Genomic DNA, 72089 nt, shown 5'->3' on the forward strand with positions numbered 1-72089 from the left:
TTGATCGTTGATCCATAGAAATTCAAACCGTAATCCAGCAGCTGATGTTGGATCCATATCACTTGAGAGCAACAGCTGGATGCGGCGATGTACTCGGCTTCGGCTGTGGATGTAGACACAGTGACTTGTTTCTTGCACTGCCATGAGATCAACCGATCTCCCAGGAATTGACATCCACCAGATGTGGATTTTATGTCCAAGTTGCATCCTCCATAGTCACTGTCGGTGTAAGCATGAAGTTCCAAGGGAGAGTCCTTTGGGTACCAAAGACCCAAACGTGGTCTCCCTTTCAAGTATCTGAATATACGCTTGACAGCAGTCATGTGGGATTCTCTTGGGTCAGACTGATATCTGGCACATTGACAAACAGGGAACATGATGTCCGGTCTGCTTGCAGTGAGATACATCAGGGAACCGATCATTGACCTATAAAGGTGCTGATCGACAGGTTTTCCTGATGGATTAGGAGCAAGAACAGGACGCGTAGCGATTGGTTTCATGAAAGCAGTTGAGTCCTTAAAACCAAATTTCTGAACAATGTCATGAACGTACTTCTCTTGGTGAATCAAAGTCCCGTCCTTCTTTTGCTCAACTTGTAAGCCCAGGAAGAAATTCATCTCCCCTAAGGAACTCATTTCAAATCGCTTCTGCATGATCTCAGAAAACTCCTTGCACAGAGTCTCATTCGTGGACCCGAAGATGATGTCGTTAACATATACTTGAACGAGAATCAAATCATCCTTCACTTTCTTGACAAAAAGAGTTTGATCAACAATGCCTCTCTTGTATCCATTCTTCACTAAATGATCAGCCAGTGTGGCATACCAAGCACGAGGAGCTTGGTGAAGACCATAAAGTGCTTTGTCAAGTCGGTAAACGTGGTCAGGATAATTTGGGTCTTCAAAACCTGGTGGTTGGCTCACATAAATTTCTTATTTTACCTTCCCATACAAGAAAGCAGTCTTCACATCCATCTGATATACTTTGAAATTCATGTACGAGGCATAGGCCAAAAAGATACGAATTGCTTCCAATCTGGCCACCGGTGCATAAACTTCATCGTAATCAAGTCCTTCTCGTTGCCAAAAACCTTGTACGACCAACCGGGCTTTATTTCTTATAATCACCCCCTTGTCATCTTTCTTGTTACGGAACAACCATTTTGTTCCGATCGGCTTCTTGTGATCTGGTTTCTTCACTAGCCTCCAAACGTTTAGCGTTTTGAACTGCAACAGTTCTTCTTGCATTGCTTCAACCCAAGAGTTCTCCTTCAAAGCAACTCTGTAGTCCTTGGGCTCTACCTGCGAAATAAAACAAGCAAAAAGACATCTATTAATGTTGCCAGAGGTGTTGCGTGTTTGGATGCCAGCGGACGGATCTCCAATGATGTTCTTAGTTGGATGTTGGCGATGTATCGGTAATTGTGGAATTTGTTCGACACTCTCGACTGGCGTTGCCTCAAGCTCAATGGTCAGGCTCTCTATGGGATGAAGGACCGTGGTCACATCGACAGCGGCATTTGGTTGGGGATCTTTAGCATCTTCTTCTTGATCAACCAAATGTTCCTAAGCGATGGTACCTTCCCATAGGTTGTCGTAGAAAGGTACGATAATTTCAGGTACCGACGATGAGTCAGTGGTGCGAGAAGTTCCAACAGGAACCGTGTCATTCTGCACATTCTCTTGAATAGCTTCCTTAGCAGATCCATGAACGTCTTCTTCAGAGGAAGGTGTAGGAACTGATTCAACTATACTTGGATCATCAGCTGGGGAAGTTTCCATTTGGTGGTTTTGTTGATCCGCCGCTTGAATGGTCTCGTCGTTTCCCACATTGTCAGCTGACATAAATGAGTCGGTGTCTGAATCATCAGTGTCTTCGACAACGGGCATTACTGTAGATTCTGCAGATGTTTGCATATTGACTTCCGGAACAAGTTGATTAGCCCCGTGTGGACCATTGAGTGCGGGTGCGGGTGCAGCAATCTGAATGTCCGTCAGACCTTTCACGACGGCGTGCATCAAGATTGATTGATCAACAATTGTCGGAGATGGTGCAGGAACAACAGGAGACATCACTGGTGCAAACGGCGGTACATACATTCCTCGAAACTGCCTAAACAAGCCTTCATAATCAAACATCCAATCAGGACCATGGTGTGCATCGGTAGGGTTCAGTTCTTGCCAGTCAATGTTGAAGGACTCCAAAATCACTCGGGATTTCTTATTGAACACACGATAAGCACTTTTGTCAGCGGAATAACCAACAAAGTAGCACTCATCGGCCTTTTCAGCAAACTTTGAAATTGTAGCAACATTTGACAGAAGCAATGTGCATGGACAGCCGAATGTCTTGAAGAAATTAACCCTTGGCTTGTTTCCATAAAAGACTTCATAAGGTGTCTTATTCAGTCTTTTGTTCAGCAACACACGATTCTGACTGTAGCAAGCAGTGTTGATAGCTTCCCCCCCAGAAGAATAAGGTTAGCTTGGAGTATGACAGCATGGTTCTTGCAGCTTCAACCAGTGTACGATTTCATCGTTCAGCCACCCCATTTTGTTCAGGAGTGTAGGGTGCACAGAATTGACGAAGAATCCCCTTGTTGTGACAGAATTCGTTGACGGTTTTGTTGCAGAATTCTGTTCCATTGTCACTTCTGATGCACTTGACTCGTTTGTCCGTCTTATTCTCAACCAACACGATGAATCTGATAAGAAACTGAGTTGTCTCATCCTTGTGACCTAGCAGAAAGGTCCAACTGAAACGCGAGTAATCATCAGTAATAACCAGACAATAGGCTTTTCGACCTATTGCCATTGGTTGAACGGGACCAAAAAGATCCATATGCAACAGTTGAAGAGTGGAGTTTATGGAATTGACACTCTTAGGGCGGGGAGGGAGTTTGTGCTGTTTGCACTTAGAGCAAGATAAACATTTTTCAGCACAATGAAAAGATTTTACAGGCAAGCCCCTCACATGGTCACCTTTAACCAACTTATTCAAGTTCTTAAAGTTTACATGCCCTAGACGTCGATGCCATAAGGATGAGTCGTTCTCCAAGGCCTTGGACATCAAACAAGAAGCAGTCCGCATGGAATAATTTCTTCTCATGTCCAGAATGTAAGCGTCATTGTGCCTCGGAGTACGCAACATAATCCACTCTTCCGGGACCTTGAAGCCTGGTTTAAGAATAAGACATTCATTTTCAGTGAAAAGAGTTGAAAATTTCTTATCGCAGATTTGAGAGACACTGAGTAAGTTGTGGTTGAGTTGTTCCACAAGATTGACTTCGTCGAAGGTCAATGTGCCATTAGAGACCTTGCCTTGTTTCGTGATTTCTCCTCCTATGTCACCAGCAAAGGAAACATGTCCACCATCGAATGGTTTTATGTCAAACAACAGGGACTCATCTCCTGTCATATGTCGGGTACAGCCACTGTCCAAGTACCAAATACTGTTGACAGGCCTTCCAGGCTGACCCTACATACATGAGCAGCTAGTTAGTAAAAGGGTCCCGAGACGAACTTGTCTCGGGAAAAGAAAACAGAAAATCACCCAGTTTTATTTTATGATTCTTGAAAATGTAATCTTTTAGAGAATCTGAATCTGAAATGCAATCGCTCGAGGAACTTGTGTTAAGATTTCCTCGGTTCTGAAAAGATTTTCTTGATTGCCTTCGCTTTGGTTTAGGTTTAATTATCAAATCTTCTGTGTTTGCTTTTGAAAACGGTTTAGAGAGGTTTTTAGGGTTTTCAGCTTCTGACCCTTTGGCTAACCGCTTCCTTTCTCTTTGTGTTAGCCAGAAGGGTTTCTTGGGTTTGTCGGTTCTTTTAATTCTAGAATCCGTCTTACTGGCTGAGGTACAAGTTTGATAAGACATTTTCTTAGGTTGAACGTTTAACTCAGTAAATGTCTGACCAAACTTGCTTTTGGCGTCTCTTTGTTGCTTATGCCAGTTCTTGCAGTGTCTCGCAAGATGAGACGGATTTCCACACACAAAACAACATTTTATTTTGTTACAATCATAGACATGTTGATCACTGAAATATGTGGGGTTAGGTGATGTGGAAGAGTTAATGTATTGATAACCTCTATCTATGAACACATTTGAATGATTCGATGCAAAGTAATTTGACTGCCTAGGTTTATGACCAGAGTAGTAGTAGGTACTATCAAATTGATCATAAAATTGAGAACTATTTCTATTAGTAGTATTTTGTGAAAATGAAGTTTTCTTTGAAGGCACATATTTACACGACGTGCTTGGTTTTTCATTTTCAAAGACAATTTCTTGTTTTCGTAAGTCCTCAAAATCACGATCAGTTGACGAGCAACTAGAACTTGTCTGTTCATCAACTTTAGCCACATTTGTTTCATCAAAAACTGTTTCACACTCAGAATCAGACGAAGAACATTCACTTTCATTACATACTTCTTTACAATTTTCTTCACAAGTGGTTTCACAAAATACAGGTTTTGATTCCGACATTAAACATTCCAACATGGATTCACAAACTTTGTTACAGACAGGGTTATTAATGCTTTTGGTTAGACCCACACATGACTCAAAACGTGGTTCTAATCCTCCATGTTGCTTAAAACCCTGATTAACTTTCCCACAATCACCATTGTTTATATTACCTGCTTCACAAGACACATTGACGTTAGATTTATCAAATGATTGAATTGGAGCAACAGTCTGAGATGCTGCGGGAATAAATGTCACAGGTTTTGGTATCCTACCAACACCGTATGCCATCTCTTCATCAGGAGAAGTATTATAGCTAAAGTGGGAAAAACTTGTGTAGTTATCATTGAATGGTGGTGGTACGGCTGTGTAGTCGTACCCCAACCCCGCTTTAACTTTAGTGCTTCTCTGGGCTCCAATAAGATCATCTAATTTCTCAGATGATACCTCAAACCTTTCGACTTGTTTTTCCATTTCTTTCTTATTAGTAACTTCGAGTTTTAATTTCTTAATTTCTTCTTTTAAATAATTGATTATGTCCTTATAGTAAATGACATTATGTTTTTCTCGAAAAATTTCAAGTCTAAGATTCGCGACATCATCGTGATGAGTTTTGATCTTTTCAATGTAGATCTTATCAGCTTTTACATATTCAGTGTTCAATTGACGAAGTTTTGCATTCTCTTTCAAAACTTCGTCTTGTAAGTATCTATAGTATGTAACCTTGTTAACACATGCTTCCGTGCAAAGATTTCGTTTTACCTCATCAAGGTGTGATGCACTAGAACCGTTAGCAGAAGATGAAGAGGCTTCATTGTTTGCAGTGAAAGCCATGCTAGCCATATTCAGCGGATTCTGCAGCTCTTGAAACTGTTCGTCCCAATCCATACCAGTGTGAACTTCTGTTTGAGAAACAAGGGCTCTTGAGTTTGAGCTTGAGCTGCCCTTGTGTGGACGATTCCCGATTCTTGGAGCTGAGTTGTTTGTCTTTTGATCCTCAGGTCTCTTTCCAGCAGCTTTTGCATTCTCTTCATCAGTTACTTCTGTCACCTATATATCGTTTGCTGGTTTGGGAGGATTTGTGCATTCTATGGCAAAGTGACCCATCTCTGCACAATTGTAGCATCGAAGCTTGCTCTTGTCGAAACCAATTCTCTTTCGATCAGAATCATTGAAGCTGTCCTTTCCGTAGGTTTTGATGAAGTTGGTGGCCCTTTGCACAGCCATGGCCATCTGGTACTTGATGTCCATTTTCTCAAGATCCTTTTGATTGATGTCTTTCAAATCACCTATCTCAAACTGAGCAGGTAACAGATTCCCTTGCAATAGCTCTTCATGACAAGACAGAAAAGCTTTAACGAGTGTCACATTTGAATCATTCAGCATGGGAATTGCTTCATAATAGCTGGAGGGCTTGTTTGCTTGAGGTTTTGTTGCAGAAATTCCATGTGCCTTCAGAGCTTGGGCAACTGCACTGTCAACTGCCTTTTGAAACGAACTTGCACTGGATGGAGTTGATGGGTTGCTGGTGGAGATAACTGTTGTTGATTGTGAAGGAACAGTTGGTGAGTACTTGGGATTGGTCACGGGATATACATTTTGTTGGGTTTTGCTGACAAAAGCTGTTGGCACACTTGAAGATGTAGTGCTTACTCTGGCTTGATTCAGAGAATTCATGTGATTGTTCATCCTTATCTGTTCATCCATTTCGAATGATTTGATAGTGGATATTAGTTCACCGTTAGTCATCCCATTCAGATTTGTGGTTCTCTTGATAGTTATTGTGTTTACACTCCAGCTGTAAGGCAAATAGTTCATCAACTTGTGATTCACCTCAGTGTTGGGAATGTTAACACCTGCAGCTCTTACTTTGACCATGAGCTTCTCAAACCTCTTCACTAAGTCTAGCACAGCCTCACCTTGACGATGGTTGAACATGTTGAATTCTTCCTTCAACAGTGCTTTCTTGTTTTCTCTAATTTCAGCATTTCCTTCAACCATCTCAACAAGAGCTTCCCATAATCCCTTGGCACTTCTGTGTTCTCGTAGTGTCTCTGTGATTTCATTTGACAGACAAACTGTCAACAACAGAAATGCTTTCTTATCTTGTGCTAATTTATCCAAGTCATCTTAATCATAATTCTCAGGTGCCTTAGGTTGTTCCCCAGCATCAGTGCAAGTTACTAGAACGTAAGGACCCTCTTCAAAACATCTCATCAAATCAGTTTCAGTTAATGAGATGAAATTCATGAACCTCCATTTGAAATCAATAAAGTTATCATCTAAGGTCATAAACTTAGGAGGTTTTTGAGGTGTTCCCACTTGATTTTCTAACAGCAAATAACCCTTCAACAATTCTGAATAAGTACTAGCCATGGTGTAAATCTTCAAAAGAGCTTAATCTTCAAAACAGTTAACTTTTTCGCTTAAACAGCTTCAAGCGAAGAGAAATGGCTTCAAGCGAAGCGAAAGAATCCCAAGCGAAGCGAAAGGATTCCAAGCGAAGCGAAAGGAATCCAAGCGAAGCGAAAGAATCCTAAGCGAAGCGAAATAATCCAAAAAGCAAATCTTTCTTGGGATCTGTTCCACCCACTTTTGTCAGTTCAAGTACGATGTTTGGTACAATGTTTGAGCGAAGCGAAATTTTTACTTTTCAAACTAACAAACTTGAAACCCGTAAATACCACTTATAACACTTAAAACTTTCACCAAGAACATTTCTAAGACATTTTATGAAGTTTTGCCAATTTTTTTTTTGTATTTTTGATAATTTTCTTTGTCAAGAACACTTGAACACTTATCTTCTTTTTTTTCAAGATCAAAACCTAAGGTTGTGATCCAAAAACCCTCAACTAGTGAGCCAAAGCTCTGATACCAATTGTAGGTCCCGATTCGGGTGGATCTAACAACGTCTTTGGATCAACCTAACTTAATGCTAGCGGAAATCACACTAAGCAACCAAGAGGTCTCGGATCTTGAGTTTATTTTCGGTCAAGGAAAGGAGAGGTTAGAGAGAGAGAGAGAAAGTGATAGAGTTCTTGCAAAAGGTTTTCTTATGTATATGAAACTTCAACCACCAATGAACAACAACCAACAACCCCTTTTGTTTCTCATGGCATGCTTCCTATTTATAGGGAAACATGCATGAGAAGTAAGGTACTTGTAATGCCCAATGGGCTTCTTTACAATGGACTGTGGCCCAACAATGTACAAAATGACCCATCGGCCCAAATACATAACTTAATCAATACAAAAGACTAACTATACAGAACGGGGCCCAACACTCATATAAATAAAAATCTCATTTAAACTCGAGAGTTGACTTGCGCTTGATATGTGAAGCTCGAGCTCAAGCTCGTTAGTTATATGAGCCTCAAAAAATATTTGACCTTATTTAAGCTCAACTTAATTAATTTAAGTTGTTAATGATCATCGATATGTGGTAACTCAATCGGATCGGTTCGTAATTTACACTAATCATAAGTTGTTGAAAACCATTTATTCCAACTAATTTTATTTTTTTACACGTTAAAACAGGTACAAAACACAATGATTCAAATGTTGATCATCTGCACCATGCATGAACAACTTATCCAAAACTCTAACTACGCTTACCATGACGTACAAACCATTGAATTGCTTTCTTCATTTTGTTATTAATCCTATAACTTCTCTTAAACCCACCGCCTATGCACCCCGGTGAACCACCCTCCTGCTCTCCATAGCCCTTCACCACCGACATCATCCGCCGGACCTCCGTCTTACTCATCGGTGTTGCCTGCCACGTATGCAGATAACTCATCGGTGTGGACGTAGGCCTCATCTCTATGTTTCTTCTAAAAATGTTTTTAAGAAAACCGGATCTTTTAGAAGACAAGTGCATTGATGATTTGTGCATTTGGTACGAAGGCGAAGGCGTGAGAGGTGGGAGAGATGATTCGGTGAGTGCTTGTTTAGGGGTGCCTGGCTGGGACTCCCATTTGAACGGTATAGATCCAGCTGCCGCACTACCATAGTACAATACTCTGAAAGACTTATCACCCGCATCATTGCTGGTGTGTTGTACTGCTTTGGCTGTTGTATCCTTTTCTGGATTCATTGTACTCTAGGTTTTGGAATGGTTGGGAATTGGTTGAGAAGATAGAGTAGGTTTAAAGAGAAAGGCAAGGCATGTAGCTTTGTTTGCTTGTTATTGTGTTAATGCATTGTATTCATTAAGTTTTTGTCATGTTGGTATATATGCTACCAGATGTACAAGTTTTGAGGCGAAGAGTACAATTGTATGCATGTGCTTGCTTCAGTGAAACGAGATGATCATACTATGTTAGTTATATCGATATTTTTATATACAAACTCAGAGACACGTATAAGAGAAGATCGAGACTTCTATGTATTTAAAGAGTAACAACTAACGTCTAACAACCTTAAATACATACATACATACATACATATATATACATACATATATATATACACATACATATACATACATACATACATACATATATATATATTATACGCTAAGTTAAATGTTTGCATAGTTATTATACATGTTACATAAATCAGATGGATGCATATACCTCGCTTAGAATACAAATATCGCATCACTGATAATTTGTACCATTTACATAAAGATAACGGTAGTTACAAAATTTTTCTTATGATATACATGTTACGCAACTATTATTCATATGTTGCGTGATAATGGTATATATGTTAGGTAATTAGTCATATGTTAATTATATACATATTTGGGCATATTTATTATGTGTATTCATACAGATGAATATATCTCTCTTTTAAAATGAAGACATCACATCCTTGATGATACAATGATACATATTGTGTGATAATGGTATGTACGTTACGTAATTGATCTTGTTAATTATAACATTTCATAATTTATACATATGCTTACATAACTATTATGTGTAATCATATGGTTATATACCTTGCTTAAAATTCAAACATCGCATCCATGATAATTTGAGCATTTTAAACGAAAAAACAAGTACGTACAAAACTTTTTCTATAAAAGAAATTTAATGTTATGGGGTATGGGAATTGGGAAGTATGAGGTTCACACCGTTGATTGTTCATGGGACCATTATCTGTCATGGTATAATTACATAATTTTTGTATTTATGTAATTATATTCAAATAATAAGTATAGTTGAGAAAACGCATTTAATGGGCACATAATAATAAATATAAATATGACACTATGACATATACATCCACGCGGTGTAACGACCAAAAATTGTAGCATTTGTTACTTTCATATATACCATGGTTACTTCCTTGTCCATCAGTCGATTAGTATATTTTTATGTGCTCGAAGTTTTGAAACGTGGACGAATGATATTATTTATATAACTTATTGGTGTTCCTTTTGGATTCAAAGAAAATGAAATTTGTTCCATCGTTTCATATTTATTGTCATCATTCTTATTAAATTAACTACTTGATATTTAATTTATTGGTTGTAGATGAGCTACGAATAAACTTGACATCAAAAAGGGTGAAGTTGATAAATATGTGTATGTACTCTACCTCTTGTCGCGCTATATGTATTATGCCAGCTTTAATGAATTTTGGCATAGGTCACATGTGATTAGATGTAGCACATGTTCCACCATATTATCTACTCAAAAGGTATCATACTTTACTTCTTTAGAAAACAGATATTACCAACATTAAAACATTGTTTTTTACTCTCAATACGACCCAACACTTGGTAGCAACACTCCAGCACCCGACATTTTCAAAAGTTTGGGTTAAATGATACGTCTTGATACTTGATCTTGATTTACCTCTTATTCATTATAACAACTTATTAGCTGTTGTTAAGTGAGAAAACATGCAATAATACTCGAAATAAGTCTTAGAACCCAAACTTATTGCTCAGATGACGCCCGTTTTATCACGCTTTGGTCCATGTATGATACACCTAGCCTCAAATATGTCACGGGCAGATGCAGGAGACCACGACCTAAACACAACAACATAAGTGATCTTCGTTGCTCCGATATACTCGATTATTTTTTCGGTACGACTTGTTGCTCCGATATACTCGATTATTTTTTCGTATATCGATTATTTTTTCGGTACGACTTGTTGCTCCGATATACTCGATTATTTTTTCGGTACGACTTATCGTGCTTCTTTTTACCATTGGGGGTTAACAAATTGAATTTTGAATACTCAAATTATTTGGATAAAAAATAACTCAAATATTGAAAATTTGAAATTGGGTTCAAATTCGAAATAGATTCAAGAAATTCGATTCGAATTCGCAGCCAATTCACAATTTGATTCAAGTTTAATATTCGATCTCAACTGAATTCGAATTCAACCAAAAATATATTTGAGTTTAATTCTAATTTTGAAAACATGGCATATTTTTTTGTAACAACAAAAAAGACAAGTCTAAACAGATAGACCATTAAAAACTGCAACATCCGGAATATATAAATGCGTGTATATAATACATTATTTGATTTCGAATCGAAAATCAAACCCGAACCTAAAACCATAATTTGTTTTCTATTCGAATTTTGATTACTGAAATCAAATTGTGTGTGATTTTTTGGTAACCGAATTCGAACCTAGAAATTCGATTGTTTTTCAAACCCAATTCGAATACTAAACAGTAAACACCTTACACCCCTTGGTATTTGGCACATCAAACTTCTGCTTGTTTTTAGTGGATAAGGGCATTGGACTTCAAATTCATTGGGCCGTTTCTTCGAAACCAGTCTGGGCCTGTAACTCTATGCCTTGAGTTGAGGGCTTGAAATTTGAAAGTTGAAAATTTAAAAAACATAACTACTGAATTTTGGTCATGGAAAAATTATAGGTATAAGTGCCATTCCCACTTTGATGAGTGCCCTTCCCATTTTGATGTGGACTAATATGGTTGTGAAAGTCGATAAGGTCAAGATCGTGGGTTAAGTCAAAAAAAACAAAAGAGACACGTTCGAAGTTAAAGGTCCGCCTATTCCGGTTCGGAAATTAAGGGGGTGATTGTTTGAGTTAATTCCCGAACCCGAGTTATGGGTCGGGAAGGTGGGGCCGGTTCGAACTAATGGATCGATCTCATTAATTAATTAATTATTGAGATCAATCCGTTAGCTCGAAGCGGCCCCACCTTCCCAACCCATAACTCGGGTTCGGGAATTAACTCCAACGTTGGCTCCATCCTTGAGCATCAAACTAAAAATGGAGGGCTGGAATCTCATCTAATGTATGAAGTGGCATGCATTAAACCCGAGTTGTCATCGTCATTCGAAAAAAATGATCATGTCTTACAAGTTTTAGATATGTTACAGTTAAATATAACAACTTATTTTGTGTTTATAATTTTTAATTATAAATATCTCAAATTTGTTGGAAATGAGGCCCAGTAATACATAAGGAGATTCGACCTCAACAAACGTTGATTCTTTTTGTTTATTATAATTCTTGACACATTTTCGCTGACCCCTAACCCAACTATTTATATTAAAATAAATCATATACCTACTCAAACTAATTAGATGAACTTGTAAAACATTCAAAAACTAAAGGGATTAAATCTAAACTTCCAAACTATTATTTAAATCCTAATTAAGCGACTCTTTCGTGTAACCTTTCAACTTTTACTTTCTTTCAAAACCGTTAACATGATGACTCCTTTCATAATTTACTTCCAATAAAATATATAAGTTTTACCCAAACTAAGCTGTTCATGTTCATTTACATGGAAAGGCGAGTCAAGCAACATATGCAATTAATTTAAACAAATATATTTCATACATATATTTAATTTTTCTTTAACGCAAATTTATCCTACCTAAGACATTTCTAATGACAGAGAATCTTTTTCCTGATTCTTTGTAACTACAATAATGAAAACCTTTTTGGTGGACGTTTGGGTTTAGATCGACTCGAATGTGGTCTGAGCCATTTAGCCCACATCTCCCTAATATAAAAGAAGTGTCGCCTTCCTAACTAAGGGTCTCTCTCTTGCAATCTCTCCCTTTCTCCCTCTCTAACTTGATTATTTCCTTCTAATGAGTTATCTCATCTTACAACTCCATTCCGATCCACACGATTCCAAGGCTCAACTGACGACAATCACTCATAAATAAAAACTTAGTCCGAATTCATTAAAAAAAAGGTAACAAAACATACCTAAGTTCCAATGAAAATAAACCACACAAAACAAATGAAATGTAAATAACCATACCAAATATAAACAAACAAAACAACAAAAGAAGAAAAGGAAAGGCGTGTAAAATCCTGTACTTAAACTCACATCAACTTTCATCAAAACTACACAAAATTTTTATTAAAAGGGCAAGAAAAAGACATATTTTGAGTGCTTGATAACCACCCCCACCATTGAACCCACCCAATGTTCTAAAGTCATCTCCCTTACCTTTTATGTCCAAGTTAAGAGAGACAGTTGTTTGAATAGGATAAGAATGATCCAATTAAATTAACCATAATATATGAGTTTAAACAATTTCATTATTAAAGCAATAGCACTTCATCCATAATTACAAAGTCGACTAAACGCGTACCTTTTCATTTAATCTAACTTTAAAAAATGAATTAACACCAATATCTTACTAATACGCGTTGACGTAGGTGCCAACATATAAAGACCTTTGAATATACAGTTTTAAATAAATTTAGAGGTTGTTTGATAGTCTTTTAATGATTTTATTAAAAAGCTACATTTGAATTGATCAAAAATATAGTGTGTTTGTTTCATTAAAAAGATGCATGTGTTTTAGTGGTTAAGTTTCATAAACATGCTGAGTAATTTAAAACAAGATTGTTAAACAAACCTTAATGTATTTATCGATTTCTTAAGTAATATATGAAAAGAATCATGATAATAAGTTGTAATTTGAACAACTTATTACGTGACTCGTTAGCATAAATTTGGTGTCAGCTATTGGTGTTGTGGATAAATATAACACTAACGATGATTGAAGATGATGAGTTTAATTATGAACATATGTGATAGTTTGAAATAGATGCTTGTATTTATATTTATTATTTTTAAAATTTTATTCTTTTGAAAGTAAAATGATGTATTCAATTATCATTTATGTTAACACATGTGTATGTTTGTATGTCACTCGGTGAAGAAATTGCCTTTTTTAACAATTAGAACATATTATTAGAAAACTCATGCAACTCATCAATGATACGTACTATAAAATAATTATATGTTTTTATAGGATTGGACAAAACATAAACATTCAAACATGATTTGAATTGCAACTTCTAAAACACAAAACAAGTTGTGTGGATTATGCAACTCACATATTTTTTAATAAAGTTGTATGCATCAAAATTAAGTGTTTTGGCTCTTATTAAAGTTCATAAAGTATTAAAGTTGCACCTCAACCAGTCCATAGAAAAAAGAAGAAAAAAAATCATATTTCAAAGACATTTAATTTGTGGGATTTAGTGTTAGTGATCTCGTTTATTGTCTTTAGGAATTTGTCATGATGAAAATAATCTAACGGAAAATGACACCTTAAAAATGAGCTTCAAAAACAAATATACTAGGTAGTGATGATAACGATTTATATTTCCTTATATTTTGTATGTGTGCATGGAAAGAGACGCTTTACTTTTCTATTTTTACATCAAGCTAATGAATTAAAAGTTCATGTACGCCAGATGTAAAATTTAATCTTGTGTGATAAATGACATAAAACAGCTAAATTATGGCACGTCATATTGAGACAATTTGAAGATTTTCTTAATAAAACAAGTTTGTTTATTTTTTAATCATATTAATTTTTTACGGTGTCTTCTGCTTAATTTTACATAAAATCTTGAAATGGTCAAAATTGACTTATCGTCTTCATCGTCACCTACATGCATAACGAGGACTGGATGCACTAACATCAAACACGTACTTCTAGCATGTAAGAAATCTTAAATAAAATGTTTTTTGATATAAAGATGTTGTAATTCTAGTTCATATTGATTTTTGATTGTTTTGGACACCAAGATCAATGGAAACCAGCTCGGGTTGTAAGTTGTAACTTGTAAGGTACATACAAAGCTACATTAATGAGGTAGATCGGTGTTCTCAAATCCTTTGTTTCCTAGTTAGTAGTTACTACACTTTTAACTAATTTTGGAACTAATTTACTTTTTAAATTTCAACTTTATTATCTTTTTTTTTTAACTACACATAATCCTCTTCTACAATCCATCTAATACCTACTTTGTGTGATTCAGACCCCGAACAATTTAGTGGAAATAGAAACCCGACACCAATAGGCCAAGAGGCAGAATTTCATATATCATACTGTGCTCTCTTTGCAACATGTTGATGCCTCACACACCAATATTATCATTACTAGTTTTAGAGCCCGTGTTACACACGGGATAATTCAAATTATAAAATTATAAGTAAAATAAATAATTATATGACGTATATAAAAAAAATGTATTACATCTATGCTTGTATCTATACAATGTGTACATAAATTGATTTTATTTATATCACAAAATGGTTTTTTTTAATGAACTTAATAAAAAAATATCCGTGCAAAATCGTACCCGAGAATGCTTCTTTTTATTGAAAAATTCATTCTCGGTGTCATATATGTACAATTGAAAGAATTTTGGTTATGAACCAATTTCGAAAATAAGACTTCTCATACGATAGTAGTTATAACCACTCAGCCTAAATACAAAAGAGGCGTTACCTTTATTGATATATTTATCAATTTACCACCCATCAAAAGAAAGTAGGATATTAAATTGTAACAATGGATGTTCTTCAAGAACTATGTTTTTCTAAGCTACACCATAAAAAAGATTTTGATAAGTTTCAGAGGGCTTCTCGACTTTGTCATAATGACATAAAAAATAAAATGTTAACCCATTCTATTTTGTGAATATTTTGTTTTATTTGAGCATAGTTTTGCATGACATGCTTCCCATACAACGTTTTGATTACCATTGAAGGAAAAATTAATGTTGACATAAATATTTGAAATTTGATAAAAGTTAGAAGCATTGATAGGCATGGGTTCGCAATCTTTTCTTAAGTTTTAATAGTTGAGGGAAAAATAGTTAATTTACCAAATCCCGAACCTTTTGATTATTTCAAAAAATGCCCTTAAAAATAAACTTGAAACCTGAATCATGTTTAAAATTCTAACTTTCATACTTTTGACATTTTAAAGTCAACACTTTGAACCCATAACAAATTTGACAATAAATTTATTTTGCATTCTCAAACTTTTAAAAATACTCAAAATTTTCATTTTTGACCTGTAACAAAATTTGACCTAAATGTAGTTAACTTGTACCAAACAATCTATTTACTAACTTTTGACCCATAAAATCAAATTTAACTTCCACAAAAACCCAAAACAATTTTCATTTGAGAAACATGATTTGTTGTTGATTTTTGGAATTCACCAAGTATTTTGAAATATATAGTAAAATAATATGTTAATATTTATATTTATAAAAATATATAGATATTATATAAATATAGTGTAAAAGAAAAGTGAATAATTATTGATTTATTACATATATTAGGATATATTAGTTTTAGAGGTAAAAAATTATAAGAATTAACCAAAACATGACAAGTGTCTCCATTTGTTTTAGAATAGGTAGATGTTTATATTGTATCTTAAGGAAGGATGTGGAAGGATGTTAACATTAACATGTAGTGCGCCTTAAATTTCATATATCATATCGACATACTATGATCTATCAGTTTTTAAAAAAAATAAAAACATGCGGTATTAAATGTGGTGAGATCTGATAAAAAAATTAACATACTAAACATATAAATAAGTAGATGTCAAAGCATTCATGTCCTATTCATCGTTTTCTGTGTGAGAGATTCTTATAATTTAGAGAGTGGTTTAAGATGTTGTGAGTGGATAAGAAAGAAAATGTAGTGAGTTTTTTTGTCTATTTGAAAAGTTTTTGTAGCACTCTATAATTTTTTTTTATTTTTTTAAAGTGGTTGTAAGTGAAAGAGTGAAAATATAATGATAAATATATAAAAAATATTATTTAATTGAAAAAGAAAGAGAAAATGCAGTGATTTTAGTGTAATTATAAGTTTGGAGAACGGCGAAGGGATGTAAATGATCTTTATATTGTTACTAATTTACAGTTTTAAACTTCTAATTACATTACAAAAAATAAAATAGAGTAATAATAATTACTTTAGGTTAGAGTGCTGTTTGTATTTGATTATAAGTTCGTAACACATATTTAATATACTACTTATTTTAGTTGATTTTAGGTTTTTATCAATGATTTTTCAGGAGTTTGAGACATCAGTTACGATTAACTCAGGTTGTATGTTGGCTTTCATAACTTTGATACATACGATGAAGGGCCCAGCTAAAGTGGTATCAAAGGTGTTGGCGAATCTGAAAATGGTTATTTGAAAGCTTATCTCCTAGGAGTAGTAAGCTTTCCTTGACAACCAGAATATAAGATAGAGGCCTCTTATGATTAATGAAGTGGAGGCTTAGCTACAAAAAACTTGTAAAGGAGCCAAAGTGGTATGTTTTTTAAAGTTGATATCGATAAGTCGTACTATTCGCCTAATTGGGAATTTCTTTATTCAATTTCGGATCAAATAAAATTTCTTGATAAGCGGAGAAGATGCAGCTATATTGGTGGCAGGCCGATTGGTATTAGCACCGACTCACGAATTTCATTGCTCACGTGGGCTTCTACAAGGAGCTCTGTTATCTCCTTTCTCGTTCATTATTGCGATGGAAACTTTATATTGCATAAAGAAGTGTGCTTGTAGTAGGGGGCTTGTACCACAGTATTAAGGTTGGAATCGCATATCTGATTATAACGCATTTTATTTATGCCGACGACAGTTTTTTTTGGGTAAGTGGGATAAAGAAAATGCAATGAATCTACGTCGTATATTAAGATGTTTTTACTTGGACTTGGGCTTGAAGATAAATCGTAACAAAAGGTAGATTTATGGGACTGAAGAGGTATGTACCCGCCTCAACACCGAGCGAGGCGGGTCAACCCACAAAATATAGACAAGAGGCTTGAAATCAAGATATTATGAAGGCACAAAGCCAAAACATATACGCATGGCGCATATCACATATGCTCACGCATATCACATATGCTCATGCATCACATGCTCAGGCATCACATATGCTCACGCATATCACATCTGCGCGTGGCGCATCCGCGCGTGGCGCATATCACATGCTTGTGCATATCACATCTGCGCATGAAACATCTGCGCGTGAGAATAAAGAGAAGACCTCGCGCATCCTCAGGATAAGCGCATATCACACGTGCACATAATCAACCTCGTCCTTATCCAAATCAGGATTAGGGCAATCTTGATTGTGCACGTCAGACAACCTTCCAGAAGGTATCTTTTTAAGGAATAAGAATATGCTGATGTTGACAGCTGCCAATGAAAGGTGGACAACTCAGCAAAACCCATGTGCTACCACGCGATTATAACCAATGAAAAAGCACCAGGTGTCCCAAGGACACGTGGCGCAAAGCAATTGGAGGAGGCCAACAAGGCCCTAATTGGGTCTGAGCCCAATCATTGGAAACCCTAGCACTATAAATACCACATCAACTCCACAAGGAAAGACATCCAATTACAGAGTATTCAGCTATATTAAGCAATACACTCCATTCTCCTTACTCTCATATTATTATCTTCTCCTACAAACTCTTATTCTCACACCGGAGGGTTACCCCAAAGAGGACCCCTCTGTCCCTTTCTGAGGGGTAAGTTTACGGTGCTGTTCATTTTGTAGGTGGAAGAACCCAGATCCCAGAGAACCATCGGTGAAATAGCATAATCACACCCGAGGAAAGTAGATCGTCTACCAGTGAGTCGATCCACGTTTCGACATTGGCGCCATCCGTGGGACGGCAACGAACTGCCCTTCGATCTTCATCTCGGCTGTCAGATCTCTCCCAAGAAAAACACAGATTTGGAAGTTTACAGAAAAAGGCTTCAAAGCTTGTTCTATTAAAGCTCAAAAAGATCCATAGATCTAAAAAGAGGCTTCTAGATCTGGGCAAGAAGGAAAATCCGTGATTCGAATGATCAGATCTCCGAATCTGTGAATCTGTGATTCAGGATCTCCGAATCTGTGATGGTTTTAAATCTGCTCCGGGCTTCAGATCTGTCCAGATCTGATTTACAGATCTAGGTCTAGATTACAGACCTGGATTTTAGGTCTAAAGTTGCAGATCTGACTCTTAAATTGCAGATCCAGAAGTTACTAGACTTTCGCCGCCATGTACGCACGCCCGGGGGTTCTCACTCCGCAGCCGTGCATGTGCCGCCGCGGAAACCACCGTCTGGGTTCTCACTCCGCCATGCACACGCACTTGCGAGTCACCACTCTATCGCCGTGCATGCGCGCATCAGGCTACGCGCCAAACTCCAAGGTTGGGAATCCTCCTAATATCCCATATGGCTACGCGCCAAACTTCAAGGTTGGGAATCCTCCTAATATCCCATATGGCTACGCGCCAAACTTCAAGGTTGGGAATCCTCCTAATATCCCATATGGCTACGCGCCAAGGTTGGGAATTCTCCTAATATCCCATATGGCTACGCGCCAAACTTCAAGGTTGGGAATCCTCCTAATATCCCATATGGCTACGCGCCAAACTTCAAGGTTGGGAATCCTCCTAATATCCCATATGGCTACGCGCCAAGGTTGGGAATTCTCCTAATATCCCATATGGCTACGCGCCAAACGCCAAGGTTGGGAATTCTCCTAATATCCCATATGGCTACACGCCAAACTGCAAGGTTGGGAATCCTCCTAAGATCCCATATGGCTACACGCCAAACTTAGGGGTTGGGAATCCTCATACCATATGTTCGCGCATCACATATGCTCACGCATATTACACATGCTTACGCATCACATGCTTACGCATCACATGCTCGCACATGTCACAGTCCACACGCACGCGCACGCAACATCTGCGCGTGGCGCATAACACAAAACCAAAGTCTACGCGCACGTGCATGCAACATCTGCACGTGGCGCGTGACATAAAGTAGCTCGTAAGCCGCCTCACGCGCAAGCTCCACTATTATTACAGCTCATAAGACGCCTCGCGCGCAAGCTGTTATCATTCTTACAGCCCGTAAGTCGCCTCACGCGCAGGCTTTATTATTCACAGCTCATAAGACGCCTCGCGCGCAAGCTGTTATTATTCTTACAGCCTGTAAGTCGCCTCACGCGCAGGCTTTATTATTCACAGCTCATAAGACGCCTCTCGCGCAAGCTGTTATTATTCTTACAGCCCGTAAGTCGCCTCACGCGCAGGCTTTATTATTCACACAGCTCATAAGACGCCTCTCGCGCGCAAGCTTTATTACTTTCACAGCTCGTAAGTCGCCTCACGCGCCAGCTCAATTATTATTTTCAAAGCTCATAAGACGCCTCTCGCGCGCAAGCTTTATTACTTTCACAGCTCGTAAGTCGCCTCACGCGCCAGCTCAATTATTATTTTCAAAGCTCATAAGACGCCTCTCGCGCGCAAGCTTTATTACTTTCACAGCTCGTAAGTCGCCTCACGCGCCAGCTCAATTATTATTTTCAAAGCTCATAAGACGCCTCTCGAGCGCAAGCTTTATTACTTTCACAGCTCGTAAGTCGCCTCACGCGCCAGCTCAATTATTATTCTCAAAGCTCATAAGACGCCTCTCGCGCACAGGCTTTTATTATTCTTAGCTCGTAAGACGCCTCACGCGCAGGCTTTATTATTCTTAGCTCGTAAGACGCCTCACGCGCAGGCTTTATTATGCTACAGCTCGTAAGACGCCTCTCGCGCGCAGGCATTATTATTATTTTAGCTCGTAAGTCGCTTCTCGCGCCAGCTTCATTATTATTTTAGCTCGTAAGTCGCTTCTCGCGCCAGCTCCATTATTATTATAGCTCGTAAGTCGCCTCACGCGCGAGCTTCATTATCATTATAGCTTGTAAGTCGCCTCGCGCGCAGGCTTTGTTACAACATGTCACCATCATGAAGAAAGCCTCTCAAAACTCAGACAATAAAGACAAGGCCAATGAAAAGGGAAAAAACCGCCTCACACCTTATAAAGTCCAGCGCTCCACCTAGACGCTTGCGCGCCCAGGAGCAACAATGGACTTGGGGGGGCTTGTAGGGGTATGGTACTAAAACCCGGTTCTACGACCATAAATCTATTATGTTTGGCTTATTTCATTACATGGACTAATACGATGTTATTGGGCCGAGGGGGTTTTGTGGAGGTAACCCTAACTGGGCTAGGCCCATTAGGGTACCATGATGGTGGCCATGAGACTCTATATAAGGAGGTCTCCACCTCCTTATCATGGGTCATGCTCAATAAGAGCCACCACCACTTTTTGTGTCTGTGAACAAGAAATCCTCAGGATATCTTAGCAGTCGCCTCCACACCCCCAAAACCATTGCAGGTCTCGACATTGCAGGTCGCCGGCGCAGCCGCAGAAGAAGAAGAAGATCAAGACGTGGTTCGTTCATCTCGAAAATCCGTGGAAATATCGTCATGGATCAGGTAAGATTCATTTCGTGCTTCGATGTCTCCATCACTGACGCATGTCAGCAACAACCAACCACGTACAGGGACGATTCGTTTTCAACCAAAAGGATAGAATTTCGCGCAATGATGAATAATAAGAAGAAAAAGACAAACCCCTACTAAAAGAGCAAATTATTAAGTCTAATATCTATCTTACCTCGCTCGCGCGAGACAAGACACACATTAGACTGGGGGGGCTTGAAGAGGTATGTACCCGCGTCAACACCGAGCGAGGCGGGTCAACCCACAAAATATAGACAAGAGGCTTGAAATCAAGATATTATGAAGGCACAAAGCCAAAACATATACGCATGGCGCATATCACATATGCTCACGCATATCACATATGCTCATGCATCACATGCTCAGGCATCACATATGCTCATGCATCACATATGCTCACGCATCACATATGCTCACGCATATCACATGCTCACGCATATCACATCTGCGCGTGGCGCATCCGCGCGTGGCGCATATCACATGCTTGTGCATATCACATCTGCGCATGAAACATCTGCGCGTGAGAATAAAGAGAAGACCTCGCGCATCCTCAGGATAAGCGCATATCACACGTGCACATAATCAACCTCGTCCTTATCCAAATCAGGATTAGGGCAACCTTGATTGTGCACGTCAGACAACCTTCCAGAAGGTATCTTTTTAAGGAATAAGAATATGCTGATGTTGACAGCTGCCAATGAAAGGTGGACAACTCAGCAAAACCCATGTGCTACCACGTGATTATAACCAATGAAAAAGCACCAGGTGTCCCAAGGACACGTGGCGCAAAGCAATTGGAGGAGGCCAACAAGGCCCTAATTGGGTCTGAGCCCAATCATTGGAAACCCTAGCACTATAAATACCACATCAACTCCACAAGGAAAGACATCCAATTACAGAGTATTCAGCTATATTAAGCAATACACTCCATTCTCCTTACTCTCATATTATTATCTTCTCCTACAAACTCTTATTCTCACACCGGAGGGTTACCCCAAAGAGGACCCCTCTGTCCCTTTCTGAGGGGTAAGTTTACGGTGCTGTTCATTTTGTAGGTGGAAGAACCCAGATCCCAGAGAACCATCGGTGAAATAGCATAATCACACCCGAGGAAAGTAGATCGTCTACCAGTGAGTCGATCCACGTTTCTTCAGGGACGAAGGTGGCACTACAAGAATTTTCTCCTATCCATACAACAATTTTTGAACTTTTCCCGACAACATGTAGTTGGGACAAATCTAAAATACTTATCCGACTACACGCTGTCGGGAATAGTGTTGTTGGTGTAGCTTCGTCCCGAAAAGTAACATAAATACTTATCCCGACTACATGTCGTCGGGATATATATTACAAAAATTTTTTTAAGAAAATGTTTTATTTTTAATAAAAAAACATAAAAAATATTTTATAATTATAATAATATAATATTCATTTATCTATGCCGACGACATGTTGTCGGGATAGAATTTAAATATTATTTTATTTATTTATCTATACCGACGACATGTTGTCGGGATAGAACATAAATATTATTTTATTTCTTTATCTATGCCGACGACATGTTGTCGGGATAGATTTTAAATACTATTTTATTTCTTTATCTATACCGACGACATCTAGTTGGTATAGATTAATGAAGAAAATAATATTTAAACTCTATCCGACAATATGTCGTCGAGAAAAAAATTACATAAAATATTTTAAAAAATCATTTATTTGTTTATAAAACAAAAGGATTAATAATAAAAAAAAATAAAAAACCTATACCGACGACATGTCGTCGGTATAGGTAAATAGCATCATTAAAGTTTGCTGCTAATGCCTCGCCGGAGATTTTCCGGAGATTTTGCCGGAAAACTTTCCGGGGACAAGTTCCGAGACTTAAAACGTAACAAACACGAGATACAACGCAATGTCAAACATAATATCCAAACAACAAAGTTATTAACAACAACAAAACAATTTATTTCTCATTAAATCGGTAGTACAAATCACATACAAACATGAGATACGAACAACTTCAAAAATGAAATATAAAAACTAAGGAGATCTTGATGGTGGTAGTTTAAAGGAGTTCTTAATGGTGGCAAGACGGAGGCGGAGATGTTGACGGTGGCGTTTGACGGAGGTGGTGGCGTTTGATGGTGGTCGTTGAAGGTGACGGTGGTGGTTGAAGGCGGTCTAGATTTAATTGTTGCAAGTCGAAGGTGGTGGTTGATGGAGGGTTTGGTGTTAATGAAGTAAATGGATGAATGATAGAGATTTATTAATGAAATGGAGAAGATGGTGAAAAAAGGAATGTTGCTAGCCATTGGATTAAAATTAATCAAGGGCCATAAAGCATTTTCAATTGATCACACGGATCGTGACTTTTCCCGACGACATGTCGTCGGGATAGCACTCCACAAAAATAATAGCGGGTAAATTTCATTTAGGCGCATAAGTTAAATTATTTTCAAAATATTTCAGGAAACTTATCCCGATGACATGTCGTCAGGATAAGTTAGCATATTTTTAATTTTTATTTGCTTTTTATTTATATGTATAATGCTTTTAAAAAAATTAAAAAATAAATTTTAATTTTCTATCCCGACAACATGTTGTTGGGATTAGTTTGTATTTATTTAATTTTCATATGTTTTATTATTTATTGTGTATTATGTTTTAAAAAAAAGTAAAAATAAAATTTTGTTTTTCTATCCCGATGACATGTCATCGGGATAGGAAGACATTTATAATTTTTTTTCTTTTTTAATTTATATCTCAACTAATTTTTTTTATGTTTCTCAACTAATTACTTTTGTATTTGTAATACATACAATGATGGCTATATGCATACATACATATATTGATGATTACATGTCATCGGTATATAGACTTTGTCACGAAACGTTTAATACATACATACATACATACATGCATAAATACACAAACATACATACATGCATACACACATACATATATACATACACACACATACATACATACATACATTCATACATAACTACTTACATGCATACATTCACATACATATACACATACATACACACATACATACACACAAATACATACATACATACATACATGCATGCATATACTTTACGTGCATTATACATACGTGCATTGATGGCTGAATATATGGTTACATGTATGTATGTATGTAGCCATGCATGTATGTATGTGCGTAACCATGTATGTATGTATGTACGTATCTAACCATCTATGTATGTATGTATGTATGTATGTATGAATGCATGTATGTATGTAACAATCTATGTATGTTTATATGTACGTATCTAACCATCTATATATGTATGTAACCATCTATGTATGTATGTAACCATGTATGTATGTATGTACGTATCTAACCATCTATATATGTATGTATGTAACCATCTATGTATGTTTGTATGTACGTATCTAACCATGTATGTATGTAACCATCTATGTATGTTTGTATGTACGTATCTAACCATCTATGTATGTATGTATGAATGCATGTGTGTATGTAACCATCTATGTATGTTTGTATGTACGTATCTAACCATCTATGTATGTATGTATGTATGTATGCATGTATGTATGTAACCATTTATGTATGTTTGTATGTATGTATCTAACCATCTATGTATATATGTATGTATGTATGAATGTATGTATGTATGCAACCATCTATGTATGTTTGTATGTACGTATCTAACCATTTATTATTTATTTCTAATTTAAGATGATTTAAAAAAAGAAAACGTACAATTTAAAAAACTCTATCACGACAACAAATCGCTAGGATTGGAGAGTTAATTTTTTATTAATTTATTTGTAATTTAAGATGATTTAAAGAAAAAAAATAAAATATAAAAAACTCTATCCCGACAACAAGTCGTTGGGATTGGATAGTTATTTTTTTATTAATTTATTTATAATTTAAGAATACTTAAAGAAGAGAAAAAATAAAATATAAAAAACTCTATCCCGACAACAAGTCATCGGGATTGGATAGTTAATTTTTTATTATTTATTTATAATTTAAGAATACTTAAAGAAAAGAAAAAATAAAATATAAAAAACTCTATCCCGACAACAAGTCGTCGGGATTGGATAATTAATTTTTATTAATTTATTTCTAATGTAAGATGATTTAAAGAAATGAAAAAATAAAATATAAAAATTCTATCCCGACAACAAGTCGTCAGGATTGGTTAGTTAATTTTTTATTTTTTATTTCTAATTTAACATGATTTTAAAGAAAATAAAATTTTTAATATAAAAACTCCCTATCCCGACGATATGTTGTCGGGATAGGATAGTTAATTTTTTTAATATATCTTTCTAATTTACGATGATTTAATGAAAAAGAAAAATAAAATTTAAAAAAATTTATCCCGATATGTTGTCGGGATTGGATAGTTAATTTTTTATTATTTATTTATAATTTAAGAATACTTAAAGAAAAGAAAAAAATAAAATATAAAAAACTCTATCCCGACAACAAGTCGTCGGGATTGGATAGTTAATTTTTATTAATTTATTTCTAATTTACGATGATTTAATGAAAAAGAAAAAAAATTAAAAACTTTATCCTGACAACATGTTGTCGGGATTGGATAGTTTATTTTTTATTATTTGTTTTTAACCTACAATGATTTGAAAGAAAAGAAAAAATAAAATATAAAAACTCTATCCCGACAACATGTCGTCGGGATAAGTGTCGAGTCAAAGGTTTGGTGTAGTCAAACATTCTCTAGCGTATTAAAAAGTGACACGTGTGTTGATTAGTTAAAAAATTTTTGATTTTCTATCCCGACGACATGTTGTCGGGATAGTGTTTGATATAGTGACAGCATCTTGTTGTCGGGATAGGCGTCGTTGGGATAGACTAAAATTCTTGTAGTGTGGATGCGCTGGAGAAGCAGAAGTTGGCGGATGCATTACAATGTAGAGCCGAGACTTTCCCTTTTAAACATCTTGGTTTAAAAGCGGTTCTAAATATGTTACTAACATATTAGGTTTCTCTTTATAACGCACCGACTGATGTGCTAGAGAAACTGGAAAGTATGAAGAGGATGCACACGCGCACGCGCGTGCGCGCGCACACACACACATATATATGGCCGATTTATTTTTAAAACCACTTTAAGTTTTAAGAACTAATGTAACAATTTCTTTTTGGATTTTTTTACATATATATAATATACGTAGGTTACATGTACGTATAAAAATTACAACATTTTTTACGCACTGAATCAACTTTTAGGTGTAACAAACGTTTAAATTATTGTAATCACTGTGCATCTTTACTCTCTCTTTTACTTGGTTTTTTAATCAGATTTAATCTCAATCACATAATTTAACCTATTTAATTAAATAGTGGTTAAAAATGAGGTTATTAAATTTATTAAAACTCAACAAGGTTTTCAAATTATCTCTCCCTTATATATATATATATATATGGGGGGCATGGATGATAATAAAAAAATAAATTGGGTGCAGGCATGGGAGAAAGTTGTTGCGTCCATCGAACACGAAGGGTTCGGGTTGGGCTTCTTGAAAGACACAAACTTAATGACGCTAACAAAATGATGGTGGAGATTTAAAAGAGAAAAGGAAGGGTTATAGAGGAAAACTATATGTGCAATACATCATGGTCTAGCATTCCGGCTAAGGTTTTGTTAACGATTACATGGAAATAGATTGTAGCTATACAAGACGGATTACAAAATGTGGGGATTAAGTTATGCAAAGCATTCGAAAGTGAAGTCCGGAACGACAGAAAGACGTTTTTCTTTTTCTTTTTTTTTTTTTGCTTGACTGTTGGATCAGGGATAGTATGCTTTATGTTAGATTTTCGCTTTTGTTTTGACTTGAAACCAAAAAAAGTGAAGAGTACCTGGTCGGTTAGTGATGTATAATGATGAGATATACAGATTGTGGGATTGGTCCCGAAATCCTAATAATGAGCATGAAGTTAAAGAGCTTAGAGAGATTCTAACTTCATGTCAGGGGTTTCGCCTTGAGGTGGGCTATGAGTTTTAAACAAAGTTCGAGTTTAATCATGCGTTCGAATGGAACAACCGGTCCCAAAGAAAGTTGGAATCTTAGCATGGAGTGCAGAAACTGAACGTGTTCCGTCCTTGGTGGCTCTCGCTAAATTGAACATAAATGTACAGTTGGTAATTTGTTCGGTTTATGAGGAAGTTGAAGAGACTACGAAACATATCTTCGTGTCATGCGGGTTCGCACAATCAGGCTGGCAATTGATTTCATAATGGTGTAAGTGTCCGACTTTCTATGCTTTTTTAACTTGAGACATTCTGAAAATTTACGAATTAATATAAATGTTTTGCAATTAAGAAGGGAAAATTCCTCCATGTTGTCTGTCTAATCTTATTGTGATGTTTTTGGAGAGCAAGGAATGGCATCGTGTTTGGGAATCTGGATTATCTTGGTGCTTTAGTGGAAAACATAAAGGCGCTCGGGTATCTTTGGGTCCGGCACAAATAGTGAAAGGAAGAAACAACGCAGGAGAAGTGACAGGTAGGGCTGGCAATTTATAACCGATACACAAATACACGAAACGTACCTATACGACTTTAACAGGTACCAAGTAAGGCCTTAACAGGTTTCGTGTACTAAACAGGTAGACACGAATCTGCATGTTAATTTTCGTGTCTAAACAGGTAAAATACCTGTTTACCTGTTAAGTACATGTTAAGTACCAGATTATATTTTTATAATTAAATATATATAACTATAAGTTATCCTAAACCCTAAATTCCTAAAACATTCTCATTTTCTCTCAGCCGTCACATTCTCACGACATTCCCAATTAGGTTATTACGAATAATTTGACTGTTCGTATGATCGATTTCAGATTTTATTGTGTATTATCGTGTCTTATCGTGTATACCAGGTATTAGCAAGTTCATGTTCGGGTTTGGGATACAGGTGCACGATAAGTTTTCGTGTCGTGTACGTACAGATATACACATCTCGTATTCGTGTCTTATCATGTACGGGTATACGCAATATGCCAGCAGTGGCAAGGTTTTAACGCGTAAGGGTCTCGGTTTTTTTTTTTTTTTTTTGGTGGGGGGGGGGGGGGGTTAGTTATAGTCGGTGCTGTTGTTTTGTCTTGTAAATACCTGATTGATTAGCATATTGCTATGCAATTTTGTAGTTAATAAAAATTGTATTTGTTCGTTAAAAAAATATATCTTTTATATGAATTAAACAACTTTATCGGACAAATAGATTGCTGATGACGAATGCATTTTTTTTAACCTAATTAGGCAATTTTATATTCCTTATTCACATGGCACATATCTGAATCAGAGAGCTTTTATGGTACTTGAAATTTATTTTGTTTGTAAATTAAATAATTAATTAATTATTTTTACTTTAAAACACAAAACGACCATTTCTTTATTTGGTTTTTGTGCGATTATGTTATTGTCGTCGAGCTCCATGCAATATGGTCGACATGTGTCTTTCAGGCTAAGAACGTTAGACTTCATGCGAATATTTAATCGAATACTTTAATTATTTTATATTATATTAATTACATTCTCTTAATCATGTAGAATTTATCGAATAAATTCGTTTGTGATTTAATTTATAGAATAGCGATTTTTCAATGTATTTGACCATTAAATAATTAGTCTGTTAATCTCAATCATTTATTTATTCAGATAATGGTTGGAACTTTAAAGTGCCATCGGATTTGAATTAATAATGTTTGTATCTTTAATTATGAAATACTAATTGTGAAAGTAATGATAGGAGAAAAAAATTATAATTAAGTTAATAATCTAACAACTTGAGAGGTGTTTAAAACCTTAATTTAAACATGTTTATTCTAAGAATCTAGTAAGAATAATTAGTCATGCATAACAAATAGTTATATGAATGAAATTTAAGCCAAATAAATTAATTATGTTTAAAACATTAATAACGAGTAAAACTAAATAATTACTACTTTAAAAGCTTTCTGAAAGCAAAGATGGTGGAATGACAACTTGGAAGCATTTAGGGGGTGTTTGGTACAGATAATGGAAAAAGAGAGAAAATAGAAATGGAAATGGAATTGTAGAGAAAGAGAATTGGTATGGAGAATGAGAATCATTTCTCTTGTTTGGTACACGAGAAAATAAACAGAGAACTCTACCATACCCAACCCCACCTCCACCCAACCTGACACCACTCACCACAGCAGCCCCACTACCACAGCCCCACCACCACCAGCACCACCACCACCAGCCCCACACCACCAGCACCACCACCACAGCCCTTTCTTCAACCACAGCCCACCACCACCGGCTGCCGCCACCAAATCCCCTTCTTCAACCACAGTACACAAGAAATTAAAAAGATTCAAATTTTTGGAACATAAGATATAGAAAAAGGAGGCTCAGATCTGTCATCACTGCCTCTTTGGAGATTTTGTGGTGGTGGTTGTGGTGGCGATGATGATGATGATAATCAGAAGCCACCTGCGACCACCGCCGATTTCCACCACCACTGTCACCCACCTGCGACCACAATCACCCGACCATCTGAAAACCCTAACCTACCACGAACCACCACTTGAAACCCTAATCTCCGTTCACCCGTACCACCTGCAACCTACAACCGGTTACCATCTCTGTGTTCACCACTGCGAACGGCGGAGACGGGGTGGTGGTTGCAGACTTGGAGACGAGGTGGCGGCCGGAGACGAGGTGGTGACATGCTATGAGGAGGCTGCTGAGAAATGGATTTCTCTTTGTTTTAAAGAGAAATGGAATTCTCTAGTTTTAGAGAAATAGAAAGAGAAATAGAAATGAAAAGTGGAAAACAAACAAAAGAAATATTTCTAATTCTATTTTTCCCCAATCAAATCCCTCTACCAAACACCCCCTTAAAGTTTTTGATAAAATATGGCCTCAAAGTGAAATTGAAAGTTTAAATATTATATTATATATACTTAAATAACTTTTATTTGACAGCCATTATTCTTTTATTAATGCAACATATAAGCAAGTATGATATTATTAAAGTTGAAACTATATATTCATTTTCTAATGAATGTAATCATACCAGTCTACCTCCATAAATCTCCTTCTAAAACATACCAACACAATAAGAGAATAGTCTCACAACATTCAAATGGAAACCGCGGTCAGGCCATCGCCATTAACCCGGCTAAACACCATCGTAGGCAAATCCCACATCGGAAAACACTTCAAACTAAACGAAAGAAAAACCACCTTCACCACCGAACTTCGAGCCGGCACCGCCACCTTCTTAACCATGGCTTACATCCTAGCCGTTAACGCGAGCATCCTCTCGGACTCGGGCGCCACTTGCTCCATCTCCGATTGCATCCCCCTTTGCTCGGACCCGACCGTCACCTTGTCGAATTGCATCGGCCCTAATCTCCACCTCATTATCCCCAATTCCTCATGCAAGTTCCCACCAATCAACCCGGGTTATGCTGCATGCCTTGATAAAGTACGTAAAGACTTAATCGTTGCCACCGTTGCGTCTTCGCTCATCGGCTGCGTTATTATGGGAACTTTTGCAAACTTACCTTTAGCTTTAGCTCCCGGAATGGGGATGAACGCGTACTTTGCGTACACGGTCGTCGGCTTTCACGGCTCGGGCAGCATCCCATACGAAAGCGCGCTAGCCGCAGTTTTCGTCGAAGGGATGTTGTTTCTTTTAATCTCAGCCGTCGGATTACGAGCTAAGCTCGCGAAACTAGTCCCTAAGCCGGTCCAGATCTCGTCCTCGGCTGGGATCGGCTTATTTTTAGCTTTCATCGGCTTACAGAATAATGAAGGCATCGGCTTGATCGGCTACAGCTCCTCCACGCTTGTTACGTTAGCTGCTTGTCCGGAATCCTCTCGCGTGTCACTCGCTCCGGTTATTGTTTTCCCTAATGGCACCGTTTCGTTACTCCCCGGCGGCTCGGCTTCCGGGGAGATCATGTGTGTTGGTAACAGAATGGCGAGCCCCACGTTTTGGCTCGGCGTGGTCGGCTTTGTAATTATAGCTTATTGTTTGGTAAAGAATGTAAAAGGAGCAATGATTTACGGTATTTTTCATTATTATTATTATTTCCAAAAGTAAAGTAAAAGTTACTCTTACGCCACTTTACACTAATTAATAACTCTAAACTATTTTTTTGTTATTGTTAGGTATTGTATTTGTAACGGCGGTTTCATGGTTTCGTAACACGCAAGTCACAGCCTTTCCAAAAACTCCGGCTGGTGACTCCGGTTACGCCTACTTTAAAAAAATAGTCGATGTTCATAAAATTCGATCAACTGCAGGCGCGTTAAGCTTTTCTGGTATCAATAAACCCGCTTTTTGGGAAGCATTGGTTACTTTTCTCTATGTTGACATTCTAGACACCACCGGAACCCTATACTCCATGGCGAGATTCGCAGGATTCACCGATGAAAATGGCGATTTTGAAGGACAGTATTACGCAATGATGTCCGATGCAGCGAGTATCGTGGTAGGATCGTTACTCGGTACGTCTCCCGTGACGACGTACATCGAGTCGTCAACTGGGATAAGAGAAGGTGAGTTAAACTCTTAAATGTTATGGAACTTGTATGATTCATATTTATAAGTTTAAGGAGGGTTTTTCAAGACAATATATTTACATAATTCTACCTCTAACATATACTTATATTTTTTCTCTTTATTTATTTTTTGTTTTTATTTTTTTATGTTCATATCGCTACCTCTAACATTCACTTATTGCATTGTCTAATAAGGTGGGAGGACGGGCATGACATCATTGACAGTTGCAGGGTATTTTATGGTGGCGTTTTTCTTTACACCGTTGCTCGCATCGATTCCAGCATGGGCGGTTGGGCCACCGTTGATATTGGTAGGGGTGTTGATGATGAGATCTGTGGTGGAGATTGATTGGGAGGATATGCGACAGGCGATACCGGCGTTCGTGACGTTGATGTTAATGCCGTTAACGTACTCGATAGCATATGGTTTGATTGGGGGTATTGGGACCTACGTGGTACTTAACTTGTGGGACTGGGTTGAGGGTGTTTTGGGTAAATATAAGATTCTAAAGGGGGCTGATAGTAGTGGATGTGTAATTAATGGTAGTGCCAGGGGGAATGGTGTGATTGGTGAAAGTAATGTGGTGGAAAGTAGGAAAGTGCTTGAGGTTTAACTTTGTTAAAAAAGATTAGTTAGCATATATATATTGATATTGATGTCTTTGTAAACATGCACAATTTGAATATTTTCTTAATTTTATAATGGGTTAATCCTTTGGATAACTAAAATAATCTATCTATCTATAATATATATAAAAGAATACCCTAAAATCCTACATGTCGCGATGTGGTCGCTCCCTTCTTTTATGGAAACCACCAGATTGCTTGATTTTTAAATAAAGACCTCTCGTTGATTTAACCCGTTTCTTTAAAATTCGTGGGCATGGGCATCGTTTTTGACCCGGATATCTCAAATCAAATACCAAGTAACCCGTTTTATGTGAAAACCCTAACCTCCATAGCCATCTCTGTCGAGATCTTTTCTCAAGCTATCACTATCGATCTCACCTTTCTTTACTCAGCATCCCCTGCTTCTCTTTAAGCTTTAGATCTTCTTCGATTACAGTAGTTGGATTCGATTGGCAGAGATTACGCGCTCGCTCTCCAATTGAATGATCATACCTCATCACTGTCAGATCGAAGGTGTTCCAACCTTTCCATACTGTAATGCTCATAAAGGTGATTAGTTCTTCATTCTTACAATTTTGCCTCTTAATTTATGATTTTGTTGTTATAACTTCATTAAATAGATATGTAGAATATGTTCACACGAATCATAATTAGTTTATAGACTAATCTGTTCGGTTATGGATTTATTCGATTTGATTGATTTACCCTTAATCGAAAATCGAACCTAACCGAATTTGAAAAGTGGCTTATCGAACTGTAATCGATCCGAATTCAATTCAGTTTTGTTACAAGTTAAACCAACGGGAGAACCGAATCAACCTATTCATAAAGCCATTTACTAAATTAAATTTCATCACCTACTACTGAAAAAAAAAATTCTTTAAACGACCGTCATAATAAACTTAGCTAAGCCTCAAAACGAAAACAAACCTTAAAAATCTTGAAATCGATTTATATTGCAAATATGAAGACACACGTGACACATGACATTCAAAAACAAGAAAATCTTATTATTTTGACCTTAATCAATCAAAAAATCACAAAGGTAATAGTTTTACCGAAATACTAATACTTTTTAAAAATAGGACCATTTTGTAGCTTGATAGATTGGGAAAACATAAATACCCAAACTTTTTATGCAACCCATAATACACCTATATGATTTTTATGTGCATCCATCATAACCCCCAACAAATGTTCTGATGATGGCAATATAAAGGTGGGGTTCTGACATTTTTTGGGTTTCTATTCATTGTAGTTCGGCTTGTCCTAATTCCCAACCTTCTATGTTTTTTGGTTGCCTCGCATAAGATATCAAGTTACAAAAGAAAAAATGGGTTGAAATGTATCATTTATATGGGTGTTCAGAATGAAACTTCTTGGTGCAGAGTTTTTATTATTATTGTAATTATGGTTTTTATGTTTAGTAGGTTTAATGCTATCAAATTTACATTATCTTGCCAGTAGTTATGTCAAAATGATTAATCATAAAGCTGGCTGATGGTGTGATGGGTCGGTTTTGGACTCAAAACTGAATCAAAAACTGCAGTTTTGGTCTTGAGTTTTTGAAAACTATAGATTTTTGGTTTTTTTTGGTTTGGATTCAGTTTTGTCAATTTGGCTTGAAGTTTTTACGCCAAAAAATAGCTCGCCGAAAATAATGAATTTGCGTCTAAATCGTTATGTTATTGTTTGAGTTAAGTTAGTTCATTTTTTTCGCTTTCATGCACACCTCTACATGATTATATGATTCTTATTTTAGTGTGTCAATCAATATAGGCTGAAACACACACTTTTTTCACCCCTTCTTTTGTTTCTTTTCTTTTTTTTAACTTTTTATAAATAATCAACGTAGTCGTATCAAAACAAGTTATTTTCTCTTATGCCACCTAAGGTCATACTTCAACCCAAGCCCATAAGGGTGTTTGATTAAACCGATTGTTTTCTTCATATTTCATTTAGGGTTTAACGAGGAAAAATGAACTTTGAGATTAATTTTAGATATTTTAATTGCGAATTTATGCATCCAATGCAATTAGATTTTAGTTGTTATAACAATTTAAGTAGATTAAAACAACCGACTATCGTATAATATTGGTATTCGATCTGTTAAATGAGTGGTGATGTTTTAAGTTGCAGAACATGTTATAACCAAACTAGAGGTATGAAAGCATTTTGAACCATAATTGGGAATCATATAAACCGTATCCTGATTCTTTACCGTCACCGATTAGGATTGAGAGAGATTCTTAATATCATCTTCAGGCATGCTTTATCAGTATTTTACTAGCAAGGAAGCCGTTTATGAAGTCGACCTCTTTATTCAGTGATCCCCAGAAGGCGATCCAGCTCAGCATTTAATCAAAGAAGTTTTGTTTTGTGCAGCTTGAAAAGCTGGTAATCATTAATCCAATCCATTTTTTACTTTACGAGTTTATTTGATTTATCTTTTATCTCTTAACAAATAATACTAAAAAACTCAAAAACAGCCTAAGATGTTTATTCAACTTATTCTAGAACAAATATTGTCAAATCAACTTATGTTGTTAATTAAAAGGGTTATGATGTTGATATGAAATTTATATATTCTTATAGGTATGGATTTTCATGAGTTTTTACGAATACCGCAAAGGGATAGAAGGCGTTATCATGATGATGTTTCGATTATTGTGATTTCACTTGAAGGAAGGATATGAAGATCGTGTGTGAGCAAGTATTCAAGGTACAAATGACCCAGTGGTATGTGACGAGAATACGCGAATGGGTATTTGGCAGATCTATCATTGATTCTTGCCCCTGTTCGGAGCAAACTAATTAAAAGACATGGTGCAAGTTCATTAGAGCAGGTATCATGTGTTGATATTTGTTATACATATTTATTACTTTATGGTTCCTTATTAACTTTTGACATTAGACAGTTTAAGGAAACTGCCTCAAGCGATTGGAAATTACCTAGAATTGATGGAGTGATGGGAGGGTTAGTACATATAGTATTATAATATGATTTTATGCACATGATATCTAATTTGGCTGATGATTGCAGTTGCCTTTCATGAATTTAATAACTTTTTTTTGTTTGATAGTTAAAATGCCCCTGACTGCCTCAATTAAAATGTAGCATATTTGATTTACTTAAATTGAGGTGAAATTAAATCATCTATATGATTTTTCTTTTCTTTCAAAAGTTGTCTATTTTCAGAATATGGGCCATCGGTACTAAAAGGGCATGCTTCCGTTTCATTCAAACTGGGTTTTAAATAAGTTAAATGCAAATAATATTCTTCTGTTACCTCCACAAGCTTAAAAGGTATGTGTTTATTAAGTAGCAGACCAAAGCGGTTAGTATTATTCTTTTTTAAAATGTTTCGATTAAAGATTATATTAGCTGACCCTAGGCCTTCATTTTCGGTTTCTCTTAGGCAAACATAATTTTTTATTTATAACTTATTAGTTTAGTGTAGTGTTTGTATTTTTTAATTCCTGTAATGTTAATGTAAAACGTCTGTCTATTAATAGTATGAGGTTATAGTTTAGCAGAATTATTAAATTTTATAATAGGTATGATGACCATTTTTTTGGGGTCAAATCTGACCTCTTGAGTGTCAGAACTGAATTTTGCATAACTTTGACTTATAAAATTGAATGAAATTTGTTATCTGCATAAGAATTAGAGTATATCTGGAAGACTAGAACTAATTATTGTATTTTTGACTTAGTAATGATTTGAAAGGGTGCATGTTAGTTACATGTATAACAGGCTTTTATGTTGCAATTTGCATTTTGCTTCTACTTAAAACTTCTTATTCTTGTTGTGTTATTTGATTCTCATAAAGGCTGCAAAGTTGTTATTCTGAGCTGAAGTTTCTGGTTCCACCTCTTTTTGTTAGTGGATTGGTTTGTGAAAGTAATTTATAACATTTTGATACTTAAAAGAGGTTTTGCATTTATTTTGTAGTTGTTGAAAAATTCCTATTATATAAGGTAACTCATTTGTGCTGATGTATTAGTTTTCTTTTGTGGTTTCTTTAGTATGCGTTTGATCCTTTATTTTGGTGCACAATCCATTATTTTGTGTATGCGCCAGTTTACTTGCATGCTTTGGTTTTGTGGTAAAGCTAAAATTTAGACATTATTATCTTTCTACCGTCTGAAGTACATATTATTAAGATAAGTAATTCAAAAGGCTCATTAAAATATTTATTATTACACACAGTGGGTCTACTATTATTCAAAACAAACAAATTTTGTTTTGGGCAGTGAGTCTACTATTATTCAAAACAAACAAATGTTAAACATAATATGTGCGCTACCAAAGACGATTGTAAGAACGTTGGTCCTGCGAATATGCGGGTTGTAAAAGGAAGGAAAAGCGATTTAATTATCCAATGCCTCCAAAAATTTTACTTGCTTTTGTTATTGCATCGTTTAGACGAGGACGATGGTTTGATTTGATAACAAGGTAAATTACACAAATTCTTGACATGTTTGACATGTTTAGTGAAAAGACAATACATCAAAATTTAGGCATTCTTATATGTTGTTCAAAATTTAGGTATTCTTATATGTTGTAAAAGAATAGAGCCAAAATTTTTATGTTCTTGATTCAAATGCAGTGAAGAACACTTACGACATGTGTGTTTACACTTTATCGGCATTAAATATTTACATGTGGTAATTATGTTCTTGATTAAAATGCAGTGAAGAACACTTACGACATGTGTGTTTACACTTTATCGGCATTAAATATTTACATGTGGGTATGTGAGAAGTCAACTTTTCAAGTGTTGGCATTTGTTTAATGAAGTTCCTAGCTTTTCCAACTACCCTGTTATTAAATAAATTGGGTACTCAAGAAAACTTCTTAGTGGTGTAGTGCATATTCTTCGTCGCCAGTCAATCCTTTTCATCACCGGTTAACTTCCGATTACCACCCACCATCATCAACCTCCTCTTTCATGTATCAACCATCATCGTCACCTACATCTACCGCTACTTCTTTGTTACTATGAACAAACGAACGTAAACAAAGATAATAGAACAAAGTTACATGAACATAATTCTTTAGGTTAGCTAACAATGGTTAGGTTTGGTTTGTAATATTAGTTTGGTGGGTCAACATCTTAACAAAATTAACACGCAAACTAAACTTTATGGAAGTAAAAAATATTAATATTCTACACAAAATGAAATTAAACCACAGATAAGAACAAAACCAAACAAATTAAGTAAAAGATGTGAATGTAAACTTAGTCTCTAGCAATTCAAATTCTTCAATTCATTCATGGTCCAATACACTATCCAAAACAAAACAAAACAAAACAAAATTACAATTTTATCCACCAAAAAGTAGTTGATCCATTAAACTCAATTTCCCTACACCACATGACCAAACAAACCTAATAAAACCATACAAACGTACAAAAAACAAACTAAAATTAAAATTCAACTACAAACATAACATATACTTTTATATTCACATAACCCTTGATTTTAATACAAAACTTATGTTTGCGTACACATCTAAACACATTATACAAGAAAATTATATAAAAAACCTAAAATAACCCGCGTAACACGCGGGCTAAAAGCTAGTAATATATATAAACGAAACCCCTAAAATCCTACATGTCGTGATGTGGTCGCTCCCCCCTTTTATGGAAGCCACTAGATTGCTTGATTTTTAAATAGAGACATCTCATTGATTTAACCAAAATTCATGGGTATGGGTCTTACCAAAACCAGATAGCTCTTAAATGGGTTATAACATCTCATTAAATTAAAAATTAATCTTACCAATTATTTGATATGAAAATCCTATAAAATAGGGATATACTAAAATTTGATATCCAATTTAAAAAGAAAAAGATATATTTATAATTAATAAACAATTTTTTTTACATGTAATATATGTTACATTTAATACAAAACATCGAAAGCATAAAAAAAATGTTTTGTTTTTTTTTTTACATTTTTTTAGTAATTTTTATATATGTTTTCAGAAGAGAGAAAATGTAAATAAACTTTTACATTTTTTATTAACTTTAATTGTGGACTACAAGATTTAATCTTTAATTAAAAACATGTGGTTGAGAATAGGTTTCTAGAGTTTTCACAACTAAAGTGGGTTTTTATTCTAACCTCTCCCTATATATATATATATATAGGGAGAGGATCAAGAGAAAACTCATCTTTAAAGAAAAAACTTAAAAACTACTAAATAATTATTTTTAATTAAAAATAAAAAATATTTTCAAATTTTCGTTTTTGCCATTATTCTTATATTTTCTTACCCTTTGCTCGAAAAAAATAAAAAAATAAAAAAAAACAAAAAAAAAACCGCTGCAATGCACATACGTATTACTGTGCGATACCATTGTATTACACATGTGTATTACTATGTATTTATGAGTTTAATAGTGTTTAATTGCATATATTCAATATTTATGTGTTGTATATGTGTAGTAGTGTTGTATTATATGGAAAAAAATAATAATAAAATAAAAGTCGATGTGGTGCATATGTGCGTTGATGTTGTATTACACATACGTACTAATGTGTATTTGATGTGTGTATTAGTCTTATATTGCATATATACAATAGTGTGTATCAAATATATGCAATAGTGTTGTATTCTATGCAATACAAACACTTTTGCAAACATACAATGCACATTATTACACATGCACACTATACCGACAAGGTTTTTTTTTTTGGAACCAATAACAACATATAAGAATAATAGAAAAAAAGAAACTTAAAAAAAAATTTAAAAAGTTAAAAATAGTTTTTTAGGAGTTTTTAAGTTTTCTTTTTAATAGGAGTTTTCACTAGATCCCACCCCTATATATATATATATATATGGATTCTAATGTTATTTATTGTAAGAAAGTTAACAATATACTTAGGGTTTGATGATGAAATAGTTTCACAAATATATGAGATGCTATAACCCGTTTAAAAGTTATCCGAGTTTGGTGAGACCCATGACCCACTTAATTTTTTTATTATAAAATTGTTTCTTACTTATAAGTAATATCTTTTAAAAAAAATCGGATATTAGTTTTTAGCATATCCCTATTTTATAGCATTTTCGTATCAAATATTTGGTAAGGTTAATTTTTAATTTAATAAGATGTTATAACCCGTTTAAAGGCTATCTGGGTTTGGTGAGACCCATACCCATGAATTCGGGTCAAATGCATGAGAAACCACCACTTACTAATAAAGCAATCTGTTGGCTTGGGAGAAGTTAGGAAACAACCAGAGAGCTTTTAAAGGTTTCGTTTATATCTATTTAAGATAAGATTTAAAATTTGTGGGTTTAACGAAAGTCAAACCAGAAACACAAAAAAAGTAACAATTTTTTTATCGGCCAATTTCATTGAAAAACCAAACTTTCTAGCAAGTTAGAAAATGTAGAGTGGTTGCACCAAGATACAACACACCCAAATTACATAGAAAATGAAAAAGCACACCAACTATCCCAATCCATCTCTACTAATTTCCCTCTATTTTTCAGTCATAGGAAGCTAAATCTCTTGATATCTTTCTTAATTCTAGTGTTATTTATTTACTTTTTTTAATCGAAAATAGCATCATATATTTAACCATTTTTACCTTTATTTTAACATAAGTTTATGTTGAAAGTATGAAGTATTCTCGTTATTATACAATTTGTGTCTAATATTATAATTGTGTATTTGTGTATTTTGCATGACTAATTTGCTAGTTAATGGGACATAATGGGCGTGGTCCGCGTGGATGCAAGAGGATAATATGGGCTTGTAGCAGTGCTTATGGGCTTAAGCCTAATGGGTTAAAGTAGTTTGTGTGTTTGCATTGATAAAAGGAAAGATTAGATTGGCTTAATTAGCATGGAATCTATTGAAATATGTGTTTACTTTCAATTCAATGTCAAACATTTGTTTGCATAAATACTTAATAATAATTTTTCTGGTATTGTATGTTTAATATGCTGTTGAGACACTATAGACTTTTGGAGTGTTATTGGGCTGATTGGTTGGATGGTTACTTATGGGCTTGGATGCTAGCTTGGACCTAAAGCTGGAGATGAGAAGGTCCAGCCCATATGGGTTTATTAAAACGAAGAATATTTCCTATTTCCTGTTGGTTGTATTTTTCATCTTCTTGATTCCAATTAGGGTTTCTATTGTTGAGTGTAGTTTATGTAATCGGTTCGGTGTTTAGAACATGACAATGATGGTCTAAGTTCTTTTATTTTTCTTATCTATCTTCCGTTCATTGTTTGGTTGATTTATTCCAGAGTTTCTCATCAATTGATAAAGAAGTATGATTTGCGACATGGTATCGGAGATAGGAAATATTCTTCGCTTTAATAAACCCATATGGGCTGGGCGTTCTCATCTCCAGCTTTAGGTCCAAGCTAGCATCCAAGCCCATAAGTAGCCATCCAACCAATCAGCCCAATAACACTCCAAAAGTTCATAGTGTCTCAACAGCATATTAAACATACAATACCAGAAAAATAAGTATTTATGCAAACAAATATTTGACATTGAATTGTAAGTAAACACATATTTCAACATCCCCCCTCAATTCAATAGACAAATACATTAAAGAAATAAAAAAAAACAATTCTCATGTCTTGTAAAACATGCGTAACTCATTCCTCAAAATTCAAACTTTACAAAACAAGCTGTCATTAAAAAACTCTACTTTTCAAACAAACTCACTTTTCTTTTTCTAAAACATATGCCAAGTGATTTGAAAATACGAATTTTTTGAGCAAAGAACATTATAAAGGTGAGCTATGCTACACATAAAAAACAAGAACCAAAGGCATTTCCTAATAAATAGATAAAAAACAAGAACCAAAGGCATTTCCTAATCAATAGATGCAACAACTTAATTGTTACACATTAAGTTTATTGGACTCTTTCAAGAAGATGAAAAATACAACCAATAGGAAATATTCTTCGCTTTAATAAACCCATATGGGCTGGGCCTTCTCATCTCCAGCTTTAGAGTTATAATACGACAAGACTGAAGGGGAGGGGGGGCTTATCTTCATCAGTCTTCGTGAGATTGCTCTTTGTTTTCTATATTTGAAACATTGTTCTTCAAAACAAAAGTGTTTTCTTTTAAATAAGTTATTTAAAGAATAAAACAAGGAAATCTTTTCATAATAAGTTTTTTAGTGTTCTTTTGAGAACATGTGTTGGTTTTCTTACATTCTCGTGATTGACCTTATGTTAAAAAAAGGAATAAAAGTGTTGTTCGATCTTGATTATTGTATGAATTGTTTTTTGTTACAAGGTGGATCTGTATGAAATAAGATTTCAAATACTTAAAAGTAAAGGACTTATTTAAATCTCTTGCACATTTGTTTGTTATTGTTGTTTCTTGGTCTTCATATTCTATGAGTCTTAAGCTTTGTGCTAGGAGTAGTAACCTTTGATCTTATAATTGTCTGAAATCTTTGTCGTGTGTTATTCCATGGTTGGGAACTTGCGCGATTGGTTTTGTTGTGAAATTGTTTGACTCGTATGATTTACAATCTATGACTTGTTTTGTAGTTAGTTGAATCGTGTGGTTGATGTGTTTAACCGATCTTATTGTTGAGAGTGTTCTTGATTCTTGACGGCCTTGTTGTTTTCTCGCGTGAGATGTTTTCTGTTGTAAAATCATGTGATTTTTTATACAATCACAAGTTAATTTTTGGTTGTAAAATTGTTGTCTGATAAATGGTCATGTGATTCTTATTTTTTATCAGACTTGTTTCTATATCTTGTGATTCGGTATTTTTGTGAGGTTGTAAAAATTTTTGCTTGATTCAAATTAGTATTTATGTTCTTTACAAGTTTTAAAATGCTTCTTGTAAAGTTGTAAAAGTTTTTTGATCAAGTCAAATTAGTATTTAAGTTCCTCACAAGTTTTTCAGACATGTTTCTGAATTCTAAAAGTCATGTGACTTTTCTCTTATAAAATCTTCTAAAAGTCGTGTGACTTTTGTCTTCTCATATGAATCTAGTGGTTGTTTTAATCTTGTGATTCAATGGTTGTTGTGAAGTTGTAAAAGTTTTTTTCTTGAGTAAAAATTAGTCTTTATGTTCTTTACGAGGTATATGTTTCTTGTGAAGTTGTAAAAGTTTTTTTATCAAGTCGAATTAGTCTTTAAGTTCTTCACATGTCTTGTTTTCAGATGTGGTTCTGATTTCTTTTAAAGTTGTGTGGCTTTTATTTTCTTATCAAATATGTTTTTGATAGTTATGTGGAATCCTATGATTCTTTCCTCTTGTGTTCTTTTTCTGTTGTGTTAAAGAAAGTTTCCATGTCTTGTGACATATTTGTCTTATAGACATTTATCTGACCAGATTTGTGTCTGATATCTGTTATACATTCATACGAATCTATGATTCTGTGTTAATTGGAACATACTATATGTTTGTTCTCTTGCGTGTGTTTACTGCAATTTATGATGTACCATGTGGTATTCTTTGAAGTTTATTCATTTATCAATGATGAATCTAAACTGCATTGTTGATTTAAATGTTTTTGTTGGGTAACTGTGTTGCGAGAAAGTTCTTATTGTTAAAGTTCTAATATGTTGTTTAATATCTTGGTTTGTTTTGTATGAGGTATATTGGTGCATGGATCGCTAGGCTTGAAGCTATTTGGACCTGAAGTGCTTGGGATCATGTATGGGCTTAGGTCACACACTCACACGCATCTACCCTTGTACTCGGACGTTCTTACTAGAATTGCAAGTTGTGTAAGTTTTCTTTCTAAAACCAAGCTTTAGTTATGTGGTGATTAAAGTTTTCTCTCAAACATCATTATTCATGTCTTTTGTTCTTGAAAGTTGGTCTAGAAATTAAAAGAAAACAATTTTGAAGTTTTATATCTTGAAAGATTTATTGTCGCTTAATCTGTTCTTGTAATAGACTTGAGTGATCCTTTATGAATCATTTGTTAATATGTAGTTATATTGTTTTTAATGTTGTGAAATCATTAAAAGGAAATGTTACTAAGGTGGTGTATCTTTGATCAGTTGACTTCTAGTTACCAACAAATTAAATGAGGATACTTGTTTCCAATTTTCTGTTTATGTTTTACATGAAGCAGTTGTCTTTGCTCTATTGGCGCATATTTTTGTATCTTCAAATTCTCAGTTTTTGATATTTTAGTGATTTGTCAATGAAGTATTGTAAAAATTAGTTGTTCAAATATGCTGAAAATTTACAAGAAATGGGTTTAAGGTTCAAGGAAATATGTGTTCCAATTCGTTTAAAATATTTGAAAAGTGTAACGATTGGTTTAACAAAGAGCAGTCGACTGCATTAATGTGCAACAATTAAGTTGTTGCATCTATTGATTAGGAAATGCCTTTGGTTCTTGTTTTTTATGTGCAGCATAGCTCACCTTTATAATTTTCTTTGCTCATAAAATTCATATTTTCAAATCACTTGGCATATGTTTTAGAAAAAGAAAAGTGAGTTTGTTTGAAAAGTAGTTTTTTTAATGACAGCTTGTTTTGTAAAGTTTGAATTTTGAGGAATGAGTTGCGCATGTTTTACAAGACATGAGAATTGTTTTTTTTATTTCTTTAATGTGTTTGCCTATTAAATTGAGGAGAGATGTTGAAATATGTGTTTACTTTCAATTCAATATCAAACATTTGTTTGCATAAATACTTAATAACAATTTTTCTGGTATTGTATGTTTAATATGCTGTTGAGACACTTTGGACTTTTGGAGTGTTATTGGGCTGATTGGTTGGATGGTTACTTATGGGCTTGGATGCTAGCTTGGACCTAAAGCTGGAGATGAGAAGGCCCAGCCCATATAAGTTTATTAAAACGAAGAATATTTCCTATTTCCTGTTGGTTGTATTTTTCATCTTCTTGATTCCAATTAGGGTTTCTATTGTTGAGTGTAGTTTATGTAATCGGTTCGGTGTTTAGAACATGACAATGATGGTCTAAGTTCTTTTATTTTCTTATCTATCTTCCATTTATTTTTTGGTTGATTTATTCCAGAGTTTCTTATCAATTGATAAAGAAATATGATTTGTGACACAATCTCCTAATATTTAGAGAATGATTTGTCCCTCTTCCTCCAATTGATTTTAAAGTTTGATTCGGTCTCTTGAATCAAGTAGTTCATATATATCACTTGTTTATGAAATTGATATACTCATATACAACGGTTAGTTTTGAGAGTGTTATAATTTTGGGTCTGTAATTCTTCATACACATATTGCAATACTTGTCTTTGATTTGGAATTATAGGGTCTTGATTTACCATTCTTGACAATATAAAAGGGCTAAGACCATGTTCTATACTAAATATCTTATATTTGTAGCATATACAACAAATTGATTACTCATCGACGGAAGTAAAAAATATAAACAAAGAATACTATTTAGAAAATAAATTGATAAATTTATAAATAGCAACTATTCCAACAATATTTTTACAAGGAAATTTAATTTTGACCCTTTATTGCTAACAAACGTGTGAATTGTACACGCGTTTATGCAACCAAAACGGCAGAACAAAATGATTTTAAATGAAAAAAAGTTTGCTAAAATGGGGTCTCTAAATGAGAAAATTAGGGGCCGAAGAACCCGACAAACTGTCAATAGTTTTCACAAATTCAAACAGATCAATAGTTATGCTGATATTAAGTTTGATAATTTTCTAGGTTGATTTAGAAATCGCTTATGCGTCCCATTTGTTTTTTGGAGGATCCGTATCATCGGGCATATATGAAAATTATACTGTTTTTAGCTTATACAAAGCTTGTGAAATGGCAATGCTTTTAGCTTATACAAAGCTTGCGAATGGCAACGTTTTTCACTTACACAAAACTTGTGAAATGCAATGTTTTTAGCTTATACACAAAGCTTGTGAATGGCAATCAATCGAGTTTATGCAACAAACATATATTGTATCTCTATGTATGAGAATTGCATATATCTTCTCAAAACCTTAAAAATTGCATAGCGTAACATACAAGGCATTTTAAACTTGATTGAAAGAAATTAATAAATTTTCATTCGAGTATAAAAACAAAGTTACATACTAGTCTCTAAAATTATGAGGATGGGCCAGGGATACCCATTATGTATCATGTCAAAACAAAGTTCAAAACACACTAGCTTGGATTAACATGCTATTCTACTACTTTTTAATCAATAAGACTAATATACTACAAACTATAAATAAATTTGAACCTACCTTTTTTACATGAAAAAAAAATCTTCTTACAAACCTGTTTTACCTAGTGAAACTAAAGAATTATGTATATCTACCTTTGAATAATTTGTGACATAAAACAGAACAAAAAAGCATTAATTTGGCAAACTCCAAAATCTTTCATATTTCAATATTATGAACAGAAACTACCTACAAAACCTAAGTTTATACAACATAAACCATGCCAACTTCCAACAGAGATGCTGGAGGGACCTTCAAAACAACATCCGGGCCCCGACAATTCCTCCGCAAGAAATTATACCCGAAGTTAATCGCTAACCGTTTAAAAACCGATGACCCTTGTTTCGCTTTCACATGTGAATGCCCGAGTATGAAAGTGGTCCCACTTTGTTGAGCCGCCATCAAATCTTCAAGTTCTTGTCTCATTTGAACCTCGGTTGGGTCTTTCGGGTCTTCAATGACAAATTGAACCCGTCTCTCTTTAGGTGCACTCATTTCGATGATGTCACCTATGCTTTCAACGCTTTGGAACCCGCACGAAACGCTTTCTTGTTGCATGTTTTCGTCCACCTCAAAAACCAGACTTCTAGAGAATTCCATGTTTCCTACAACCGCTAGTCGGTGTTCACCCGATGACCTCTCGGAAGCAGATGGATGATCCTCGTTGCCTGCACGGGTGAAAAAGTTAACTTACACGGTTATGTAATGCAAAGGTTCGGGTTGAAATGGGTCATTTATAGTATGAGCCGAAAAAAAGCCCAGGCTAGGCTTGGCACAGAAACAGGTCAACCCATTTGACCTATATGATTTGTTTGACCCATTTGACTTAAAAAGAATGAATTTTTGAGCTGTTTTGAGATATATACATCAATTACAGATCAAGGGTTAACCCGTTTGACAAACAACTAGTTTGACCCGTTTAGCTAAAAAGATATATATATATATATATATATATATATATATATATAGCAATTACCGATCGTGGCCTCGTGGGTTAGCCTGTTTGACCCGTTTAGCTAAAAAATGATTTTTTTTTCTTTATTACCGATCATGGGTCAATCCATTTGACCCGTTTACCTAAAAAAATGAATTTGAGTAATATACATAACAATAACCTCGATCGATACTCGTTTGTGGGCGACACCAATCATAGTGAATAAAATCCGCAAGCCTCTTAACAAGATCCGACTCGAACAAATCAACATCCTGGTGAACATCTCGATACCCGTAGCGCACAATGCATCTATAAGCACGAAGAGACGCGGGGCCCACACGACCAAGCAAGTACCTTTCATCCGGGGGGACAAACGGGACAGGCACGGATTTCACACACACAAACACTAAAATGCGGTGAAACGCCGGGAGGTTTGTAACAAACCGCGAAAAGTTTGCAGGAATTCCTGATGTTAAGTCAGTAAACACGAGCCTGATCCCGGGGACCCTACAAATGCCCAAAGTGGGACCCAAGGCTAGAAGCCATTCTAAAGAGACCTTATTGTGAAGGTCATATTCATATTTCTTAATGGTTGCATAATGCCAAACGAACATAACGGTTACTAGAAAGAGTGATAGTAATATCGGAAGCCACGCGCCTTCGCGGAACTTGACTAACGAAGCCGAGAAGTAGAGAAGTTCGATTGACCCGAAGAAAAGTAAGAAAACGAGAGCGATAATTGGCGGTTTATGCCAACAAAGAATTATTACTAAAGATGTGAGGCAGGTTGTCACCAACATTACCGCCATTACCGCCAATCCTGCAATGAAAATGACCAAATATTAGTATAATTCAAATTATGATTTGTTAAAACAATATTAGAAAATGACAGATTAGTTTTACGTTTTCGTAAAAATCGAATGTTCGGATGTTTTGCATGTAACTAAAACTGAAAAAAACAAACAGAATGAATGGTTTTTTATATTTATTTTGAATGTAAAGTAATTTATAAGAAATTCACAAAATAGTGTACCAGAAGTATTTTAGCCCATTTGTAAATAATCAATTAATCATTAATTAACAAAAAATTTAGACCTTAATTACCAAAAGAGTCGAAATTGAACGGTTTTCAAAAACCGAATTATTGGTTTTTGGTTTGGTTTAAACTCAAAACCGACCCATGAAGACTCCTAATTTGTAGGACCTACCAGATGCATTTCCCATGTGTTTAATGTCACGGAAACCGATAGTTACAGCAATGCATAGGATCATGAGTATCCAATTGATCTCAGGTATGTAGATTTGACCATGAATCTTGTCAGAGGTGTGCACAACTTTGACTCTCGGAAAACAACCGAGTGAAAAACTTTGGTTGATAATCGAGAATGTTCCGCTTATAATTGCTTGGCTTCCTACAACTGAAGCAAGGATGGCTATTGCAAGCATGGGCCATCTCAAACTTTCTGAAACAACACGGGCTCGGGTCAAACCGCTGTTTGTTAACACTTTGACCATGTAAAAAGTCAAACATGTACCTGGTACCGAGACATAATAGCTGATTTGATCGGCTTGGTGGTTTTTTGATAAGTAAGCTGCTTGACCCATATAAGCAAGTATGAGTGCCGGATAAACCAGAAATGTGAATGCAATCTGTAAGGGCAAAATGGGAATTTCAGGATATTGGTAAATATCATACAGCAAGTGACAAAAATACCGTTTACCTGGATTGCAGCGTAAGAGAAGTGACCAAGATCTGCGAACATTGCTTCCGAGCCTGCAAGTGCAGTTGACCAATCAAACTACAATGACTTTTCGGGTTAAACTTAATCCTAAACTAATGTCTATCTTGACTCTAAAAAAGTCAATCCATAAACATTAACTTTTTCCACGTTTAGTACTTGGAATAAACTTGTATTTGGTAAAAGAATTTCTTGAATTTCAAGAACTTTTTCAATATTGAAGCTGTAGGTGACCGCGCTTGATTAAAAAATTCACTAAAGACAGTAAATTTGACAACAAAGACTTAAAAAGATTAAAACTTTTTACCTGTTATGCACAGTAAAATTCCTCCCAATGACATCCAACCTTGTTTTTTGGTCTTCTTGAATAACTTTAACATGTAATATGGTGAAAGAGCTTGATAAACATGTGGATTCCAATGGATTAGATTGTATAATCAAAGAGCACTTATGCATATCAGCCATACTAACACGATAGGAGCAAAAAAGAAACCGACCCGATGTGTGCTATAGTGTTGTAGAGCAAATAGGCACACTAATATAAAGTAAGTGATCGGGATCACCGCATCTGCAAGTTGAAATTATGTTAAAAAAGATATCCATAACAATAATCTAGTCGTGCAAAATAATTTGCTTTTTTTCGAAAAGCGAAAATCTATATCCTTTTCGGACAGTTCCTAAAAGAATTCATTCAAATGATGAATTGCAAAAAGGGTGTTGGACGTGCGCTTTAGAACTAGTTATCATGGCCTAAAAAGTCACACAAATTGGCGCGGAGTGGAAACAGAAAGTTAAACAGAGAAATATTCTCAAAAGACATTTGATTAAAACTGAATGCTTTTCGTAGAAAATTCTACATTTGACTGGTTTGCCAATTTTCCGAAATTTTAAATTGACTCATAATTATTAAAATTAAGACTATAAATAAAGGCGTAAATTAAGTTAATTAGTGATTCAAGTGTTTGGGCTAACTAAGAAACAATTGAAAATTTGCAAAATTTGGGAAAACTCTTGCTTGACGAACTTGGAACCCTTATCGGTGAAATTTGGGTCTAGTTACTCCTGGCCCAAGTTATACCCGCTTGATGTTTTGGGCCAACTGGTCCAAGTAAGAGTCTGCCAACTCTTGTATCAGCACCTCATCACAAATTCTATTTTACCCTTTAATAACCACACAAACGCGTACACCTCATCATTTCAATAACCAAACATCCCTAAATTATAATCCAAATGTAAAAGAGGGAGCATTAAAACTCACATTGATGATGATTATTAGGCATTGATAACTCAAGGCCAGATACCGCAGAGAAAACTACAAACAGAAAACAAAAGGAAACACATGATGCGAATTACCATAAACTTAAACGCACATTCAGAATCAAATTTAATAATAACCAAATTATTACCAGATATGACGGGAGTTAGGAGCCCGTCGCCAATAACCATACAAGTGCCAAGAAGAACCAAGATTAATAAAGCCGTATGCAAAAACTTATACTTTTCAAGCAACATTTTCACTTTAGAATTATACTTCCGATCGGGAGATTGCTCCAACTTATAAGTAGATAATGATTCATCAGCAATCTGTCTGTTTGGTAACAGGCTTACTTTAGCATGCCGGCATATTGAGGAATAAAGTGCAAATGTACCACCTAAACATCAACTAAACAGTTAACATAACTCTTAAATTTTAGTTAATTGGGAATTTTATAAAATTATAAATAAAGTGAACACTAGTGGTTTGTGGTTACCTTCACCATTATCATCAGCTCTGAGAACGATAAACACGTATTTGAAAAGCGGGACGAGCGTTAAAGTCCAGAAAACGAACGAAAGTACACCGAAAATCTCTTCATTTGTTTCCGAGTGATGAATATCTTCTGCAAATGTGCTTCGGTAAACATAAAGTGGAGATGTGCTGAGGTCACCATAGACTACACCAAGACTTTGATAAGCTAATAACAATGTTGTCCTCCAAGAATTCTTCTAAATGCATTTAACAAACAAATCTTAATAAACATTTAACAAAAGTAACCAGAAAATGAAGAAAAACAAGAACTTTATCGCTTAAACCTTCGAATTCTGCCAACATTTTCCATTTTCCATATCCATGTTTCAAGATTTTTCCTTTGAGTTCACTGTGACTGAATCAAATGAAATAAAGATTGAAACTTTATATTGACACCAACAAATTCCTGATTTCAAACAAGAAAAATCAAGTGCAATTATGAAAACAGCTCATATTTCTAATCAAGATTTGCTTTTTAAGGATCAAGAAAGTGAGACCCATTTGCAAATAGACCCCCTAGTGGTGTCCCATACCTTTGTTTCAAGAATTTGATGTAAACATTACAATTCCCACTCATTGAAAAGTGAAATAGGCACCATGATGATGCTGAACAAGTGATAAGTTTGAAGGCAAAAAGATAAAGACTTCAACTTTTTTTCATTTTACCCAAAAAAGAAAAATCTTTATCTTATGAAATAGAATAGAACCCATACCTCACTCATAAGTCAGCTGAATGTGCTCAACTTTTACAAACATGAAACACCCTTTATGCAAAAAAATAAATAAATAATAATAATAATAATGGATGGGTAATGATTAGATGTAACTAATTTCACTTTTTAACTAGTTATTCAATAGTAATTAATTTGTACACGTAGCATGTAAAGACAGATATGTATAAAGAGTGATCACAATCACATGACTCAACGACAATCATATTATGATAATATCAGACCGATCACAGAAAAAATGAGCCCACAAGATTCAAGGCTGTTTTCAGGACCACTCCACTCATTCTTAAAAAAAAAATCATAATTCTTGATGGTTACCAAACTTACACCAACCTAACTATTCACACAATAAAGATTTGCCAAAAACATGCTAAATGAGCTCTACATTATTGCATATAGTTAACTAAGTATTACCTTAAATTGATAGCTTTTGTTAGGAGTACCGAATCAAGATTGAATAAAGCAACCATTTTTGCATAAAAAGAAAGATAAATAAGTTGTGATTTATGATGGAGTTATGGGGTTGGGAAGCATGGCCACGTGACAAGAACATGGACCCTCTCTTTTAAATCGTGACTTAATTTTCACCAAAATATCTCCTTTATTTTCTCTCCTATAACTTTTGGTGTTCACGGCTTCAACGTTTTCAAGGTTTGATATTTTTTTATTTTCAAGAAACCCAAAATGTGTGAAAATTATACTTTTAATTTTTAAAGCAACAAATGAATCAAATTGTGTAGAATTCGATTAGCTCCGATTTATCGAAAATCGGAGAACCACTGATTCGATTTCATCTAACCGGACTCGATACCAACAAAAATTTCAAGTTTTGGTGAAAAGAAAGTTTCAAAATCTTTAATCTTTGAAGTATTTGAAAAATAATACTTATTTTGAAAAATATATATAATTTTGTATATATTAATTATTTTGAAAAAACACATATAAAATTCTACTCCAATTAATCACCTACATAGTTGTCCCACCTTGCGACTAGAGTGTACCGAGTTCTACAATTATAATCAAACCAAACCAATAAAAAACACCAATCTTTATCGACAATTGTGACTAAACCAACATACCTAAATAGAAATTTTACAACGGTCAGAAGGTCGGTGCCAAAATTTTATAGAGATTCTTCAGCTTCTAGTAAATCAAAAGGTAATCATTCACACTTGGCTAGGGAAGAAATTAGAAAAACTAGAAACCTATACGTTGACGTCACAAATTCCATCCCCAAAAACCATATTTTGACTACGCTTCAACTATATCAATTGTACTTAAACTGATAATCATAGTAGTAGATAACATCACTATTATATACCTTAAAAAAATTTTCTTTTTTTTCCACAAAGGTCAGTCAACCCTTACACCTTTGGTGTAGGTACAGCAATGTAACCAACTTCAAGATAACTGAAAAAACTGAAAATGATTAAAACTTGAACAGCTTACAGTGTATATCAGAACCTGAACTTCAAAACCCAGAAAAGATTAAGCATTTTCCGCCATTGAAGTCCCTCAAAGCTCATCTTTTAGATCTTTAAATAAATAAACAAAATGGTGGTGTATGACTGTATCAGCATAAAGATATAGATTGGGTTAACACTGGAGGTGGGAATTTAGGTAAATTTATTTAATTATATAATGAAATGGGTAGGGAAGTTTATGAATGGTTGAATGTAACATAAAGTTTCAAGATTTCAATGGGTTTGGTTTTGAATTAATAAAAATAGTAATAATCAGATGGGAATGAGAATATAATAGTGTCGGAAACAGGTGATCGAATTTCTAGTTAGTGTCTGTCGTCTTTATGCAGATGGGTTGATGTAGACGATGGTATATTATATTATTATATTATATATAAATAATAATATAATTATTAATCTCATGAATAATTAATATTTAATTAAAGGTCCAAAAGTGTGTATAGGGTGGTGAGGCTTAATAAGTTTCAAATCAGGATTCTGTCACTTTTATAATGGATTATGTTGGTTAATTAAAGCTTAAAGTTTGATTAATTAATAAATAATGGGAAAAGGTCGTGTGTTTTTATATGGAAAGAAATTATTAATTGTTTAAAGAAAAAGGCTAGGGAAGCTAATTTATTTGAAGTTTTATATGAAATCAAAATAGATTTAATTCAAATATATTTTAACAAATTGACCACTTAGTGTCGTTTCTTGTTTTTTAGTTATTCATGTTGTATTTAATTTAGATAATTTGATTATTTATATATGTCTAATCATATTGTAGCTATGATAAATTCATTATTACAAGAATGTTAGAAGTATTGATTTTTCAATCAATTCAATTATTTCAGTTCGATTTATGGTTATGTCAAGTTATTAAATTTTTAAGTAACCTTAACTTTTAAGTATTGTTTTTTAGTTATTCATGTTGTATTTAATTTAGATAATTTGATTAATTATATATGTATAATCATATTGTAGCTATAATAAATTTGATTATTACAAGAATTTTAGACTTATTGATTTTCAATCAGTTCAATTATTTCAGTTTGATTTATGGTTATGTCTGTTGGCTCAATAGTTGTTTGGCTCAAGTGTAAAGCCCAGCCCAATAATTATTAGGGTTTATTATATTTGATAATGTATTGACTAGTAAGTTTGGTTAGTCTATATAAGCCAAATTATGGTTAGACATTAGTGATTGTGAAATTGATGCAACCGAGTTATGGTTCATCAAGAGTCAAACCGAGTTAGGGTTTGAGAGTTGTAATCATTTTTTTGAGTTAGATTTTCTGATTAATATAAACCAGAGTTAGTCGTTTAATTCGTGTTTGATTATCGATCTGGAACTTGAATTGGTATCAGAGCCAAGTTCAAGAAATCGATAATCGAGTTAACTTTGATCGGCGATGAGGCGGATCAACGGTACAGTGATCGGAGGCGAGTTGGGTTTCCGAATCGGCGTATATCGGAACCAAGTTGCCGCGGTTCAAACGTTGCAAAGGGTGTTGCAAAGGATTGTTCGGCAGGCTAGTAACGTTGCACCAATCGGATTTGAAAGAGCTTCGATTTTGTTGCACAAGCGGCGGCGATTAGTACGAGTTTTCCGAGCAACAAGGTTTACGTTCTTTGTGGTTATTTGTTTGTTTTTTTTTTGGACTTTGTGATTAAAGAATAATAAAAGTGACACAAAAGGCAAAAACAACTTTAGTTCTTTTGTAACCTGCTATATCGAAGTAAAAGGAAGTTGGTTTGTTTTACTTTTTGGTTGAACAAGTTTGGTTTAACCACGGTTGTCGGGTTTTTATTTGGGTTGAACAAGACGGTTCAATTCAGGGTTCGTAATTTATTGGGTTAAACGAGTTATGTTTTAACCAAGGTTTGATTTATTTTGTGAGCAAGTAGGTTTGGTTCTGAAAAGTTGTTCAGATTGATTGGTTTTTATTTGTTCCAACGAAGCGGAGCAAAGGGGTTCGACGTTAATGGCAGGTGACGAAAAAAGACCGGTAATCCAACCAAAAGCGAGTGGGGGGGATTTCGTTATAGGTTCCAATGCTGAATGGAACTAACTACATCACATGGGCGATTGTGGTGGAAGCGATATTGGATGATCAAGACCTATGGGAAGTTGTTCAACCAAAAGAGGGTACGGCTATTGATGCGAATAAGAATAAAACGGCAAGATCGTTTTTGTTTCAAGTGGTGGATGGTGATATTCTTCTTCAGATTTCTCAATATAAGAATGCCCGAGATATATGGACGGCTTTGAAGGCACGGTATGTTAGGGCCGAGCAAGTTCAAAAGGCTAGACTGCTAACGCTGAAAAGTGAATTTGAGAAACTCAAGATGGCGGAAAACGAGATTGTTGACGAGTTTGCGGGAAAAATAACAAGTATGGTTTCAAAGGAAACGAATCTAGGTCACATGTTCGAGCAAGATGTCTTAGTGAAGAAGTTGTTGGATGTGGTTCCAGATAAGTACTTTTAACTCGTAGCCTCAATCGAGCAAAGTGTTGATCTCGATAGTTTGATGTTTGAAGATGCTATTGGAAGACTTAAGGCGTTTGAGGAACGTCTACGAGGGAGAGAGCATGCTTCAAATTCACAAGGTCAGTTACTTTTCAATCGATCGGAAAGTAGTTACAAAGGCAAGTCGTATGATCAGTCCGGTAGCCGAGGTAAGGGTTGGCCGAGTTCACAGGGCGTGGAAGAGGCCGTGAAACCGGAGGTCAATACCAAGACGATAAGGACCAAGATGGTTGTGTAAACCGAGATGGTCAAGATTGTGGGTTAAGTCATAAGGGACAAAGAAGAACCAATGATCGTCAAATGGGAAAAAGGGATATATCACAGGTTCAGTGTTACCGTTGTGATGAGTTTGGTCACTTTGCATCTATGTGCCCGGAACGTTTGAAGAAAAAGGAAGAATCTAATTTGAACAAAGTTGATGATTTTGATCCATCTTTATTCATGATAAAAGGTGATCAAAAGACAGTTTTACTGAATGAAGACGGTGTGATTCCAAAGCGTTTCGAAACCGAGCCGATGGAGAAAGATGTTTGGTATCTCGACAACGAAGCATCGAATCACATGACGGGTAATAAAGCGTACTTTTCTGAATTGAATGAATAAGAAACGGGAACGGTGAAGTTCGGAGATGAATCTTGCATTGATATTCGGGGAAAAGGGTCAGTCTTAATTGAAGGGAAAACGGGGGAGCAACGCCTGTTGACCGATGTCTACTGCATCCTAAGCCTACAGTGCAATATCCTAAGTCTTGGTCAAGCAACGGAAGGTGGATGCGAGATTCACATGAAACACGATTTGCTAACCATTAAAGATGATAAAGGTAGGCTTTTGATGAAGGTGACAAGGACCAAGGACCGATTGTACAAGATTAGCCTCAAGATAGCAAGTCCCGATAAACGAGCTATTGTTGGAATGAAAAATTTTGCAGGTCGGGATCTTCAAAGTGTTGGACTGAAAGAAGACAAGCCGGTTACGAGTCAGATTCCAATCATAGATCCAAGTTCCAAAATTCAAAGTCTAAAGAAAAGTGTTCAAGAAACTAAACGTGTGGTCAAGGAAGTGATTCAAGCCCAAGGGAAGGCGTCTAATGATCAAACAAAGCAAGTGTTACTTCAAGCTAGGTGGAGCCCAAAGAACATTGTAAGAGATTAAGAAAAGCCTCGGGAGAATCAAGAGAATGATGACAAGCGTGAAGTTGAAGATCAGCCAATTTCGAGTAGGAAATTAGGGGGTGAGTCGGGTGAGTCGGATACAGCAATTGAGGGGGTGATTGTTGGCTTAATTGTTGTTTGGCCCAAGTGTAAAGTCCAGCCCAATAATTATTAGGGTTTATTATATTTGGTAATGTCTTGACTAGCAAGTTTGGTTAGTCTATATAAGCCAAGTTATGGTTAGACATTAGTGATTGTGAAGTTGATGCAACCGAGTTAGGGTTCATCAGGAGTCAAACCGAGTTAAGGTTTGAGAGTTGTAATCAGTTTTTTGAGTTAGATTTTCTGATTAATATAAATAAGAGTTAGTCGTTTAATTCGTGTTTGATTATCGATCTGGGACTTGAATGTCAAGTTATTAAATTTTAAGTAACCTTAACTTTAAGTATTGTTTTTTAGTTATCATGTTGTATTTAATTTAGATAATTTGATTAGTTATATATGTATAATCATATTGTAGCTATAATAAATTGATTATTACAAGAATTTTAGACATTGATTTTTCAATCAATTCAATTATTTCAGTTCGATTTATGGTCATGTCAAGTTATTAAATTTTAACTAACCTTAACTTCAAGTATTGTTTTTTAGTTATTCATGCCTGTAATTTTTGTTAGTATTTGAGTTTCATTAGGAAGTATAAAGATTAAAAGGTATACATCTTTTTTGTCCAACTTAACATCAAAGTTACAATACTTTGTTTATGTTACAGCATTTTCATCTCAAAACCATAAAAGAATATTTCTTCATCGAACTCGTCCCAAAACTATTTTTCATTTATTTAATAATAATTTGTTAACATTAAACAATAATAATATATGATACCCATAGTTTTCAATAGTACCCCGTAGCAGGCGCTATAGTGAATAGCGTCGCGAGGCGGCAATACGCCGCTACAAGGTACTTAGCGGCCACATATCGACCGAATAGCGATCTCAGATGGCGAATTCCGGCGCCGGCGTCGTGATTGTTGCCGGAAACCTTCCGGAAACCAGGAAGATGAAAGAATGGCTGCGGGGAAAAAGGAGTGGCTGCTTAATGTTTACCCATTTTAGGTTTAAATATGTAGGGATGTTAATATTTACTTCTTATATCTTTCACATGTTTACATTTACCTCCTAAAACTTATAAATTTTTATATAAAAGAAGTAAAATTAGTTTGTTTACTTTAACATTTAACACCCTCTATCTTCACTAGTTTACATTTATTCCTTGAACTTATAAATTTATGCATAAAAGTTATAAAATGAACAATATATATATATATATATATATATATATATATATATATATATAATGTTCATTTTATAACTTTTATAAATTATAAAATTAACGTTATCGCTAAACACGAAATAGCGGGCACTATTTACCGCTATTCGCTACATATCATACAGGTGGTTCGTCGCTATTTACCGCTATTCGCTATTGACAACTATGAATAATACCAATAATAACCGTATAAAAATTAATAATAATAACAATAACAGTATTATGTAATACTAACATCAATCAATAATAATAATAATAATATAATATAACACATATAATATAAGTTCGGAACCAAAGGCAGACTTTTACCGATCGAGATAGGTATTTCTCGGTATCAATGGCTGGTTGCATTCTCTTTGGTACCAAATTGATGTATCCCCTTATCTCACTCATCTCAATTACCACACCATGCACACATAAAGTTTACGTGCTAATGAGACATAAAAACATATCATTAAAATAACATTATAATTATTATAATTTTAAAATATTATGATCATAAGACTCAGTTTATATACAGGCCTCCAGACAACTTCGACTCATTTAGCTCTTTTTTTATATAACTAATTTTGTAATTTTCGTGTTAATTGACATTGTCATGAATCAATGTAGTATGAATAAGCTGAAATTTTCACCCAAATGTTTAAAAAAAAAATAATAATCCGTATTCTGATTAGAAAATTAAACAACATTTGATGATAATTACAAGTTTGTCGACCATAGTAACCTTAAAACTTGAGTCTATTTTTAAGGAATAAGCAGCATATTCCACTAATGCCAGAATTATTATATGGTCAAAAGCATAGATCTTAAAATGGGGTTTGGCTTTTAACATCCATCTGGATTCCCTCGGCAGCAAAAAGCTTACAAACATATAACTCCATAATCTACATAGGCTTCTATTCCTTCTAATGCCAAAAGAAACCATAGTTTGTCTTATTATTATGGTTTTATTTTAGTTTATAGTTATGTGTGCTATGTAAAAGGTTTGGAGACATTAACCTAGTAGGAAATCGCAAATGGTCACACAAGTCACACTAGAAGGAAACGTAAAACAAAATATGTTCTTTCAAACTCTTGATATACATTTGATTTTAGATAAGACCCATGCATGAAAATGTGTATTCATACGTTTTGAAAAGATACGGTACATTAAGTAATGAAGTTTCAATATTACGTTAGAATGTTTTAACTCGTGATTTGCTTATTAAATGAAACTGAAAAAAAAAAGGATTAAATTTTAAGTTAAATTTATTCATGCTTCTACCCGCATGAATCAAGTAATTATGTTAAGTGTCTAACCGGCTGGGCTACCCAGTTGGCCAGGCAAAGGATGGGAAGACACGGGGAGACCCGGATTCGATCCCTGATGTCAACCGGATTTTCCCTAATGCATAAAACCTGTCGTGTCTTCGAGCGGGGTGAGAGGGGGTCTTACCGGGAATGTCAAATGATCCTTAGGTTCCAGCGTGGGTCCCGATAATGTCAACATAGTCTGGACCGAGGGTGATGGGGCCGTAAATGCGGTCGCGTTATCACTTAACTGAAAAAGTCGCCGTTCAAAAAAAAAAATTATGTTAAGTGTCTGTGGTCTGTGGGGGTACATTTCTAAATTTGGCTCGGGCCAGTCGCTTTTGGACCTAACATAGAGAGGTCCATGAAAACCCTTGCCGTAGACTCTCTATATGATGGTAAGCAACTTTTTGCACAAAACGTCCAATACACATATTCTATGTTTTTCACTACATACATTTTTCTCGGTAAAAAGCTCAAGTCAAGAATCTGAACCATATGTTCGTCATGCATGTTAATAGTACTTGTTAAAATGATCAGGTGTTAATCTAGATTACGCGATCGCGCCTAAATTGCTTTATATATAGCATCATTAGTTGACACATGAATTCCTAGTTTATCATGATGAGATTTACTAAAGTTGTTAATTTGTAAAGTTATATCTCAAAATGCATATTGATTGTCACCTTTGAGAAGGTTTGTGCTTTGGTATGATCCAATGTTAGCAGTTAGCAACATGGCATTGGCCACATAAGACCATTTAATGTACAATATGAGACGTGTACAAGACGGATGCAGTCAAACCTTTCTGTGCCTCTCGTTTGATGAGATGTGGATAATTCATACCGATCAAAATACACGGCCTGACTCAAAATTAATTGATTTGATTTGTTCATTGGTTTTTAATTTCTTTTGAAAGGCAAGCTTGAAATAAAATTACACCCGGAAAGAAAAGCCTAACCGTAAAATATACAAAAGTTCATCGGTTTTTAATTTAGCTATCAATTTCTATCTTAACCTAAGATTTGAGCACGTATAAGATTGATTCCGATCAATAGATCGTATTGTTTGGTGTGAAATGATGATTTTTAACTAAGGGATTACTCTTATATAATACAGAATAGTAACCAAGTTTTGAAATTGTTTCAATCATGTCACTTATAAAATATTTTGCCTCAATCAGATAGTTAAAGTTTCTTTTGTGTTCCAATTCTAAATATTTTATCTGGATAACTGGTTATGTATGTTTTATTTTTAAGTTTGGCATTGCAATTTTTTTGTGACATCCCAAATCGGTTAGGAAGGAGAACTAAGCCTTCTTTATAAGGAGATGGATATCTTCCCTATTATAACGCGTTTTGGGCGCTTAATGGTAGTGGATGAGAGAAGAACTCCACAGTTAAGCGTGCTTAGGTGGAATTAGTATCAGGATGGGTGACCTTCTGGGAAGTCTCCACCTGTGCAACCAAAAGCAAATCCGTGAGACGATTGTGGTACGTCCCGGCCAAAGCGGACAATATTGTGGTGCGGCGGTAGCTGGGTTGTTACATTTTTTTAATTGAAAAAATTAGTAAAAATTAAGAAAAATAATTTTTAAATTGCAAAATATTACAAAAAAAAAGCAGTAAGAAATCACCATTTTATAAGTTACAGCTTTTTTATAAGAAACCACCATGTTTTTAAAAAAATGTCATAAAGATAGTTAGGTGATATTAAAATATTTAATAATAGAATTATTAATTGCTTCAATACAAAAAAATATATGAACATATTAATTATATTATACTTTTTTGCAATTTTTCAATTATTTTTTTTTTTGCAATTTTTTATTTTGTTACGCAATGTAAAAACTATTTTTTCTCAGTTTTTACTAATTTTTTCTATTTTTAAAATAATATTATGCAATGTCAAACTATGTAAAAATAAATAAAAAAATATAGATAACCTGCTATTCAAGTAAAATATTTACGATTGGAATACAAGAAAAACTTTAATGACCTAATTAAAACAAAATATTTTATGATTGACCTGATTAGAACAATTTTAAAACTTAGTTACTTTTCTATAGAATAATCCCTTTAGTTAAAACTACACAAATAGATATATGCTTATAATATTTAATTATTGGCTTTGCGATCTTTCTTATGAGAATTCAGTGAGTTAAGAAATGTCCAAAATGAAAATTAGGTAAACATGGTATAATACAGTTTCTAAAATTAGTGTGTGAAGTGAAAATTTGTAGCTTAGTTCCACATAAAGAGGGGTGGTTTACTTGGGCAGTACGAGTACAACAACTACACGGGGACGAGTAAAGAAACTCGGTGACTAGTCGTTGAGATGATTTGATTAGTTTGATATGACACTATCCTATTAGTTAATTTTTTTTGAGTGATCACATATAGGTTTAGTTTTAATGGATGGATAAACCACCCCTTCACCCTTATAAGTTTAAACTCAGACATGTTTGCTAGTAACTTAAGTATATCAAGCTGTGTTTTACTTCAGCTCTCCACTCTAGTTCTCCCAAAATTTAATAATTCATATCATAAATAAAAAATATGGAATAAATAAGGCAGAAAGTATGAGAGTGCAGGGACCTATGTTGTGCTGGCTAGTGAGTTTGAGTGACACCATTCCCTTCAACGTGGTACCACCGATTGCACATTTGTTTTTTCATTAGCTATATATCATGATATCCGTTAGTTGTTTATTCATAACTTTACACCTCAAATTCAAAAATCAAAATAGTATTTTATTAACTTACGGATCACTATAGGATAATATGACATTTATCAAACTCAATATGCATTTGATTAATAAACGATATATAAGTCGATGATTATTTCATGGTGTTGCTCCGGCTGCTAAGTGTTCAACAACTTCCTTTATACTGATTTATAACATAACAAAAATCATAGCTTACATATTACCCGTAAAGAAACCCTTTGAGAAAACCACCTTGATACATTACTACATTAGTAATTTAGTATTGGACTATATTATTGTTAGGCATTATTAGTGTGAGTCCAGTTGCCCACCTTAGAGCATTCCCAATGGATTCTCTAAATTGTGTGAGTGGGTTCTCCATTTTTTAGAGATGGTTAAAAATGGTTGTGAGAGGATGAGAGAGAAAATGTTATTGTTCATGGTTAAATTTGGAGAAACGCACTGTTCATCTCTATAATTTTTTAATATTTTTGAAAGTGGTTGTGAGTGAATGAGAGAGAAAAGGTGATGATAAAAGTATAAAAAAGTATTATTTAATTGAAAATGAGAGAGAAAATATAGTGTTTTTAGTATAATTATAGAGATGGATATTAAGAATTTAATGAGAATGCTTTTAGGCTTCTAGGGGTTACATTTCATCTCTATAGTCTATATATTGTAATCATTATTGAATGAAATGCTCAATCGAATATTTACCATTATCTTCGGTTAGAATTATATATTTAAGTCCACATTTAACATTATAAATATTATATGTTAAGTTCACAAAATAGTTATTAGAATAACACAAACTGAAAACTAGAATTATATATTTAAGTTCCACATTTAACATTATAAATATTATATGTTTAGTTCACAAAATAGTTATTAGAATAACACAAACTGAAAACTATTGATTTTAAAGATTTATTTAGAAGTTTGAAAATCGTAAGTGATATTTGCTCAAATAATTTAGATTTATGACACTTTACTTCACGAATTTAGAAAATTTAAAGTTATCAGGTTAAAAAGGTTAAAGTTTATATAAAACTAATCAAGGTAATCGAAACTATAAATTGATTTAAAAGTAAGTGAAATGAAATTAGAAGAATAAATATTTAAATTAAATTAAATACAATGAAAAATTTTCCCTCTTGCATCTGGGCTGGTTACCTACCATGACCGACTCGAACCAAGTAGGCTGGTGATCTCATTTGGGCCCGATAACAAAAATTCGTTTTATTTTCTTTTGATCACTCATGAAATGAAATATACTGTAAACGATAATAGGGAGGGTGTTTTAACATAAATAAATGGATTATCACAACACTCGTTACACATATGATCAACAACATATGATAGAACCCCACGTTATTTGGTGTGGTGGCAAATATGGTTTACTTTCAAAATGATAGTTAGAAGTTTGATCCTCACTAAAACCAGTTAATTAAGATTAAAGGTAATTTTTAAATAATATATCTGGTTGTTCAAGAAGAAAAATAATAAGACGACATATTGTCGTTTTTAGTGATAAATGATAATTTGGTTTTTGAAAAACTAAATAATAGAAAATACCAAAAAAGATTGTTTGTCTACTTATACAGGCTAATTGCAACTGAATGATACGATTCAAAGTTGACACGATTCTCATAATTAACTGGGGCCCCACCATAAGAGACGGGAAAAAAGCTCGTTCGAGTTGTGACCAACAAACCCTCTAACACGTAAATTACTTGAGTACAAATAGGTAAGTCAAGTACGAAAACCATGTATGACAAAATCTCAATCTAAAAGCTTTTTCTACTAAAACCTTAAATATATACCCATACTGATTCTTACAACGCAACAGCCCTCTCTTTATGATGATGCTAACCGATGTTGGTTTTTCAGGCTACCATCCATCACTATTAATCTCATCTTCAAGTAGCATTGGGGAACAATCCAATTTCTCTAGATGCGACATTCGTTGAAGGTTCAAATATAGAATTTCTATATTGCGGATTATGTGGAATGCTGATAAGTTTTTAAAGACGTCGTAATTAATTAGCAAGCAAAACAAAACACTATAAACAAAACATAAACATTGTGACTTATTTTATACAACCATGTAGTGCCATTCACGTATCAAGTAAAACATGAATTTAAACTTTGTAATTGTTAGTGATATTCACGGTTTTGTTTGATTGATTTTGATAAATCCATATCCAAACTTTTAACAATTGTTTGGAAATCATGTGAATTGGACAACTTTATAACCAAACGCTTAACTACCGATTCAGAAAGCTGCAAACCCACCTGATTGTGATAGTTTGGTCAAACTGGTTACGTTTTGACTGTTTGAACCGTATTCTAAATCGTGAGTTTGTAATCTTTTTTTAAAACAATAATGGAGATGGTACATATACAACTACATATTCAAAAACCGTTAACTAAAATGATAAATGTCAAATTATAAAAACAGGAATCTATAAATCTCAAGCCAGTTAAACCGGCTGATTTGCTTTGGACGTATGGTTCGTTTGTTTTCAACCCTTTATAACTAGTACTTTACCCGTCCGGTGGACGGGAACATTAACGCGGAAATGTGACGACTACTTAAATTCAGTATCATGAATGAGGGCAAGTCTAAACCATATAGTATATGTAATATGTTTAAAAAAAGCTCAGCTCGTCTAACTTAAAAAAACAAATGACTGACTTCAACTCTACACTCAATGTTGTTGCAGTTAAAATCTTAATACATTTCATTCCCAAGACCAGCTTCAGATGCATAAAACTAACATAATGATCAAGTCAAAATTGTTACGGCGTGGAATAACACAAATTATAAATAATCATGTCTTCTTTGATGCTTCTTGCTGTTGCTGCTGCTGCTTCTTGTCTTTTTCTTTCCCATGTTGTTCCCCTTTCGCTTTACTTGACTTGACGCTAACTCGCTAAGTACATCACCCGACAGTACCATTCCACCCTCGTTTTTCAAAGCGCTCTCAAACTCCACATCCTTGTCAGCAATCGCACACCTTTAAAATCATCCTAAAATACAATCACGAAACAAATTTAAGTTCAAGCATCTATTATCGAGACAATTGACATCAACGGTCAACCTAGCAAACCTTGACTATTTTTGCAGCTTCACCAAGATCATCTTCCACTGTAATCTCGTATGGCTTCTATTCCACCTGAAATTAAATAGTAGACGTTGTTAAGCAATAAAGAAAATTAATTTGATTAAAACTTGTGACTTACTTCTTTGACTAGCGGCAGGGTTGAGTTAAATTCTTTTGAAGATGCTGAATCTGCTTTTTCATCACTTTAAACAGCAATGACATAATTTGTTGTCTTTCCAACTTCATCACATCCTATAAAAAAAGATAATAAATATATAAACAAATAAACTGTAATAACCAATTAAAGTTTAGTTAGAAACAAACTTAACCTCAGCATAGAAGCATCTTGATTCTGTAAGCGCGTAATAACACAGAGGTCTGTGCATATGATAACGAAACTGGTAACTTCTCCTGGAAATATAAGTATGATAGTGACAGTTTCAGATCTGAAAGCTGTCAAACAATAATATACACAAACATCAACCTAAGTTTTGTTTAAATTATTAAATTTTATATTTTAAAGATTCATTACCAGTTTTGGTTCACGTAAGCTTTCAATCCTTTCACACTAATTTTGGAGATTTAATAATATCAGTGTATGTTTCGGGTGAAAATTGTCTACATCTGTGAAGCTGAGATATGGATCCTATATGCATAAAAACAAAAATATGACAAGATTAAAATAATGTATGAAAATTTTCATAAAAAAAACCAAAAGAGACTACCTCATTGCAAGCTTGTATTCCATGGTATTAAATCTTGGAGAACATAAAAGCCTAGCAAATGAAAGCTAAAGACCTACAAGAGAGATTAATTTTCAATACTTCATATATTGTAATAAAAAAACAACATTTATCCATAAGATAAGCAAACCTTGATAGAAAAGACCAAAGAATCCCAATTCATCTGATCCGTTAACTTCAATATCATCGGTGTCCAGAGTTTTCAGCATCAAACAAGTGTGCTCACCTGAATTCTGATCACATACTGCCTTTAAGAGAGAATAAAGAAGTTAGAAAACTAATAATAATGCAAACTTAACTGGAATTTCACACAAGTAAAATGGTGCGAAGTGCGGACTAATGTTTTCTCCAAAAGCGTAATACGTCCAAAGTAAGCTTGAATGAGACACCAAAATACTGTAGATTCTCGGGGCGTCTTCCAGCCAGGTGTACAAGAAGTGGTGGTAGGTTTGATCTTGGTCTTATGTTTTTGTTCAAGCAATGACACCTGTATTAATTGTTAATACATAAAATGTTTTGTCATAGTTGAGGAAAAAACAAATGTTAAGAACTTAAGATTAAAAAGATATATTAAAAGTAAGGAGATCTTACTTTCTCAGCTGCTTCACTAATATTCTGACAGATGAGGATATCTACTTCAGAGATGAGAAGGAATTGACCCTCAAAGTACCTATACCAAAATATTATAAATGAAATGTATAAATACATCAGTTACAAGATAAAAAATGCAAAAACAAAAATAAATGAAATTTATTAATACCTTGCTAGCAATTCTTTGGCTCAGAACCATATCTAAGCTGCAATACACAATACGATTGTCGCTTCTAATAACGAAAACATAAAAAACAAAAAAGAAAGTGAAGCGAGTGGAGATACCTTCATTGCATTAGGGTGTGTAGCGATTGCACCAGAAAAACTTGGAAAGTCGTTATCTTGGAAACTGTTCACAAAATTTCAATGGAATTTGGTCCCTAGAAGGCTGATGACCAGCACTTAAACTTTTCATAGCAGAAGCCTTCGAAATATTTCCTTCAAGACAAATCTGTACAACAATTGTTGAGCAACCATTTAAATAACTATATATGAAGCTTCTAGAAGAAATGAAAACAAAACAAACCTCGATGGCATAAAAAATATCTGGAAGATGATTCTTTGATTAATTACCAAGACCTGTACATAAAATAAATAAAGTATAATCAACAAAATACATACTAAATATAAAAAAAACTGTCTGCAGAACAACGGCAAAGGATAGTGAGGGCCATTTATCATTCGTTCATCTATGTTTAGTTATATCGTACGTTTGTATTCCTTTATAGGTGTTCATCTATCTCAGCTTTGTTCCTTCGTTTTTTGATGTTTGTTTACGCTCGCAAAGCGTTCATTTACGTTCGCGAGCCGTTCATTTATACTGTCATCAAAAGAACATATATATATAAACATGAACACGTTTATTTTCTTAATGACTGAACATGAACAAAAACAAAACGTGTTCTTTCAGTTTTATGCATTCGTTTATATTCCTTTATATTTGTTCATCTATCTCAACTACATTCCTCTGTTTATGTTCATTTACGCTCACGAAGCGTTTGGTTACGTTCGCGAACAGTTTTTCATACTGTCATCGAAAAATGAACATGTTTATTTTCTTAATAACCGAACACAAGCAAAAAAAACCGTGTTCTTTTAGTTATATATGTTTGCTTATATTCATTAATATTTGTTCATCTATCTCAGCTATATTCGTTTGTTTACGTCTGCGAACCGCTCGTTCATACTGTCATTGAACGAACATATATAAACATGAACACGCTTATTTTCTTAATGACCGAACACGAACAAAAGAAACGTGTTCTTTCAGTTATATACGTTAGTTTATATTCCTTAATATTTGTTCATCTATCTTAGCTATATTCGTTTGTTTATGTTCGTTTACGTTCGCCAAATCGTTTGTTTATATTGTCATCGAACAAACATAAATAAACATGAACACGCTTATTTTCTTAATGACCGAACACGAACAAAAAAACTGTGTTCTTTTATGTGTTCGTTCGTTTGTTAAGATAAAGCTAAACGAACAAATACGAACATGCCACATACGTGTTTGTTTGGTTCGTTTACAGACCTATTGAAACAAATACTACCTTCAATATCAACAAATCTCTCACAATGGTGTTGGTAAGCGTAGGCGTAAAGGGGACCATATTATGAATGGTATGGCCGCGAACCAAGTGAAGATGAAACCAAAAGGCTCGATCTAGAAGCTAATAAAACTATTTACAAAAATAAACTTATTAGACACAAGATAAAAATTCTTCAAAATGTAAAAAATAAATAATAAAACAATTACCTCCTAAAGATATGTGATTCCAATCCCGGTAATGTAATCTAGGAAGAAGAACCTACCATACACAAACATATATAAAGCAATTAAAATGAAAAATTAACATAATTATGACCAATGAAAGTAGGATAATAGGTAAAGTGTCATCTACAATTCAAATACTACAACAGCTGGGAAATTTATGAAGAACATTTTGAGGTAGTCAACTTGTCAGGCCAATATAAACCTGCATCCAAATATGTTTATCAGTAGTGAGTTGTTTAACAAGATGACACACAACAAACTTTTCATGAAAAATGATTTAGAGTTTTAAGCATTAGGCTTATCAATGAGCTGACTTGTACTACTACTACTATATCTTAGCCAACCGATTATTATGTATATTAGGAATAGATTATGTTTAGTTATTTAGAGATAATCATTGTATTTATTGTATATATCTTTTCCTTATTTATTGGTTATATTCTTCCCTATATATAGGGTGATTATTTTCTTAATAAAGATCATCAAAGATTTCAACCATATTTGCTTTCATGGTATCACAGCCTTCTCCTTAATTTCTTTCTTTTTTTTTTTCCAATCACACCCTTCCCGGATACGTCCGGCCATCGTCATCATGACGAAAACCGACTCCGCTGAATCATCGACCACCAAACCCGAACCCCTTCATCCTGCCTACTCCGTATCGAATATTCAATCCAAGATCCGAACTTTGGACGGAATCAAGGTTACTTATTCGGCATGGGTCCGGCTGTTTCGCCTTCATGCTGTTGCATATAAGGTATCCCACCACATCAATGATTCAGCCCCTCCAGCCGAAACCTCACCCGAATACGCCCAATGGAAAGAACTCGATGCATTGGTTCTTCAATGGATTTACAGCACCGTTTCGGATGATCTTCTGAAACGCCTTATCAATACGACTGTAGCTCGGGCGGCTTGGACAAAGCTCGAAAAGATTTTCTTGAGCAACAAAAAGGCTCGCGCAGCGGCGCTCGAGACAAAGTTTTGCACTCTCACACTGGCAGCCTGTTCATCTGTTGAAGACTACTGTCAACAGCTGTCAGATTTAGCAAACCAACTGGCCGATGTTGATCAGCCCGTTTCTGACTCCCGACTCGTTCTTCAGCTTGTTCGCGGTCTTCCGGTCGAATATAACACCACTGCATCTCTGATTAATCAGCAGGGTGTTGATTGGGACCAAGCTATCACCATAGCTATCACCATGCTTCAGGACGAAATTATCCGGATCGAGGCTCAGAAAGGATCTCAGAACACTGTTTTGGCTGCTACTGCAGCAACACCCTCTGCCGGCTCCATTCACCAACCAACGGACGCCTCCTACTCCTCCAACAATCGACCTGGCAACAGAGGCAGAGGCGGGGCTTCAAACCGTCGGGGCAGAGGCAGGGGTCGCTTTCAGCAGCAGCAGCCCTGGACTGCATATCAGGGACAGCAGCCTACGTTTCCTCCGTGGGCTTGGTGGACACCTCCACCATGTCTGTACCCGACCCAGCAGCAGCAGTGGTCTGCCAACAAGCAGCCTGACCCTCCCTCGGCTCCCCAGGGTCAATTCACAGGGTTTACCTCGGCTGCCGGGTACTCTCCGGCTCAGTTCACCCCACCCGGCTTCAACCAGCCCGTGTATAACCCTCTCTGCCCAACAGATTTAAGCGCAGCAATGGCTAATCTGCAGGTCAACTCTCCTAATATGGCCTGGAACGCAGATGTTATGGATACAGGAGCCGAGACCCACGTCACTAAAGACCAAGGTAAAATTGTTATCCCTGACTCTACTCCTGTGTGTCGTAATATATTGGTAGGTAATGGTATGTTTTTACCAATTAACGGATCAGGTACGGGCTTCCACTCTTTACCAAACCGAACTTACATCCTCCCACATATCCTTTATGGCCCTCAAATAATTAAAAATCTTATTTCCGTTAGACGTTTTACTCATGATAATCAAGTGTCTGTCGAATTTGACCCGTTTGGTTTTTCTTTGAAGGACCTCAAAACTAAGAAGACACCATCTCACCACAATAGTACCGGGAATCTTTATACATTCACGCCGCCTCAACTGCCGCCTCAAGCCACCTTTATCGCTTCTCACCACCTACCTTGGCATGATCGTTTAGGACATCCCGGGGCGCAAGTTTTAGATATTTTGAATCGCAAGTTTAATTTTCGATGTAATAAAAGTTACAATCTTTGCTATTCCTGTCAACTTTCAAATAATAAAAGATTGCCTTTTTATTCATCTAATACATTTACTTTTGCACCGTTTGATATTATTCATTGCGATTTATGGACTTCGCCAATCACGAGTACAACAGGATATAAGTATTATATGGTGCTAATTGACAATTTTTCACATTTTGTGTGGGTTTACCCCCTAAAATACAAATCCGAAACCTTCCAAACTTTTGCCCAATTTCATCAATTAATCTTTACACAATTTAACCGCAAAATAAAAACCTTTCAATGCGACTTAGGGGGTGAATTTGACAATTTAGCATTTAAAATGTTTGCCCGGCAAAACGGTTTGCTTTTCCGGTTTTCTTGCCCTCAAACATCCTCTCAAAATGGAAGGGCAGAACGTATGATTCGACGCCTAAATGACATTATTCGTGCTCTGTTAATTCATGCGAATCTCCTTCCTTCATTTTGGGTTGAAGCCCTACACACAGCCACTTATCTTCATAATATATTACCAACCAAACGCCTAAATTTCTATACACCCACCTTTGCCCTTTATCTTCGTCACCCAGATTACGAACACTTACGTGTGTTCGGATGTGCATGTTACCCTAACACATCCGCTACCCAGCCTCACAAACTTCACCATCGGTCCATCCGATGTATTTTCCTCGGTTACCCACCCGACTTTCGTGGTTACCGCTGCTTTGACCCCACTACAGGCAAGGTTCACATCTTCCGCCATGTGACTTTTGATGAGCACGTGTTCCCGTTTACACTCCCTCATCCTTCTACCTCTTACAATTTTTTGGACGACCCCACCCTACCAGGTTTTACCTTTTATAGGCCCATTACTCAGCCCACTTCTAACCCGGTCACGGCCCCATACACATTCACATACTCGCGTCGTCCTCGTCCTGCCCCCACACCTATTCCGGCCCAAGCCCAGCCTACCCAACCACTCCAGCCCACCGTTCCAATTCTTAACCAACACCCCATGACCACTCGTTCCAAAGCTCGCTCCAATCCTTCGGCCATACACAACACCCTTTCCCTTTCTCCGATTCCTACCTCTTATGCCAAAGCTCTAACTGATCCTAATTGGTTGCATGCCATGCAAACCGAGTATACGGCACTACAGGATAATGAGACATGGGAGCTTGTTCCCCGTCCACATGACCGTCCCGTGATACGTTGCATGTGGCTTTTTCGGCATAAATTTAAATCAGATGGCTCATTGGAACGTTATAAGGCTAGGTTGGTGGTTAATCGAAATTCACAAACAGTTGGTGTAGATTGTGACGAGACATTTAGTCCTGTGGTCAAACCGGCCACTATTCGCACGGTTTTGTCTCTTGCTGTGTCACGGGCTTGGTCTATTCATCAACTAGATGTCAAGAATGCTTTTTTGCATAGGGAACTACATGAGACGGTATTTATGCATCAACCACCGGGTTTTTATGATAAACGCTACCCTAACCACGTGTGCCGTTTGAAGAAATCATTGTACGGTCTTAAACAGGCACCAAGGGCATGGTACACTCGTTTTGCTAATTTTATTACCTCAAAGGGGTTTCGTAGCAGCACATGTGATCAGTCTTTATTTGTTTATCAACAAGACCCGTCTAATATTGCCTACTTATTATTATATGTTGATGATATAGTTCTCACAGCCTCTAATGACCTTCTGTTAAACAACATTATTGATACACTCTCGAGGGAATTTGCCATGACTGATTTGGGCCGTTTACATCATTTTTTGGGAATTAAGGTTACTCAGCAGAAGAACGGTATTTTCTTGTCACAGACTCAATATGCCAAGGACATCATCGCCCGTGCTTCCATGTCCTCGTGCAAACCATGCTCAACCCCCGGTTGATCTTTCATCTAAATTAAGTGCTACAGATGGAGATGTATTCTCGGATCCGACATTTATATCGGAGTTTGGTGGGTGCATTGCAATATTTAACTTTTACTCGTCCAGATTTGTCTTATGCAGTTCAACAGGTGTGTCTCTTCATGCATGAGCCCCGAGATCCTCACTTTGTTTTTATGAAACGTATCATCCGTTATTTACAAGGCACGGTCGATTATGGTATAAGGATCATGAAATCCGCGTCACATGACTTAATTGCTTATTCCGATGCTGATTGGGGCGGTTGCCCAGATTCGAGACGCTCCACCTCGGGTTATTGTGTTTTTCTCGGTGACAACCTCATATCATGGTCTGCTAAACGACAGCCTACTGTCTCGCGATCTAGTGCCAAAGCTGAGTATAGGGGAGTTGCAAATGCCGTTGCAGAAACAACTTGGATTCGGAATCTGCTACTTGAACTTCACACTCCCTTAACGCGCGCATCAGTTGTTTTTTTGTGACAATGTTTCAGCGGTCTATTTGTCCAATAACCCGGTTCAACATCAAAGGACAAAACACATCGAGATTGACATACACTTCGTGCGAGAAAAGGTGCGTCTTGGGCACATTAAAGTTCTTCATGTGCCATCTTCTATGCAGTATGAGGATATATTTATAAAGGGATTATCTC

The 72089-nt window shown here is 35.2% G+C and overlaps 2 protein-coding genes and 2 pseudogenes across 3 annotated transcripts; 1 reads left to right on the forward strand and 3 right to left on the reverse strand.

Moving 5' to 3' along the window:
- Positions 1 to 8066: 8066 nt before the first annotated feature.
- Positions 8067 to 8564, reverse strand: LOC143532989 (uncharacterized). The gene has a single exon (XM_077027887.1). The coding sequence runs from the start codon at positions 8562 to 8564 to the stop codon at positions 8067 to 8069; it is 498 nt and encodes a 165-aa protein (XP_076884002.1).
- Positions 8565 to 30221: 21657 nt separating this feature from the next.
- Positions 30222 to 32305, forward strand: LOC143533013 (adenine/guanine permease AZG1-like). The gene is made up of 3 exons (XM_077027902.1): positions 30222 to 31155; positions 31259 to 31648; positions 31847 to 32305. Exons 1-3 carry the CDS (start codon positions 30225 to 30227, stop codon positions 32263 to 32265), a joined length of 1740 nt encoding a protein of 579 aa, XP_076884017.1. The 5' UTR covers positions 30222 to 30224; the 3' UTR covers positions 32266 to 32305.
- Positions 32306 to 45633: 13328 nt separating this feature from the next.
- Positions 45634 to 50612, reverse strand: LOC143533042 (potassium transporter 2-like; annotated as a pseudogene). Its single transcript, XR_013135284.1, has 10 exons — positions 50231 to 50612; positions 49909 to 50143; positions 49564 to 49809; positions 49416 to 49469; positions 48465 to 48725; positions 48140 to 48192; positions 47954 to 48068; positions 47627 to 47881; positions 46600 to 47238; positions 45634 to 46152 (listed from the first exon to the last, which is right to left on the reverse strand). The product of XR_013135284.1 is annotated as a potassium transporter 2-like (transcript).
- A 13372-nt stretch (positions 50613 to 63984) lies between these two features.
- On the reverse strand, positions 63985 to 67204 carry LOC143533033 (RNA cytidine acetyltransferase 2-like; annotated as a pseudogene).
- Positions 67205 to 72089: the final 4885 nt, after the last annotated feature.

This window comes from Bidens hawaiensis, unplaced genomic scaffold, assembly GCF_021521415.1.
Source record: "Bidens hawaiensis isolate Kalapana, Puna unplaced genomic scaffold, B.hawaiensis_p1.1 tig00009577_1, whole genome shotgun sequence".
NCBI lineage: Eukaryota > Viridiplantae > Streptophyta > Magnoliopsida > Asterales > Asteraceae > Bidens > Bidens hawaiensis.

What these genes read in the sequence shown, in the direction of transcription:
- LOC143532989 (XM_077027887.1), bottom strand. Translation starts at nt 8,564, where the DNA reads ATGAATCCAGAAAAGGATACAACAGCCAAAGCAGTACAACACACCAGC.
- LOC143533013 (XM_077027902.1), top strand. Translation starts at nt 30,225, where the DNA reads ATGGAAACCGCGGTCAGGCCATCGCCATTAACCCGGCTAAACACCATC. An exon ending in AAAAGGAGCAATGATTTACG is followed by an intron (nt 31,156 to 31,258) that starts GTATTTTTCATT and finishes TGTTATTGTTAG; the next exon opens with GTATTGTATTTGTAACGGCG. An exon ending in GTCAACTGGGATAAGAGAAG is followed by an intron (nt 31,649 to 31,846) that starts GTGAGTTAAACT and finishes TTGTCTAATAAG; the next exon opens with GTGGGAGGACGGGCATGACA.